Consider the following 72,089-nt stretch of genomic DNA (forward strand, 5'->3'; position numbering starts at 1 on the left):
TTTTATTTTGGCCAATTAGTTATTGTGAATCGGTTCACAATTTAAAGATACCGAGTTATTTTAAAGCAGTTTAAAATTTTGACGGATAGAATTCATATTACAAGTTTAATATGGATTAAGAATGAAATTAATGTGATTAAATTGCGGAATTGTCACTTGATTTAATTTAATAGGTGGTTTGGATAAATTAATCAACATAATTAAGGAATTGTGTAATGTATGTTTAATTTATTTTAGTTGATGCTTTTAATTTTGTTGAATGAATCGAATGAATGAATTTTATTTACGTATTTAATTTTGCAATCGGTTGTAATTTGTAATACTTAGTGTGGCCTTAGTCAAATTATGTTTTCGTAATGAAGGAAACATGATTTTTATGTAATTATGAGATCTCGAATCTCCTTTATTTTAGTTTTGGGTATTTGAAATTAGAATGTAATTAATAGGTCAATTATGTAATTTTATTTATTGTAATTTCAAAGAAGACTAAAGATGGAGATTGAAGCTCACTCCCGCTACATGGATCAAGATAGAACATCAAGACAAGCTTCTCGGGTCTAAGGATGGATTCCAAACTTGTATTTATTGTTCATTTTGATAGGATAGGCCACACTAGGACTTTTACTGTTTTTACGTTTTTTTGCATTCTTATTGCTTTTCATTCACATGTTAGTTTATGCATCATTTTCCGCCTAAAACCAAACCACCTACTACTAAAATGCATGAAAATTGACTCATATAGGTTGTATGTTAGTTTTCATGGACATGCAGATGTCACAGTCTTTAAGCCATCACTTTAGTTTAATCATTCTCGCATGCTAGATTATAGTTCACTTAAAATGAATTTAAATAAAGTTGATGGGATCTTCCTCTAAAACGGAAATTGAGATTAGTCTTTATAAGGGCAAACATCTATGAATACCTTCTTCGTCGGTAGGCCTAATATGACCTCTTCTACGTTGGGTAAGTAGTTGTGTTGACTTAGTTTACCTCAACATCATAGTCCGAAGAGTTTCTCGTGATTATGATGGACTAAAGATAGTATTTCTGAGAAATTTATCGACCAAGAATTCTAACGGTAGAATTAGCTAAAAGGTTAGCTTATCAATTTACAGAGAATTGAGTCTTGGGGTCATTTATATAATTCTTGAGGGAGGTCAATTGTATAAATGTTTTGAGTCTTCGCGTTATGACATTAGTTCATTAGACTTAAAATAAAAACGATGCACATGCTTATTATTTTATTCTTCTTTCGCAGTGTAGAACACGTTTATTATCAATAATACTGTTACAACAAATGGCTGGAAATAACACAATCCCAATGCCTAGTGCCACACTAGATCGTTCGTCCTGGGTCAAAATGTTCATGGACCAAATGAATCAGTCCACTCGGATCGAAGAATGATGGGTCCAATTTTGGATCGGGAGGCGGCACTACGGAATCTTTGCCCGATCTTGACGGTAAGCTCGGGTATTTAATCGAGCCAATACCGGTCAACCCAGGCCCAAATGCAGGAGTCAACGAGTCACTCGCTTATAGTGATTTCGTTATGGAAGCGGGTGCGATAAAGAACGTACTCATCTTTGCAATGGAAACCAATTTGCAGAGACGCTTCATTGCCCAAGGTGCAAACAAGATTTTCACCACGCTCACTAACGAGTTCTCAAAGGCACCGAGAATCGTTACATATGAGCATACCTGTCGCTTCTTTGATGCGAAACTCCAGAAGGGCCAACCGGTTAGCCCACACATTCTTTACATGATTGAGAATGTCGAGAAGCTGGAGGCACTGAATTGTAAAATCAGTGAGAGCATTGTCATTGACCGAATGCTTCATTCTCTTCACGATGGTTTTGCCCTTTTCAGGGCGAACTACTATATGAATGACTTGAAAAGGAGTACTCATGAGCTACACTCCCTTCTCGTACAGACCGAGAAGGATATGAAATTGAGTGGGAGCGTGAAGCAGGATGTTCTCACGATTTACAAAGATAAAGGTAAGGGCAAGGCTCATGGCGACCTAGCTATAGGTAAGCCAAAGTTTAAGAAGCCAGGAAACGGTAAGAGTGCGCCTGATGAGACTAGTGGCTCACAGGGCAAGACAAAGAGCAAGGGCGGTGACATAGAGTGCCACCATTGTCACAAGACTGGACATTGGAGGAGGAACTGTCCCGTCTACCGTGAGGACATCAAGGCAGGCCGCGTCGTTCCTGTTGGTATGTCATCTTATATTCATATGATTGAGATTAACCATGCAAGTTTCGGAACTTGGGTACTAGATACTGGTTGTGGTTCTCATCTGTGTAATCATTTGCAGGGCCTAAAGAACATCATACCTCTCGAAAAAGGTGATGTGGACCTGCGAGTCGGGAATGGAGCACGAGTTCTTTGCTTTGCCTCGAAGGGAACATATGTAATCCAACTCCCTAGTGGTTTTGAGTTATCTTTAAATAACTGTTACTATGTACCCAGTTTATCTAAGAATATTATTTCTGTTTCCGTACTTGATAAAGACGGTTTTACATTTTCAATAAAGGATAATAGTTGTATTTTCTCTTTTAATGAAATTATTTATGACAAAGCAGTTTCCATGAATGGAATTTATATCTTAGATCAAACCACGGAAGTATTACACATGAATAATAAGAAATTAAAGGTAAGTGACAAAGATCAAACCTATCTATGGCATTGTCGAATGGGACACATAAATGAGAAACGCGTGAAGAAACTCGTCGATAATGGGACTATTCCCGCATTCGGATTTTCTACATATGGCACGTGTGAATCATGTCTCATTGGCAAGATGACTCGAATTTCCTTCAAAGGTGTTGGAATGCGCGCTAGTGACCTATTAGGACTCATACATACGGACGTATGTGGACCTATGTCAATTACCGCTAGAGATGGCTATAGATATTTTATCACTTTCACGGACGATTTGAGTAGATACGGATATGTCTACTTAATGAAGCATAAAAGTGAGTCCTATGAGAAATTCAAGGAATACCAGAATAGGGTACAGAACCAACTGGGTAGAAAGATTAAAGCACTCTGTTCAGATCGGGGTGGCGAATATCTTTCAAATGAGTTTGATCAACACCTGAAAGACTGTGGAATCGTTTTGCAGTTAACTCCACCTGGAATACCTCAATTGAATGGTGTATCCGAACGGAGAAATCGAACCTTACTTGATATGGTTCGATCCATGATGAGTCACACAAAGAGTGCCGATTCATTATGGGGTTATGCTCTTTTTGTGTGCTCTTATACTTAACCGAAGTCCGTTTAAAGTTGTCGACAAGACTCCATATGAAATGTGGAAGGGAACGGTCCCTAACTTGTCCTTTATTCGGGTTTGGGGCTGCGAGGCTTATGTCAAGTGGAGACACGAGGATAAGCTCGGCCCGCGATCGGTCAAGACATACTTTATAGGTTATCCAAAAGGAACATTTGGTCATTACTTCTATTCGCCTACCGAACATCGAGTTTTTGTTGCGGCTAGTGCGACGTTCTTAGAGAAAGAATTTCTCGAGAACAAGTCAAGTAATAGAACCTTCGAGCTGTCGGAGGTTCATGAACCAACAACCGAGGAACAGATGGAGGAAGCTGTACCTCCAACTGATGATACGGTTAATATTCCTGAGGAACCTAGGAGGTCGGGTAGAGACTCTCATCCTCCGGACAGATACATTGGTATGGTCGAGGAGAATGACGTTTTACTTCTAGAAAGTAATGAACCCGCAACCTATAAAGGTGCTATGGCCTGTTCCGACTCAAAGCTATGGCTCGAAGCCATGCAATCCGAGATGGACTCCATGTATGAGAATAACGTATGGGATCTAGTTGATTTACCTAATAAGGTAAAACCTCTACAGTGCAAATGGCTTTACAAAATAAAGCGTTCTGTAGACGCGCAACCAGATATCTATAAGGCACGACTAGTGGTAAAAGGTTTCACTCAAGTGCAAGGATTGCATTATGATGAGATTTTTGCACCTGTAGTCATGCTACGTTCCATTCGGATAATCTTAGCGATTGCCGCATTTCATGATTATGAGATTTGGCAAATGGATGTGAAATCCGCCTTCTTAAACGGTTATTTGGAGGAAGAGTTGTACATGGTGCAACCCGAAGGTTTCATAGATCCTAAACATCCTAAGAAAGTATGCAAGCTTAAGCGTTCCATTTATGGACTTAAGCAAGCTTCTCGGAGTTGGAATCATCGTTTCGACCAAGTGGTAAAAGAGTATGGTTTCACTCGATCGGTCGAGGAACCATGCTTATATATCAAGTCGAGTGGGAGCAAGATTGTATTCTTGATATTGTATGTCGATGACATACTCTTGGTTGGGAATGACATTCCTCTCCTATCTTCGGTTAAAGAATGGTTGAAGAACCATTTCTAGATGAAAGATCTAGGTGAGGCACGGCGTATTTTGGGAATCCGTATCTACCGAGATAGATCACGACGGACATTATCACTTAGTCAGGAGTCTTATTTGGATAAGGTTCTTGAGAGGTTCAGCATGACCAACTCCAAGAAGGGGAACCTTCCTATGACGACTGGCATGCAGTTGAGCAAGTCTCAGTCACCCACGACGCCTGAAGGGATAGAGCGCATGAGTCGTGTTCCTTATGCATCTGCAATAGGATCGATCATGTATGCCATGATATGCACACGTCCAGACGTGTCATATGCACTGAGTATGACGAGTCGGTACCAAAATACTCCAGGTGAAACACACTGGATAGCAGTCAAAAATATCCTCAAGTACCTACAGAGGACTAAGGCTTGGGTATTGACTTATGGAGGCGATACTAAGCTATGCGCAACCGGTTACGCAGATGCTAGCTTCCAAACGGATCGAGATGATTCAAAATCTCAGTCCGGGTTCGTCTTCACTCTTAATGGTGCTGCGGTCAGCTGGAAGAGTTCCAAACAGAGTGTTGTAGCAGATTCTACTACTGAATCCGAGTACTATGCCGCTTCGGAGGCAACAAAGGAAGCGATATGGATGCGTCAATTCTTACAAGGGTTTTCGGTAGTTCCTAGTTCGAATGACCCGATCACCATCTATTGTGACAATAGAAGTGCCATCTTCCAGGCTAAGGAGCCAAAGTCTAGCAACAAATCTAGACATGTACTTCGGAAGGCTCACCTGATCCGTGATTACGTGGAGCAAGAAGAGATAATGATTGACAAGATTGCGACGGATGATAACATCGCGGATCCTCTCACCAAATCGTTGAATTATGATAAGCATGTAGGGCATGTGTTGGGAAATGTGTCCTCAACAATAGTGCGATCACATGATTTAAATATCATTATTAAATCTCATTTCAAGAATACGGAAGGGATGATACATTACATATATAGTCAACTGGTCCACACATATCGGTAATGATTGGCTGGCTAGAGTTTGACATTCGTCGTCGACGGTGGTGATCGAGTTGATCCCTTGAGGTCACACCTAAAGGACGATTCCCTTAATTGAAAAGGTTAATTAGTTGTATACCGATACAGATTAATTAATTCCTTAAAATTGAACAATTTGATTTGTGAGAGAGAATATTGATATCTTATTATAATGGGATTAAATAAGATTTATTTTAGTAATAAAATGCCTTGTTGCTAAAATTATTTATTGTTTGAGAAACAATAAAGATAAGAATGAATGGTTAATTATAATTACAAGAAGTTGTGAATTATAACTATATGACCCATTTTATATATGTGATCAAGTATCACTAGTCAATTTGTTGTATGAAATTTAATTAATTCATGAAATGATATTTATGTGATAAATATGCATTAAATTAATTAATAACATGTATCATACTACATGTGACATATTGTGTGACAAATGACAAATTGACAAAATAAAATGGTAGTCCATTTTAAGTACATGGACCGAAAAATGGAGGGTGTGTTAGTGGGTTTTGGTTGTTTTATTTTATTTGATAAAATAAACATAATGATGCCTACCTACTACTAGTCTTACACATCTTACACACCTACTATTTTTGAAAAGAGTAAAAGAAAATGAAATGATGCCATTTAGGCTCCCCAAAACCGTGAGACTCCATCAAAATTGATGAGAGTTGGTTCTTTTCTTTTTCTTACACACTACCATTCAATACACATGCAAAATGTTCATGTATCCTCTCTTCTCTCTCTTTTATCTTCATCAAAAAGATGAGATTTAATCTAAATTGTTCATATAAGATTACTAAAATTATCAAAGTAATATATGAGTATTAGTAATCAAATTTAAGGTAAACCACAATATAAACATCTAGTGCATGTTAGTTTGTGGGATTAAGGGATTGTCTTGGGTGCTACTAATTGGAGAATCTCTACTTTGGGATTTTTGTATGTTCATCCATTGGAATAGCTCAAGAACAAGAAGAGAAAGGTGATCTCTCTTGTGCCCAATATAGCCGAAATATTGAATGTAAGGACATTATTTCTCTTCTTTTATATTATTGTTTGCATGCATAAAATCCGTTTTAATTTTATGACAAATTATTTTAGACATATATGAGTATGTTAAAGTGTATATGAATCTACATTTCCTTCAATCGGTATCAAGAGCCACGGTTGTTTGCATGCAAATTGGTTAAAAGTTTTTCCGAGTTATATGAATAACAAAATAAAACTTGTAAAATTTGTGTTATTATGATATATCACGAAATTATTACATGCATGTCAATATTTCTGGTCCTAAAATGTTTTAGGATATTTTGGTTAATTTTTCGGATTTTTATTGTTCATATTTTACAATAATGGCATTTAAATGTGATTTTATGAGTAAAAATGTCATTTTTGGTCGAAAAATAGCTATACTTCGAATTTTAAGTTGATCTTTGGATATGTTGTCACATATATTATTTTGAGATAACCTGCAAATTTTCATAATTTTTGGACTTGTTATGCTCGAAAAATGAATTTTTCATTATTAAATTCGGATTTAAGAGAAAAATAGGTTAATATGAGTTAAATTTCGAATCTGGTCATAGAAAATTAATATGTTGTCACATGCAATTTTACAAGATGTGTGTAAAATAATTGGCTATAAAGAAGTCTTTTAGCATGATTTATGGATTTTTGAAGAAAAATAGCATAAATAGTGACATTATTAGTGAAAAATTAATAAAACATAATCTATGACTTTGGAAAAACGTCTAATGTTGCATCTTATCATATTTTTCAGATCTAAAATTGAAAAGTTAATGAAAATAATTTTTCCATGTTTTTTATGATTATTTTATTAAAATCGATAAACCGCAACATTGTTTTTCCCGGAAAATTTTCGAAATTTTTAACCTAAGATTTTGAACATTATGAGTGTCATGGAATTTTTCCAGAATGTTCATGAATTTAAATTTCAAATTTTGAATTTATTTGAAATTTTGTGATTTATTTGAAGTCTAATAGCTTAATTTTTGTAATTTTGGTCCTTTATGAACAATTTTGTAAATAAAAGTTAATTATGGTCAAATTATTAGTGAAGACTATATTTTGAGTCCTAAGAGGTTATGGTAATTAACTTATGCATAAATATGAGTTTATGTATTTTTGTGATTGTAAAATGTTGAAATCACGCAAATCCGTAAAAACCGAGTAATATACGATATTGGCTAATTAAAAGGCGATTTAGCATAAAAAAATTGAGCATGTCCATACATATTATAATGCTGCATTTTTCTTTATGATTGTCATAATTTTAATTTATGTAATTTTGAATTATGTAATTTTACTTAGTATGGCCTTAGATTTAATTGGTATTTCCCGAAATGTATGGGAATATCGATTCGGTTGTAATTTTTATTGTGATCTCGTATCACCGTTTTGTAATTTAATAGATTTATTTTATTTTAGTTACAAATGTATAATAGGAAATTATGTAATTTATTATGTAATTTTATTCATTCCGGAGTTCCAAAAGACGGATTTCTTCAAGAATGGCGATACATAAAGACGGTGTTACCTCGAGATGCGTGCCACAACCGAAGTTCAAGGGACCAATGGAGTTGGTTTCCGAATATGTAATAGTTAAAGAGTTTTTCTATTTTAGGAAAGGCCATACTAGGATTTATTTATCTTTATGCTTGCATTTTATTTTATGTCACATGCATCGCTAAATCGCCATAACTAAACATGCATTGTCTTCTTTTATCGAGTTTATCGACCGTGTCAATTAAAATTATCGTAGTTCACCGCTTTAGTTCACTTAAAACGTGATAGATAATAAATTGACATGACCTCTCGCTAAAACTATCAATTGAGACATAGCCTTACCAAATAGTAGAAACCATGAAAACCTATTTCGTGAGGGAGTGCACTCGGCCACACCGGGGTACAAACCTTGTTACGTAGGGGAAGTGGGTGATAAATGTTAATCCACCGAATTCATGTTGATGAGGGATGTATCGGCCCCACCGTGCCCAAGTTAATGTGGGTTTGGATCATGGACACATTTATTCGAAATTTGGATTGAACTCAACAAAAGTATTTGATAAGGGATGTATCGGCCCCACCGTGCCCTTGTCGATGTGTTTTGGGCTAAAGATAAATGTTAATGTAATTTTATCGACCAAGAGTTCTAAAAGTAGAATCGATTAAACGTTAATCCACCGAGTTATATTGATGAAGGATGTATCGGCCCCACCGTGCCTAAATCGATATGAATTTGGGTCTTGGAATCATTTATCATAGTTGGGTAGAGGTCACTATGTAAATGCTATACTTGTTTACAAGTATTAATATAACGATAAATGTTTTGTTTTCCACTATTCCGTTATCATATTGTTCTATTTCTTTACTACAATTCATATACGATATCATTTCGATTTTGATTCAAATCTCCATTAAAACATCGTAACCAAAGACAAAATTTGATTTTTCTTCTTAAGACCTCAAATTAACCATTGCTAAGGATCTCTTGTAAAGAGTATAGATTAAAGTTATTCATTATCAAACAGGTTTTTGATACTTGACTAACACATCTACTTACAATGGATTATTATTCATATACTTAATTGAATTAAGTACCTTGAAGCGATTTGGTAATTAGTTTTGTCAAGAATTCATAATTGACCAAAATAACGCAACCACCTCAATGAAAGTTTTATGTCTAAAACGAACAAATGAAGAGTGATCTTCTTGAATTCATTTTTGCTTCTCAAAGCAAAGACTCATTGAATTAAGTGGGAGCGTTCTCTTAAACTGTTAAGATGAGGAAGAGGTTCAAGAAGTAAATGGAATTGATACAAGGTAATGTTAAAAGTAAAGTCATTGAGGAATGACGATACTAAACCTATCAATCCCGACCGATAAAGTTTCCATTGTCTTAAATGTTAGACACGAGAATGGAAACTACCCCAAATGATTGAAGAATCAACAAGTTAGTTGTGGGACATCTAATGGGACCTTCTTCTTTAAAGATGTTTATTTGATTAAACATAAATTTTGCTAATACTACTTCGTCAATATTAGAAACCAGTGGAGGTTTTCATCATTGTGTTGGATACATAGGATGAATAGAATATGACGACTAGCAACAATGAAGTCGAGAGATAGAGTAATTGTGTACTCAATCTAGTTTTTGGATTTAAAGTTGTACTTAATTATGACTATTAAGTGCATAAACTCTAAATAAGAATATAAACTTGTTAAGATACAAAAGAGGTTTTCACCTTTGTGACCCTTTACACCATGATTTGATGTATGGCTAGCCCATCATCAAGGTGATTATATTCTAAACCAAACTAGAATGATATATCATGAAGATGATGTAAGACTCAAATTGGTAACCCAAGATTAAACCTTAAATTTTGGAATGATGAACGCAAAGAGTTATCGAGTACTCTTGAAACCATTAGATTGTTAATGGTATATGCGTATCTTGTATTCAAAGCAAGATGTCTCGTGCCTTTTGGTTGAAAAGGAGATCGAGGTTGTAAATCATCGATCCAAAATAGGTTGATCATTTTCTTTTACCAACGATTTAAGTTGACGCTAATATGTTCACTTAATAAGGTAAAAGGAGAAATCTTTGAAGAATTTCAAAGAGTTCAAGGAATCACGATTTAGTCGTGATGGGATTATCAAAGTGAAGACTTTGATATAAGCCAAAGGAAATGTGATATAGTATCACAAGTTAATCTCTCTTAGCACGCATTATGGAATAATGTGTGATTAGATAAGAAATCAAACGCTATTCGATATGGTTTGGATTTCAATCAAGTTACTTTGAGTTACTTGATCCTTTTGGGGATTTTATCATTTTTGTCTAAATTATTTTTCCACTAAATCGAATCATATGAGATATGAAATGGTAAGGGTACCATGGTTGTAAGTTTTCACAAAGAAACAAATGCTCATTTTTCCCTTTTTAATTAACACGAGTACGACGGGTTTGCGGCTCGTGAAGCTGTCTTACTAAAATACAAGTTTATTTCTAGAAGACAGAGTGGGAGAAAATTATTCAAGAGCCACAAAGAATGTTATGTCGCAAGAAACTGGTCTTTCTTGGCTACATGAGACGTTTTGTGTAAGATGTTGTTCCTTTAAAACCTAGGAGGTTAAATTCGTCACTTGTTAAAAATGATGAATTCATGCTACTTTTAAGAAAGTAAAGAGCTTATAACTTACAAAAGAAATTGTTTGATTCAAGTTGATTACTTCTAGAAAGTAATGAACATATGACTTACATGAGAGTGTTTAAGTCACAACTCAATACAAGGCTTAGAGCCATAAAAATCCGAAACAAAAGGGCTTGATTAGTGACAAAGGGTTTTGCACTAATAAAGAGATATTTCAAAGCAAGATTGGTTGCAAAGGGTTTTGCACCAATTGAAATGCTTAAGTCTATTTGGATCTTCTTAAGGATTGTGTTTCATTATGAGGTTATGAAATACGTAGCAAGTGAATCTAAAACCCGCTTCTTCAAAAGAAGGAATGTATTCAATACATGTCATGAGTTTTGTAGATTCTTGCAATCCTAAGATAATGTGAAACTTAAGAGAGAATCTTAAGTAGGACATCAATGAGTTGGAATCAATGATTTAATCATGTTATAAAACGTTTCTCGATAAGTCGAGAAGTTGTGTTTATACATGGATTTTAGTGGGAGTTACGGAAGTTTTAATTAGTCCGATATGTGGATGACATATTGATCATTGAGAATGATTTAAGACTTTTGGAGTATTATAATACATCTTGAATATCCGGATTTATGAAGATAAATCCATATGATATTAGCGTCAGTAAGAAGTCTTATGTTGATAAGATTCATGACTAGTTCAATTAATTGAACATATTTGATTGATTCCATTTGCTTCCGCTGCCGGATCAATTAAATGAGTAATGATGTATAACACTTCATGTGCTTTGAGTATGATGAATTGTTTTCAAAATCGAATTTAAGTAATCCTTGCCAAGTAAGCCATAAAGATTACCCTTAAGTGCATGCAGAAGCATTAAGGAAGTAAAGCAAAGTGTTTATGATGCAATATTGTGTAAGGGTGTTACACAAGTGACAGTTGACAATTGAGATTGCGCATGGTTCCCGACAAAACCATAATCAAAACACATTAGGATGGTTAAGATACCATTGTGGCAATGTTAATTAAGAAGTAGATTTTCTAGAATCGTTCTAGGCAATAAAGAACAATGAGAGATATTTATAACGGACATTGAGTACACTTGCAATCATGGGATGTGCAAGAAGGAAGAGTCTCGCACACTGCGAAAACAGTGGGAGCTGTTCTAAGGCATATGTCTTGATTGGATCTCGACACGTACTCAGAAAGTTTTGTGATGCAAATGTATACATTACAAAGGAAAACGAATATGTAGTAAGGTTGAGTAAGGTACAAGAAGTTGATAAAACCTACTAACCAAAGCCTTCTCAAAGGCTAAACATGATGAGTCATGTCATTTCAATTGAATTGAAATGAACAACTACGTACAAGATCAAATTAGATTATAGAACATGAAATAGTAATCAGGCATTGACTATTCACATGTGATAATCGCATTTGTCGTTCGAGTTTTACTTTAAAACTCTTTTATTATACTTTGTTACATCCAAACGGGTTGTAGAGACAATTGAACCCCGTTAAAGTGAACACGGATTAGCATTGTATTTGCCCATAGTCACTTGTATGAGGTGACGTCTCGAAGTGACTAGAGTGTGAGGCGATTGATGGCAAGTTCAAGTGCCATACAGTCATGTGAGATGACTAGTCGATCACATAGGCAGACTGTTAGAAACACTTTGTCGGGCAAAGGACCGCTTATAGAGTTCGGCAAATTTATAAAACCTGGTCGTGGCGAGAGCTACTATAGTATTCTAATGAGTCGATTCTTTTGACTAAAGACTATTCACCTAAGATGGCACAGTTTCAGATTAACTTTGATTTGTGTTACTACGACCTTCGTAAATGGGGTCAAATGGGCATATTTTGGGTTATGATGGTTGTGGCTAGTCGAAGGGAATGAGTGCGATAGAAATTGTCCACCCCCTTGTCAGGGTTAAAACAATATCTCAGGGCCACTCGAGGAGAGATGAACTGGAAATGCGTGGCCACGCTCGGAAGGTATCCATGGTGGATAAATTCCGGTCAATCAGTTATTCTCCAGATCGAGGAAACCACTCTCGATATGATCACTTGCAAGTACGACCCGAAAGACACCTTGCATTGAGTGGGAGATAGTAATAGGACAAGAGAATTGGTGACGCACACTTGTCGAGGACAAGTGGGAGATTGTTGGGAAATGTGTCCTCAACAATAGTGCGATCACATGATTTAAATATCATTATTAAATCTCATTTCAAGAATACGGAAGGGATGATACATTACATATATAGTCAACTGGTCCACACATATCGGTAATGATTGGTTGACTAGAGTTTGACATTATTGTCGTGCGACGGTGGTGATCGATTGATCCTTGAGGTCACACCTAAAGGACGATTCCCTTAATTGAAAAGGTTAATTAGTTGTATACCGTCTGATTAATTAATTCCTTAAAATTGAACAATTTGATTTGTGAGAGAGAATATTGATATCTTATTATAATGGGATTAAATAAGATTTATTTTAGTAATAAAATGCCTTGTTGCTAAAATTATTTATTGTTTGAGAAACAATAAAGATAAGAATGAATGGTTAATTATAATTACAAGAAGTTGTGAATTATAACTATATGACCCATTTTATATATGTGATCAAGTATCACTAGTCAATTTGTTGTATGAAATTTAATTAATTCATGAAATGATATTTATGTGATAAATATGCATTAAATTAATTAATAACATGTATCATACTACATGTGACATATTGTGTGACAAATGACAAATTGACAAAATAAAATGGTAGTCCATTTTAAGTACATGGACCGAAAAATGGAGGGTGTGTTAGTGGGTTTTGGTTGTTTTATTTTATTTGATAAAATAAACATAATGATGCCTACCTACTACTAGTCTTACACATCTTACACACCTACTATTTTTGAAAAGAGTAAAAGAAAATGAAATGATGCCATTTAGGCTCCCCAAAACCGTGAGACTCCATCAAAATTGATGAGAGTTGGTTCTTTTCTTTTTCTTACACACTACCATTCAATACACATGCAAAATGTTCATGTATCCTCTCTTCTCTCTCTTTTATCTTCATCAAAAAGATGAGATTTAATCTAAATTGTTCATATAAGATTACTAAAATTATCAAAGTAATATATGAGTATTAGTAATCAAATTTAAGGTAAACCACAATATAAACATCTAGTGCATGTTAGTTTGTGGGATTAAGGGATTGTCTTGGGTGCTACTAATTGGAGAATCTCTACTTTGGGATTTTTGTATGTTCATCCATTGGAATGGCTCAAGAACAAGAAGAGAAAGGTGATCTCTCTTGTGCCCAATATAGCCGAAATATTGAATGTAAGGACATTATTTCTCTTCTTTTATATTATTGTTTGCATGCATAAAATCCGTTTTAATTTTATGACAAATTATTTTAGACATATATGAGTATGTTAAAGTGTATATGAATCTACATTTCCTTCAGCATGTTAATTCCATGGGAATTAAACATGTTCCTGAGTTGTAATACTTGATTATGGATTTGATACATTATCTTTTTCATATACTATTTATAACTTCATCGTTTTATATATAATATTTTGTTCTTCATGTGGATTGTACTGACAACATTGAACGCCACAAAGTGAACTGAATTACATTATATTTGTTTTGGTCCGTAATCGCCAATGTGAGCTGATAACTCCGGCTATTATATTGTGCAGTCGCTTGATGGTGGGTTCAACGAGCCATAAGTCAAACGGTTGAGTGATCGATCACAGATGCGAGATTATGACGATACCTCGTAGGACAACTTTTTGTGACAACGTAATGGAGTCCTAAATGTTTAATAACATTCGGTGCCAGGTCGTGGATAGGACATCCATTGTGTTCCTAGAGTCGATTCTTTTGACTATCGACTGTCTCTTGAGATTAAGGCAGTTTTTGGGTGACTTTGGTTTCTTTCTCACGGTCTGCCTGCGCCGTAATGGAGGCTAAGTAGATTTTTTCCGGGTCATTTCATACTGTGCTTACATCTGCAGGATTCGAGTTGAGGAAAATATCCAACCCTTATCGGTATAGTTATTTCTCATGGCCACTCGAGGAGTTATAATGAAATGCATGGCCATGCTCGAATGTTGATTCGTTTATCGGTTAAGTTACTCTCAGCCGGGAAACCACTCTTGATATTGATCGCTTGTAAAATACGACCTTTGTGAATTCAGATTTGCAAATTGTTTTACATTGAGTGGGAGAAATTTTATAGGATATGAGAATCGGTTATCGCACATACACTTGTGAGGACAAGTGGGAGTTTGTTGGAGCTTGTGTCCTCCACAAATTAGTGTGATAACATTTGTAAATCTCTTACAGGTTCACAAGGGTATACTTTGTATATTTAATCAGTTGATTAACGTTTACCTAATAACGGTTGGCTTGCTAGAAAGTTTGACGTTATTATCATACAGATGGCGGTGATCAACTGGTCCCTAAAGGTCACACCTATAGGATGTTTTTGAGAAATGTGGTTATAGAAATATAATTACATTGATGCCCAAAATGACTAAAAAGTTAGTCGATGTGTTGATGAGATAACTGTTTAATGAAAATTAAATAATATTAGTTGAGACGAATTAACTGTCAATTCGTAAATTAAATATAATAAGTTATATTTAATTAAATATATATAATGTTAGCTTGGACGAATTAATCTGTTAATTCGTAATTAAATATAATCAGTTATATTTAATATTAATAAGTTGAATGTGTCATAGTGGTAATAGTGAGGGTACACAAGCCAAGAGGTCATGGGTTCGATCCTCACTAGATGACAATTTAACACACTTTATATATTTTTGGAAAGACCAAAAATAAGGAGCATATAGTCCTTATTTCGGTCTGATGGCCGAAAATTAGGAAGTAATTTTTTTTCCTAATTAACTCGATAATTCGGTCAGTATAAAAAGAAAGGGAGAGATTTATTTCTACCCTAATTCTTTTCTTTGACCTTGCCTCCTCTCTCATCAGAAAAACACAAAAATAACTAAATTTTACAGAAAATTTTAGATCGATTTCTAGCATAATCAAAGGGCATATCTCATATCGTCTTGGGTGCAACTAATAGGCGAATATCAATTTTGATATTGTTCTTAGGCCAATTTTGCTAGGACCGAAGGTTAATTCTAAATCCTTTATACTTTGTTTATGTATTTTGTTTATGACCTTTAATCATCATTGTTAAATCGTTATAATCCTTCTAAATTAAGGGAAGTATACAGATAATTTCCCACAGTCACATCCCGATCCTAACAACATTATGTACCATCTTGTGAACTTATATTCTATTAAGTTTTTCAAGGTTTGTGCTTTAAGGTTCTCTACTTAAGTTATCAATTAACGAAGTTAAGAACAAATTTTAAAAAGGTGCACCTAATTTACCCCCTCCCCCTCTTAGGTGTTTATCGTTTCTAACTCTTCAATTGGTATCAGAGCCTCGTGCTCTTGATATTGGTTAAATCCAAAGAGTTGATCCTATAATTATGGACGATTCAAAACACAGTAAGTATCCCATTTTCAAGGGAGAAAATTGTACTTGGTGGAAACACCGCATGGAGCACTATGTTAAAAGTGCGGACTATGAATGTTGGTTGATCATTCAAAAGGGTCCCCTCAAAATCGAGGTGACTAATGCCGATGGTACTAGTACCCTAAAAAGTGAGGATAAATATGTTGAGGCTGATTATAGGAAAGTCGAGAAAAACTAAGCCATGTCCATCCTTCAATAAGGCATTGGTGAACAAGAGATTAATCGGATATTCGGATGTAACTCGGCTAATGAAATTTGGGACACCCTAAGCTTTGCTTATGAGGGAACGTCACAAGTTAAAAAGTATCGCATTGATCTTCTCATGCAATAATATGAGATGTTCAACATGGGAAGAGATGAGTCAGTTAATAGTCTGTCCTCACGTTTCTCTAGTATTGTCAATGACCTCAAGAGTTTAGGCAGAAGTTTTGAATCCAAGGATTTAGTCCGTAAAATTCTTCGTAGCCTAACTGAAAAGTGGCAACCTAAGGTTACGGCTATTGAGGAAGCTAAAGACCTTTCATTGCTCACCCTTAATGAACTTATGGGCTCACTCATGGCTCATGAGTTAACGCGTATCAAGCGCTCTAGTGAAAACTCTAAAGGGAAAGGACTCGCTCTTAATGCTCTCTAAAGTGATGAGGAGAATGAAGACGATGAGTTCGCAATGTTCACTAAAAACATTTTTGGCATGATAAATGGTCGAAACTCACAATGCTATAGCAATAATGCTAACAAACGTTGCTTTCCTAAGAGAAGATCGAGTTCTACTGTTAGTTGCTTTAAATGTGGTGACAAAGGTCATCAAATCAAAGAATGCCCAAAGTGGAACGACATCAAATCCTAGGAAAAACGTGACTTTGCTAAACGTGATTACAAAAACAAGGTAATGAATGCCATTTGGGGTATGTCTGATTCTGAAAAGGACGATGTCCTTGAGGAGGAATTAGACGCCAAATTGTGCATCTCGTCTGGTTCCTCTAAGGATGATTCCAAACCACCAAAGAAAGAAAACATCAAGTGTCTTATGGCCCACTCAGTTGACTCAGATTCAGACAATGATGTAAAATAAGCTCAAGAAAAAGGTTCGATGTTTCTCTAAAGACAAAGTTTGTCTCCTCCTAGACCAACTCATTGATAAGTGTCGTGCCCAAACCAATAAATTAGAAGCTATGCAAACTGAAATTGAGGACATAGACGAAGAAAATGTTAACTTCAAAGAATGTCTAAATGAGGTTGATCAACCTAGTTCATCGTTGAGTCTTGAAAAGGAAATTAGAAAGCTTCGAAGACAAAATATGTTTCTAGCTAAGAAGGTTGATGAAACTCATGTAACAGAGCACTGCACTGTTGCATCCGTTTCTAACAAAGAAAATGAGTCCTCACTAACTCAAGAGCGTGACCAACTTTTGATTGACATAGCAACCCGTGAAAGTGAAAAAGATGATCTTGTCAAATTGCTGAAATGTTTAACGACGAGTTAAGACATATCAAAAGTGCTTTAGATCGAGTACAAAAATCAAACAATGACCTTCTTGCTCAAATTGAAACCTTGAAAAAGGCTGAGCAGACCCATGCAACAGATGTTTCTACTGTGGCATCTGAGTCTAGAAAAGAAATTGAGACTCTCACAAAAATTGTGTCTTAATTAACTAAAGAAAGTGACTCTCTTTTAGCTGGTCTCACCTTATGTAAAAGAGATAACAAGCAACTTGAACAAATTGGGTTGTTACTTAGTGATGAAGTAAGACATGCAAAACAAGCTTTCGACAATGTTGGTCAACTAAATATTAACCATCTTGCTAAAATTGAAACATTGACCAAAGAGCTAGATGAGGCTAAGATGTTCTACTTAAAATGGGAAGGAAGTCAGAATGTTTTGGAGTTTCTTTTAAAACAATCACAAGAATACGAAAAATCTGCAAAGAATGCTGGACTTGGTTTCAAATGCAACAGTAACACACACTGTTGCACTCGAAACCATGATCCAAGCAAAAATGACTCTCGAAGAAGAAAATACGCTGGTCTTCCTGAATATATATGATTTTCAGTTACTGTGGTAAAAGAGGTCATGAGTTTAATGGTTGCGAAAATAGAGTCCATGATTTAAAAAGAAATACTAAAATGGCTAAACAAGTTTGGATTAAGAAAGAAGGAGTCAAGAAAGTTGTTGTAAAGAAGGAACCCAAACTCGTTTGGGTTCTTAAACAAAATGTTTGATTTCTTATAGGCATTAGTGAGAGGCAGCAGCAATTGGTACTTAGACAGTGGATGCTCTCGTTATACGATGGGAGATGAAAGCCAATTCCTCTCGCTAGAAGCCTACGATGGTGGCATGGTGACTTTTAGCGACAACAAAAGAGGTGAAATCATTGGTATTGGAAAGGTTGGTAAGTCAAAATCACTATGCGTCGACAAAGTGTTGCTTGTCAAAGGTTTGAAGCACAATCTCTTAAGCATCTCACAACTATGTGATCGAGGTAATATTGTTGAATTTCATGCTAGTGAATATAGAATAATCAATGGAAAGACTAGAGAGCTCATACTTGAAGGTAAACGTGTCAAAGATGTCTACATGACTAACCTATACTCATTGTCGGGTCAAACATTATCATGCATAATGAGTGTTCAAAATAATGACCCTTGCCTTTGGCATAAACGACTTGGTCATGTAAATACTAAAACATTTAGCACCCTCACGAGACTTGATCTAGCAGATGGTATTCCTAACATCAAATTTGAGTTTAAATCACTTTGTGATGATTGTGTCAAAGACAAACAAGTCAAATGCTCCTTTAAATCCAAAAAGGTTGTTAGCACATCCTTACCTCTTGAACTCATTCACATTGACTTATGTGGTCCCATACGCGTTGTAAGTAGAGGTGGAAGTCGCTACATTTGTGTCATTGTAAATGACTTTACAAGATTTGTTTGGCTTCTTTTCTTAAGCTCTAAAGATCAAACATTTGATGAATTCCTAAATTGGGTCAAAAAGGTTCAAAACAAATTTGGTTATAAACTTGTCTCATTGAGATCTAACCATGGAACCGAATTTGAGAAATCGTCATTTGAAGCCTATTTTAATGAAAATGGTGTTAGTCACAATTTTTCGGCCGCAAGAACCCCACAATAAAATGAGGTTGTGGAACAAATTAATCGAACTCTTGAAAATATGGCTAGGACCATGCTCATTAGCTCTAAAGTGCCAAGGAATTTTTGGGCCGAAGCCGTTAACACATCTTGTTATATTTACAACCGTGTCATGATTAGAAAAATCATTGAGAAAACTCCCTATGAGTTACTACGAGGAAGAAAGCCTAACATCTCACACTTGAAATGCTTTGGTAGTAAATGTTTTGTGCACAATAATAGAAACGATAACCTAGGCAAATTTGATGCTCGTAGTGATGAAGGAGTTTTTGTTGGTTATTCGGATCATAGTAAATCTTATAAAGTATATAACAAGAAGACTATAAAAATGGAAGAGAGTGTTCATGTAATATTTGACGAATCTAGTCTCTTTGTCTCAAATACACAAGTTGATAATGAAGATGATGATGAGTATGATGATGATTTTGAGATTGGAATGACACGACGTGATATGGATCAAGTGGTGGAAGAGTTTGAGCAACAGTTGGAGCCAATGTTACTCGAGGATGTTGGCCAAAATTCAGGAGGAACTAATAATCCTCCAACACAAGAATATGCTAGCTCATCCAGGGAAAATGTGGATGGTGAAGAACAGCCCAACCAAATAACGAATGAACCACAATCACCCCCACCAAATAATCCCCATGCAACAGTCACACCCACTGTGACATAAGAACAAAACGATCCCTCAAACTCACTTGTTCCCAAAAAATGGAAACACCAAAGCTCACATCCTTTATCAAACCTAACCAGTAACCTAACATCTGGAATAAAAACCAGATCATCGCTTCAAAATTTCTGTGCATACGATGCATTTCTTTCTCAAATTGAACCCGACCATGTCACAGTAGCCTGACTGATGAATACTGGGTGACAGCCATGCAAGAGGAATTAGAGCAATTCGAAAGAAATAAGGTATGGCATCTTGTCCCTAGGCCCTCCCAACGTACTGTAATTGGTACGCGGTGGGTCTTTCGCAACAAGTTAGATGATGTTGGAGAAATTGTAAGGAACAAAGCTAGACTAGTGGTGCAATGTTTTAACCAACAAGAGGGAATCGATTATGACGAAACCTTTGCACCGATAGCTAGGCTGGAAGCCATACGAATGATTGTAGCTTTTGCATCTTATCAACGCATAAAACTTTTTCAAATGGATGTCAAAACCGCATTTCTAAATGGTTATCTTGAAAAGGAAGTTTTTGTCGAACAACCTTCGGGCTTTGTAAACAACGAACTTCCTAACCACGTTTTTAAACTTGACAAAGCGCTCTATGGCTTAAAACAGGCTCTTAGGGCATGGTATGATAGGCTTTCAAAATTTCTATTGGAAAACGGTTTCTTGCGTGGTTCTGTTGACAAAAACGTTGTTTATCAAGTCACGAGGTGATGAACTGTTGCTTGTGCAAGTATATGTTGATGACATTATTTTTGGAGCAACTAACAATACCTTTTATAAGTACTTTTCTGATTTAATGACTTCCCAATTTGAAAGGAGTATGATGAGATAACTTGGATTCTTCCTTAGTCTTCAAATTAAACAAAGTGAAAAAGGAACAATGATTCATCAACAAAAGTACTTAAAGGAACTGTTAAATAATTTCGGGTTGACTAATTCTAATCCTATGCCTACACCAATGGTGTCAAAAATCAAGCTTGATAGGGATGAAAATGGTAAGAGCATTAGTGAGAAGGTATATCGAGGTATGATTGGTTCATTACTCTACTTGACTGCTAGTCGACCCGACATACAATTTAGTGTGTGTGTTTATGCCCGTTTCAAATCAAATCCTAAGGAATCACATTTCAAAGCCGTCAAACGGATTTTTAGGTATTTTATTGGAACACAAGGCTTATATCTTTGGTACCCAACTCACTATGAACTTGATCTTGTAGGATTTTCAGATGTGGATTATGCCGGTAGCTCATTGGATAGAAAGAGTACTTCGGGTATTGCTACATTTCTAGGACCATGTCTCATCTCATGGGCATCCAAGAAGCAAAATACCGTTGCCTTATCCACGGCCGAAAGTGAGTATGTAAGTGCCGCTCTTTGTTGTGCACAAATTCCTTGGGTACGTCAACAATTGCATGAGTACGGTATTACGTTCGAAACTACTCCGATATTGTGTGATAATACTAGTGCAATTAACATATCAAAGAATCCAATACAACATTCACGCACTAAACACATCGACATATGACATCATTTCTTACGTGATCAAGTTGAAAAAGGTAATATATGTCTAAGCTTTTGTAGAACGGGAAATCAAATTGCGGACATTTTTACAAAACCGTTAGAAAGAGAACAATTTGTAAAACTTCGGTTGGAAATTGGTTTATTAGGTGACATGTGACACAATTGGATTATTTGCCTTAATGAATGATTAGAGGATTGATTAACATGTTAATTAAATTAGCAAAGTGCATTATTTGTTGCATGCAAATGGACCGAGCAAAAGAAATTAAACAACTTATTTTGCATTGAGTTTATTATATTGAGCCACTCAACTTCTTTATGTCACATCACCTAACTCCATTCAAAATATTACTCACCTTTACTTCTCTACAGTCAACCGTCCACCTTGGCTATCTCCCCCTTAGTTAACCACACCAACCAAGCCATTACTTCCCATATAAATATCCAAACCCTCTATTATCCACTAAACAAAACCATCCACCAACTCCCTTTGCATCTCAAACCGTCAAAAATAACTTTATCCTTTTAAATACTTAAAATGTCCCCCAAACCAAAATATTCCCAAGAACTTCTTAATCTCAGAAATGCCTTCAACCCAAAATACATTGCAAAAAGAAAAATGCCTCCAAAATCCGATGCAAACACTAATGTGACCGTCCTTGCCACTTCTAACCCCACCGTTGCACGAAAGAAGACCGCAGTTAAGAAAGGTGGTGGTCGTGACAGAGGTGGTCGTGGTAGAAGGCCACCAATCTCTCTTAGATTGGACCCGAAAATTGATGTTGATACGGATGAAGAATAAACCACTAACATGCAAACTACTCAAGTGGGTGAGATTGAGAAGGAGATTGAAAAATCACATGAGAAAAAAGAAAAAATAGGTGACGTCGGTGAGAAAGAAAAAAGAAAAGAGGGGGGACTTGATGAAAAGTAAGAAGAAAATCAGAGAAAATCTGGTGAGAAAGAGAAAGAAAAGGAAGTTGAAGAGAAATCGGTTGACCAAGTGATTGAAGAAAAATCAATTGAAAAAGAATGTGGTGATGGTAATGATGAATTGGTAAATGAAAAGGAAACTGAAAAAGAAGTGAATGTCAATCAAGGAAATGGTGTTGGATTGGAGGAAGATGGTGATGACCCAAATGATGCCGACAAGGTGTTTGATGATGTGCTTGACCCATTATTCTCTCAAAAGCCGTCAAGGACCAGATCTAAAAGGAAAATGGTTGAAATATTTGGCTATGATGAAACTTCGGATGCATCTCCTCCTAAGCCCAAATCCGCCACAAAAAGGAGAAAGGGAACGGGTTCAACCACCTCTCAAAAACCGAGGTATCCCAAGAAATCAACCACCTTGGTAGAGGAAATGATCGATGGGGATGAAATAATTGAGGAGAAGGTCCCTCTCAACACTTACATGGACCTGATTGTGACACCATATGGAGAATCATTCAAGAATGATGTTCTTAATCACCTCAATTCACTCGATCTTCCGGAGGATATTCTCAAGCTATGTCACGGTATGCTCATTTTTTGCTTTCACAGTGGAAGGAGGTTCAAGAAATCATGGTATGATACTTCTCCTGCTTTCAAATATTTCAAAGAAGTCATGTATGCTCAGGGTTGAGTGAATCTCTTGGATAAATACAGTCCTATGTACTTATCTAAGATCATTCAATTCTATGCCACATTCAGAGTCGATGTTGCATTTGGAACCCTTTCAGCTTATATTAACCAAAAGCCTTTTGTCTTAACCATTGAAAAACGTTCTGCCCACCTTTAAGTATGTGATGTCGGGCTTACCACTTACCCAAAACGTGATTGGGGTGAGATTGATGAAGTTACCTCCACCCAAGTCATGAAAATTCTTCGACCTGACGACGATAATGGCCCAACCAACATTTATGCCCTTGAATTAACTGCCCCAATTAGGTTCATCTTTAACCTAATCTTTCGAAACCTTGTTCCAAGCAATAACAGTCGAGGGAGATGCTCTCTCCTTGACATGCTCCTTATTCACCACATTGCCAAACACAAAGCAATTAACCTTCCCCGTCTTATGTTCCACCGAATTCAAGAGATGTCCACCGAATTCCAAAATGGCAACTTTGACAAAAATGTCGTGGTACCATATGGCATGTGGCTCTCCATTGTTTTTGTAAATGAAGGATTGGTAATGAAAGGAAGCCCCGCAATTGAAAATTTGAGTAATGAGATGACTCCAGGCCTACTTTCTCGGATGAACATGGAGATTTGCAATGGAAAATTGGTAAGGAAAAATCAAGGTGTAGGTGATTCTACGGTTGGCTCAACTGTTGATCAGGGAGTGGTTGTTGCCAAGTTGGATCAACTTGTTGGGCTTGTGAATCATTTAATCAAGGAAAATGCAAAGCTTAGGGATGAAGTGACTGACCTCCGGACCATGAATGAGGACATCTTTGAACGTCTTGATGACAAGAAGCTAAAAGCTAAGGCATCAACATTGCCTCCCTAAACCTTTCTTCTCTTAACCCGTAATATTATATTGTGGCTTGTGTTCCAAGACTCTTTTGCAAACTCTGAATGTTTTTTATTTTGCTCGAACAATATTTGCATTTGGTTTGAATCGTATAGCTAGTTCGAACATGTTTTATCCCTCCTTGATGATTGATGAGTCATAATTATATACATATTTATGCCTCCCCTTAATTGTTTTTTATACGGTTTTCGTGCTAAATTATATTAATTACATGCCTTTTATGTTAGAATGTCGATACTTCCGCTTTTTTATGTTTAATGCAGGAATGATGCATTTGAGGAGCAAAGAAATGAAATGGGCATCGCAGAGTAGCCATGAAGGAATACACGAAGCATGGCATGGGAATCCATAAGAATGAAGGAAGAGAAGATAAGAAGACAACACAAAGAAAGGAGCTGAAGATGGGTAGTTCCTTGATCAACTGAGCATAGGCTCGATCGAGGAAGTTGTTTACTCGATCGAGTAGCCCTAGGCTTGATCGAGGAACCTCTTATTTCCATAGTTTCCGCAATTTTCCTTAAGTCGGTTATGTTTTATTATAAATACCTAAACTCGTACCCTTGTTTATTTACACTTTATATTCCGTAGGTTTAGTAGAATTCCTCTAAAAACTCTCTTAGAATACTTAGTTTAGTTTAATGATTGTTCTTACTTCCGGATCTAAGCTATTTTACGGTATTGTTCTAATCTTTCTTCAATAGTTATTATTCAATCTTTATTCATCTTTTATCATTGTTAATCATGTTTTCTTATATTGTTATTGTTGTTATTGTTATTAGTATGAGTAGTTAAATCTTCTATCTAGAGTGAAAGGGGATCTAGGTTGTTAGAAAAGGGATTACTTATGAATTGATTGTTAAATTGCCTTTTGATTGTTGTTTAATCATCGTCTTAAATCTAGTTGATTAATTACTAGTCAGAATTGATTGATTAGTCTTGCATAAACTAGGATTATCACCGACAGGGTTAAGACTAGTATAGGCCACGATAATTGAATTAGACTGACTTAATAATAGCGATTGCATGTTAAGTTAGATCTAAAAGACATATTAGAATCGACCGATCATATGACTCTCAAAAATATATATTGCTCAATCAATGAATTAAACCTTACCCTTTGATGACTATCTAGTGAACCCGATCCCTAGACTCTTTAATATTATTGTTATTCATCTTTATTTCACTTGCTATTAGTTGTTAGAAATCAAACATTCAAAACCCCCAAAAATTGGTTACTTTAAGACAGACTTAAATATTAACAAACTAGAATAATTACCTCGCCTCTTTGTGGATTCGACCCTTCTTACCGCTAGCTATTAGTTAGTAGTAATTTAGGTTTACTTTGATTAAGGTGATACGACTTTAGCCTTATCAATGATGTCAAGAGGGGGAAGTAGTTCTAATGTGCTTATGTGTGATCTCGTAAGTCTTAGGCTAACGTTCACCGTGCTTATGTCTTAGCTTCCATGGTTAGATGTTTTACTTAGCCAAGCATGTTAAACTTTCCACATACCTTGATCATGTTTTTAAATTATGAATTATGTTGAAATGACCAAAAACCGACTAACCAAGGGCTAAGGGGGAATATCACACATGTTTGAACTTGTCATCATCAAAGAGGGAATTTGTTAGAACACACTTAGTTGATGATGTCAAGTTCCTTTGTTATTTGATTGTTTGTTCTTAGTTACAAATGCTTAGTGATTGAAGCAATCAAATGGACTTTCAAGAAGGCCTAACAAGATCAAAATGAAGTCAACAAGAAGTCAAGACAATGATATGATCCTAGCCTTAGTCGAAAATTGTAAGAGTAAGTGTAACATTCTCAAACGTCAAGTGGCTGCAAAACCATGCAACAGTGTACTGCACTGTGGTTTCTGATACTACCGTATGGAGGAATGTTTATACAAAAAGTTTAAGTGTTAAAATCTTTACAAATTTCATATTCTCAAAGCTTTAACATTTGAATCATCAAAGTTTGAAAACAAATCTGAAATTTTAACTCATTAATCTCCATTGTTAAATCCTCTAGATGTGTGCATTTGCTTTTTACCAAAATGGTAAGTTGAACTTGTCAAAGTTTTAAAGCTAGAAAAGTTTTTTGCCAATTTGGTAAAATGTCACATGTTGAGTGTTTTGGGAAGAGTTTTCTGATTTTGATTAAAGTCTTGTGCCTCAAGCCTAAAACTTAACACTTACCATCACTCAAAGGCTACCTATTTTATATTGGATTTAATTAACCTAAGTTGTACTTCTTCGTGATCAAATCCATTATAAATAGTGTGCCTTAGCTTCATTTATTTCCCAATACTTTCCGAAGCATTTATTGTAAAACCTTGCAAATCATTTGTGCATTTAAAGCCTTAGTTCTTCAAGCATTTGCAAAACGTTTTTCAGATTTTAAAAGTCTTCGTTTGTTTTCAAAAAACGGTAAACCTCCAAGTATCAGTTCGATGCACTGTGACATAATGAGTTTGTTCCATGATTCTCGTGTTTAAGTCTTAATCGTGATCTACAAGTTCATTAAATGAACCCTTGAGATTCAAAGACTCTGTAAACCTGTGAGATAGAACATATAAACTCTTGAAGCGGAGTAGCTTTAAGTTTGAGTGCAATCGGGGTAGATTGGCGAGTTATTTTCATTGTAAGGGTTTAATTGTTTGAGTAAATTTCTAAACAAGCAATAAAATAATGGTTGGACGTAGGCCTCAGAGTAGAGGCTGAACCAATTTTTAAAAATGTCGTTTGTCTGTTCATTTACTATTATGTTCTTTCACTTTGCTATTTCTCGTTCATACCTATTTAAGTTCTGTGTCACAGTCAGCTATACTGTGACATAAAACTGATGTACAATCTTGTGAACTTACATTCTATTAAGTTTTTCAAGGTTTGTGCTTTAAGGTTCTCTACTTAAGTTATCAATTAACTAAGTTAAGAACAAATTTTAAAAAGGTACACTTAATTCACCCCCTCCCCCTCTTAGGTGTTTATCGTTCCTAACTCTTCAACCTTTTTTCTTTATTAGTATTGTTACCATTATTCCATCTCACAGCTATATAACTGAATAGTATCCTATTATTATTTAACCCGCTACGATTCCGAGTAATAATTTCTTACTAAACATAATTATCCATTTCCAAAAGTATGGAGTAATACATTATGTTATGAAACGGAATATATAATAATAATAATAAATAATATAAGATGGGAAGACATTACTTGTGACGATATTGTTATAATAATATTTATAGCAAGTAACAATAAATATAGTAATAATAATAATATGACATAATAAAAGGGATTTTCCTAGAGACTTCCTAGTATCATCCTAACTTCTATAAAAACAAAACTAGACCTATTAATAAATTACTTTTGCACAACAACTCACATAAGAGAGAGAGAGAGAGAGAGAGAGAGAGAGAGAGAGAGAGAGAGAGAGAGAGAGAGAGAGAGAGAGAGAGAGAGAATTTGAAGGGAGAATTAAAGGGGGCCTTATCATCCTTTCGCCTCAAGATCTATAGGTAAGACCGTCTTATAACTAATCCGTCTTTCAATTAATTATGTCGTTGACCCACCATGACCTTGACCCACCTTGGACCATCGTTGACGACCCCTTGACCGCCATTGACCGAGTATTTAGGGGTTTGACCATGTAATTATTATTGCTATTATTGTTGTTGAATGGACCGACTTTGCGCTGGTTTTAACCCTTGTGCATGGCTGACCTAAGGCAGGCTAAGGACTGGGTGTTGTCTTGGGTGGAGTGGAGATCATGTTGGTGGTCGTGGGTGGTGGTTAGCGGTAGTAAACCGGTTGTTTATATAGGGTGGTCGAGTTGTTGTTATTACTGTTGGGGTTGAGCTGATGTTTGGCTCGTGTTTTGGAGGGATTAAAGGTGGGGTTTTGGGACGTGGTTCACCATGGTTGGGAATAGTGTGGTGGTGTTCCACGGTGGTGTGGTTGGTGGTGGTTTGGGTTGTGTTTGGTGGCTAAAAACTGTGTGTGTAGGGTGGTGTTGTGTTGTTTGTTGTTGAGTGTCGTGTGTCGTGTGTAGGGCTGCCTTTAGGGTCGTGCTTAGGGTAACTGTGGTGGCTGGTCAGGGTCGTGTTGCACCGTGGACATGGGTGGCGTGGTGGTGGATATGGTTGGTTAGGGTGTATAAATCGTGGGTGTATGATGAGTCACGGGTTGTTGTTGTTTGTTGTTGATGCTGCTGGTGTGGGGCTGTTTTTGGCAGCCGTGTGTGGTGTTGTTGTTGATTGTTGGTGTGTGGTTAGGTGGTTGTTGGTGGTGGCTCACGGTGGAACTTTGGGTAGATGGTTGTCGTGCTAATGGTGGTATTTCTAACATGCATGCCTGCAATGTGATGAAAATATAGTTAAGTTTAATCATTTCTAATTCATTAAATGCTTTTGTGGTATTTTATACAAGTTCTTTCAAACCTTTGGACTTTTTCTTTTGTTGAAGTGACTTAATGGCTCTTAAAAAACCCAAGTCCAGTACATTTAAATCTGGAGAATTAGGTTGTTGATGAGCAAATTCAATACTCCACCCATCTGAACTTCCTGCACTTCTGAATTCAACATCTTTATTGTTAATATGGGGTCTTGCATTGTCCTGTTGTATGAGGATGTGTTTACTTTGAATTTTGATTCAAGGACGGCCAACTTGGCTGATTAAGACATGAAGTATCCAGCCACAAATCTGAAGTTCTCTAATCCCCATTCTAAATTGTATAATTAAGACTAAGTATTGTGTAATTTTATTTTACTGTTGTAACTAAGACTAAGTACTATAATTTAGGTGGTTAAATCGTGTAATTTAATGAAATGGAGGCATGTCTCCATAAGTACCCTCAATGTTGTAATTTTAATCATAGACTAAATTATGTACTTTGTTTAATTATGGAACTATTTGGAACAGTCTTAATTATAGACTAAGGCCCTGTTCTTTCTGACTTTTTAGAGTTGATCAATCGAATCTGAATGGAGCTGAATGAATCGAATCGAATCGAATGGAGTCAATCGAATCGAATGGAGTGAGCTGATGAATCGAATCGAATAGAGTGAGTTGAATGAATCGAATCGAATAAAGTGAATTGATTTGAATCGAATCGAAATAATCATATTAATATTAATAATATTAGTAATAATAATATTTAATATTATTGTTATTATCAGCTATAATAATACTAATATTCATAGCATAATACTATTTATACTAATACTAAAAATTTTAAGAAAAAAATTATAATATTATATATGAATAATCATAAATTATAATAATGAAAAAATAGTAATTTTTTACTAATAATATTCTTAATAACAATAATAAATAATAATGTCAATATTAATAATGATATTAGTAAAAATAGTTGTTTCGAATAAAAACACTCATGTAAGAGTTGCTCGAATCCGGGTCGGGTCAACGCGCTCCTCTCAAACGATGGCACCTCGAACCTATGCTTGCTCTCTCCGGATGGATCTTTTACGCGTAACAAATAGGGCCTCGAAGGGTTCGCAATAGGTCCTTCTCTGATGCCTTAAGGTACTGGTGGATAGTTGAGACCTTGCTTGAAGCTAAGGTTTCGTGCCCTCTCATAGTAGCTCGAGTAGTCTTACTTCTAGAGAGAGGAAGTTGTTGGTGAGAAGTATTTTACCATTGATTGGTCAATAATGAGGTATTTATAGGTTTCTATGTATACCTCAAATGATCGCTTGGAAAGCATGGTTACCATATTCGCTATGAATACGCCTTACCGATTCGCGATTCGCTTATAGAAAATGTGTTATATGTATTTTCAGTAATCAATTTGATAGAATTCGGTTTTAACGATTCGTGATTCGTAGGGTATCAAGCGAATCCTAAACCATGTTTTCAAGCGTGTTGACTTGTATGACTCCATATTGGCTAGTGGGTCAAGTCGGTTGAGTGTGCCCCATCAATAATATTAATAATAAATGTTATTAATTTTAATAATAATACCAATAATAATTATAACAACAACAACAATAATAATAATAATAATAATAATAATAATAATAATAATAATAATAATAATAATAATAATATTAACATTAATAACATTATTATTCACAACAACAACAACAATAACATTATTATTCATTTTAATAATAATAATATTCATAATAATAATACTAATAGTAATTATAATAAATAAATTATTATTAACATTATTATTAACAATATTTTAAATATAATAATAATAATAAAGAATAATAATATTAAAAAATAGTATTATTGATAACAAAATTAATAATAACTATTAAATTTAAGATGAGTAAAGCTGAAATGAGTTGAACTTAATGGAGAATGAATCGAATCAATCAATCAATCGAATGGAGTGGTGAAATGAAATGAAATGAATCGAATCGAATCGAATGAATCGAATCAATCGAATCGAATGAATGGAGTGAATCGAATCGAACTAAATCGAATAGAGCTAAGTCGAATCGAAATGGTGAAAAATAAAGGAAAAACAGCCTAAATTATGGAACTCAAATTTGAAGGGAACAATTAAGCATAAGTCACCTTTATTCACTTTTGTTTAACTCTCCTAATTATTCTACTCTCTCTCCACTCAACAAGACCCACGATAATGTTTTATTCATATTTTAACTCCCTCCTTAATCATTGTGCCCAAAAACAAAGGTAAGAAAATAGAGGATTAGGTAGTATTATTTGTTTTTTGTTGTGAAATCATTTTTATTGCGTCTATATGTCAGTGTCTTATCACCTACTCCCTCATTCACTATAATGTTCCCTCTTTCTCAAAAAGGATTATTTAAGTAATGTTCCCCTTTCTTTTTTTGGTAATTGTTACTCTTATTTTATTCATCTCTCTCTCTCCTATCACCAAACCCCACACAACTCTTTTACTCTTATTTTATTGTTTTCCTTAATGTTTTGGCCGCACAATTCTTTATTTAACTCTTAATTATTCATCCATCTCCCCTATCACGAAACCCCACCCAACCATTTCCTCATTTTTTTATAGTTTTCCTAAAGTATTGTGCTCCTATGATATGAGAACATTATAATGAATGAGAAGAAATATTATTTTATTTCCTAACAAAATGGGTCACCTTTAACTATATTAACATAATTTGGTATACAATCCGACCCGTCTCTCACTTATAATGAATACTCTATATCATAAGAGAGACTAATTATTCCACTTTTCACTTTACTCCAACAGAAAACATGGCATAAATAGCATTGAACTCTTCCAATTTTTTTCCCTTCTAACACACCACCTTTAAAATAGAGCACACCTGAAGTAACGCTACCTCACTCGTTTATTTTCACTTCCCCCATAAAAAAAACCTTAATTTAAGGAAACGCAAAGAGCAAAATCACGTGCCGAACACGCCGTTCACGCACGTGCTACCACGTACTTCACATTTTCTCCTATAAAATGCTCACTATATATGACACTCTCTTCTACTTACGAAATAAATCAACCGTTTTTCCATAACTAACTCTTCATATGCTCTGTTTTTTTCCTGGTTTGATCAAAAATGTCGACACCATTGCTGAAAGACGAGCTTGACATCGTGATTCCGACAATCAGGAATCTCGATTTCCTCGAAATGTGGAGACCGTTCTTTGAAAAATACCATTTGATCATTGTACAAGATGGTGATCCTACAAAAACGATCAACGTTCCGGTAGGGTTCGATTATGAACTTTACAATAGAAATGACATTAACAAAATGTTGGGTCCTAAGGCTAGTTGCATTTCCTTCAAGGATTCGGCTTGTCGTTGTTTCGGGTACATGGTTTCTAAGAAGAAATACATCTACACCATTGATGATGATTGCTTTGTATGTCTCCCTTTCTCTTTCTTTTGTTTTTCGTTTTTATTGACGTAAATTCTTTGTTGATTTTGGTATATGAATTTAGTTGTGTTGCAGTTGGAATTTTGTGGGTTGAAATTTGAATTTATATCCGGATTTTGCCCGTTTCTCGATAAAAATCATATTTTTCTTATATCTTGATGATATTTTGTTGCATGTTTATATGGGGGCTTGGATGATAATAAGATCGGTTTGTTTCTTGTAAGACCGTTGTAGGACATACAATGATTTTTTAATACTTTCTTCGTCACAAGTATTTGTTTATCTTTTATTTTATATAACAAGTTTTTAAAACATGTGTACATAGATAGTTCCTTCTCAAATTTGAAGCTTTTTGGATGCTCTTCCATTACAAATGGATGATGCATCATTGAATTCAATAATTACTCCCTCTATCTCAGTGAATAGTTTACGTTTATTCTAAGGGAGTTGGGGATTTCACTTTCGATCTTTAATTTGATGCAATAGCCCTTCCGACAGGAATCATATGCTCTTCCATCTCAAATTTGTCCTCTTAATTCTGTCAAACAATACCAGTTTCACAAATTTATCCTGGGAATTAAGGCTTTTATTTTAATTTGTTTTCTTGGATTTATGCATAGGTTGCGAAAGACCCATCTGGAAAAGACATAAATGCACTGGAGCAACACATAAAGAACCTTTTGTGCCCATCAACCCCTTTCTTCTTCAACACTTTGTATGATCCTTTCCGTGATGGTGCCGACTTTGTGCGTGGATACCCCTTCAGCCTACGCGAGGGTGTTCCAACGGCCGTTTCCCATGGTCTATGGCTCAACATCCCTGATTACGATGCACCAACACAGCTTGTCAAGCCTCTTGAAAGGAACACTAGGCGAGTCTACCAGCACACTTAACTATCAAATCTTCAGTCAATATTCTAGTCCGGATTATTATTCTAAATGCCGACATATTTGAACCCGGATCACGAGTCCATCCATGATTATTTGATTAATGTATTCAATAAAATTTGTGTGATTTTAGGTATGTGGATGCTGTATTGACTATCCCAAAGACAACATTGTTCCCCATGTGTGGTATGAACCTGGCCTTTGACCGAGATCTCATCGGCCCTGCCATGTACTTTGGCCTTATGGGTGATGGTCAGCCAATCGGACGTTACGACGATATGTGGGCTGGATGGTGCATTAAGGTGCCTTGATTCACTCCCTACTATCTAATTAGCTGATAAATGCTCATCTAACACGGAAATTCAAATAAATATGGATGGATTTGGTTTCAGGTGATATGCGACCATTTGGGACTAGGAGTGAAGACGGGTCTACCATACATCTACCACAGCAAAGCCAGCAACCCATTCACAAACTTAAGGAAAGAGTACAAGGGCATATTCTGGCAAGAAGAGATAATCCCCTTCTTCCAATCTGCAGTCATTCCAAAAGAATGCACCACTGTCCAGCAGTGCTACCGTGAACTTGCTAAGCAAGTCAAGGACAAACTCACCAAGCTCGATCCCTACTTCGACAAGCTCGCTGATGCTATGGTCACTTGGATCGAGGCCTGGGATGAGCTTAACCCACCTAAGCAGGCCAATGCCTCCAAGTAGATCAACCCGGCTAAGAAGCCAAATTCATCATTGCCAAGATGACGCTGGTTACCCGCTTTTGTACCAGTCCTGTTATATTTTTCAGTATTTACTTCTGTACTTTTGCTTTTCTTTCGGGCTTCTTTGGTCACAACATTAGCTTTTCTGTGATTGCTGAATTGAAACTCTTATTGTAATCAGCTATATTTTGTCTTATAAGAATAAAGAGACCTGTGCTTGTTTCATTGTTTGGCTTTTATACGGTCCGACAGAGCAATTTTTCAAAAACTTGTCCAAAACCCTTTTAAAAGGATCGCCGACAGATTGTCTTCTCAATCGCAGGATATCATATGGACTAAAACACTATAATATGAATTTGTTTGAAGTTGCCACTTCGACACTTTCAAGGCAAAATCAACCAACCACGTATGTATTTAACATTTGGGATTAAGCCATGTCGACTTTTTCAGATTCATGAATAGAATCGATATTTGATACCATGGTCGATAGAACAATAGTTAAGCTGCAAAAAGGCAAGCATCTTCACTAGTTCACTTACTATCAATATATAGAGGAATCTAATCACTAAGAGTTCAATCAAAAAATCGTGTAAACTTTAAAACATCATGTCATCAAAACATGAAAACATAATTTTGAAGAAAACGTTAAAAAGAAGGAATATTACGGTTCTGGCTCGGAGGCCGTATCGTCAGTCTTCAGACGCTTACCGTTGGGCTGTTCACTTTCTTCATGGCTAGAAGAACCATTAATGGCATCAGGGCCAAGAAGAGAGACATGTTTGTTGGTAACTTGACGGCCTGCCCTAAGCTTCGGACCCCAATGCTTTTCTGGGTTTGGAAGAAATCGAGCTACTTTCTTTGCTTGAGCATTGCTTAAAGAGGCGACCGCTCGAGTGAAGTTTGCCTGCAAAAATAAGATTTGGTAACACAAATTCTCACATATGTAAGGTGGTTTTACACTAGTATTATCGTAAATTAACCCTCAAAGAACAACTTCTAGTAATTACGTAATTTATGGTATGTGTGTCTTTAATGAATGATTTTACAATATTTAATTATAAATCAATTTAAACAGAGAAATTGGAAGGCCATGAGAAGGGAAGATATAGGTCGGGGAAAACTGAAAAATTATATGTACCTGAAGTTCTGGTTCCTTGGAAAGTATAACACTTCCTGATTGATCAGGAGCCTGAGGTTTTACTGGGTGGTTTTTCACCTACATATACCATGCAGATTCCTCGTGAGTTCATGAATTACACAGACAGTATATGCCCTCAAATTGCCGAATTGTGTATATTAGGGTTTCCGAGTATCATGGTAAAGTGCCAAAAAAAAGTGAGAACCCCTCCAACTAAAATCTTCTCATGATTTGGAGATGAAGAATAAAAATGCTAAATTCTACTCCCTCTGTCATGGTCATTTGTTGTCCTTTTCTATATTTGAGTATCTCAGTGAGTTGTCCTTTCTATTTTAAGAATGAACTTAATGAACAATTTGATCATTCACACTCAATTTGTTACACTTGTCATTTAGTAATTGGTCTATTTCTCTTTTCTTGGTCTTTGTGCCAAAACCAAATGACAACAATTGATCGGGACGGAGGGAGTATTTAATTTAGAGTAGACTGAAAGAACTCTTGTCTTTGAGAATGAACGGCTTCATGTTACTTACCCAACAACGCATAATGTCCCAAATGACGTTCATGGGAGCATCCGTTTTTAGACCCAGTGGACTGGCATGTGTTCCTGATATACGATATCCAGCATTAAGCAAGGCAGAACGGAAAATTACAGCTGCAGGAGCTGTGCACTTCACAGTTGCACACAGATTGTGCAGGCACAAAAACAATGGTACATCAGGTAGCTCCTGTGTATGACAGTTAGAATATAAGAATCCATATGAGAGTTAAAAACTTAAAAATTATTTATTCTACAAAAATCAATTAATCTCTTCACAAGTGATCTCATACGATTTTAGTGTGAGGCTAAACCATTTAACAAACCCGCTGCCCTAATCTACCCATCAACCAATTAAAATATCGAAATAAAGTAACGTCTCATTATAAGGGTCGGTCTCACGATAATGTTATCAAGAGAGTGGGACTGTCTCATATGAGAGTTTGTGAAAAATAATATTGTTATACGGAGTATAACATACCTCTGAAATTGTTGTTAGGATAGCAACAATACGTTCATAAGCAGGATAGCGATCCTTCATAGCTTTCACATCAGTCAAAATGGAGGTCACCCATTCTTGATCATGTATAGGAGCAGACCATATAGGCCCGCCCATGTTGAATCTCTTACCACAATCAGTACAATCTTGGGGGATGACAGGACCATAGCCCGGGCAGTATTTCACACTCTTGTTCTGGACAAACAAGAATAACGAACCAATTTATTCATTTAAAAAAAAAAAAAAAAAAAAAAAAACAAGGCCGTCTCACTCTAATATAATGTGAGACCAACCACTTTATTACTAATTAAAAAAATTAGTCTCTTGTATGACCATTTTGCAATAATATAATGTAAGACCAACCCCTTCAGTTATATCCAAAAACTTGTATGGGACGGCTTTACAACTGTCTCAAACAAGACTCATTGTTAGCTATAGCCACCCATATACATATTAACCCACTATCTCAAAGAGTAACTACCTCATTTTAAAAATGGTATGGGTCAGTCCCACGATAACATTATCATGAGACCGTCTCATACGAGAATTTGGGAAGCTGAAACGCTTGCTACAAAGGTGCACAAAATGAAGAGCCTATCTGAATTCCAAGAATACCTTTGTGACCGTTCTTCCTAGAGGTTGGAGATGGAAGGAATCACATCCAACACACTGGTATACATACGATAGTTTGAGTGGGGTCTCCTTCATAGCGCTTGCAGAACTGAAACAAACACATAATGACCAAAAGCCATTACTCACTGTTTAATCAAAGAAAGTTCACTGGTAGATTACTTTGAAACAACAGCCTCATATGATTAGATTAAGAACAATATGTCACTTACCTGTATATGCGAACAAAAACTCGAATATAGAAGTCGATGCTGACCGAGAGTACTGGAATAATATAGCGTTTATAGCGATTGGCATGACTCTACACAGGACAGTCAAAAGATTAGCTCCATGCATTCAATGGCAAACATCAGAGCCTTAATCCCAAAATGATTTGGGGTCGGCTAACATGAATCATCCTTTAGAACCATACATAGGTTCGCACACCTCAAAATGCAAAAACATAGAAAAAGAAAAGTGAAAAGTAAATGGAGAGTGAAACATCATACAAAAGTCAAGTTAAACCTAAGGTTTGAAAATCAAAGCTCAAATTTCTTTTATAAAAACTTGGAATTTAAATCGAAAATACAAATTAAAACGATGTTTTGAAAATTGAAGGAAAAATTAATTCTACGAAATAGCTTAAAATTACACCAAGTATTATTTTATAATTTTTTTGGTAAAACGTGTAATCAATCCGAAAAGAACAAATGATTTTGTTAAAAATAATTATAAAATAAAAACACTAAATATTTCAAACAAGAGCAGATACTAAAAATCCACATGTATAATTTCCCTCCGTTGTGCCCTCTCCATCACCATTCTCTCTTCAAGCCCGAGAAATCTCATATCATGTTCTATCACTCTCAATGGCAAATTAAAAAAAAATGCTTTGGTGACAATCTATTATAACTTTCAATTCGTTGACATAGATAAGTTGAAAATCGTTTTCAGCAAATGAACAAAGTATATGCGGTCAAAAGACATGTAGTCCTTCATGTCTCGATCTCTCGTTCATGTATAAGTGTACAACTACTCGAACAAGAGCTAAAACTGAGAAAATCATAGGTCTCAGCCTACTAACAAACAAATCTCAGAGTTACAGTTTTTTCCATTTATTTGGAGTTTGGATATTTCACTCTTGATGTCATATTTATCAAGCCCATTCAGCATTCAAATCACCTAAATGTAAACAATGATAAAAGCTCAAACATTTAACCAGGATTGTATAACTAGTATACATTTTTCGAAAACTGCCTACAAGTCTAGAACAGACAATAAAAACACAATGTATAATTACGCAAATGATGGATTATAATTTCTAATGTAAAAAGTTTGCCAATGAATAAACTTCCTCGTTCCCATTTTATGATAACGAATAAACTCGTCACTTGGGAATCACTCTTTTTGTATGTTATTTATGGTCAATATGGTTCATAACCCACACATCTACCATCAACTTGCATTTCAATCCACATCTTAGTATGTTCTTTAACTTGTTCACGGACGGAAAAGAGGAAAGAGGAAAGAGAAAACAGATCTCAAAAGAACAGAGGGAAACAATGTTTATAACCCACCTCAATAGAGGCAAGCAAAATCCTCAAAGCCATTTCATGACAATACTTTGATCTCAATGGAATTGAACCATACCTGTTTGAAAAATCAAGTTTCAGTACTACATCATAAAACAAATTCCACTACGAAAATTCAACAACCAGCCATGAAGATTAGGAAATTACATACTTTGAATAGCAAACCTCAGCATTACCCCCACAAAGCACAGCCATATCTGTCGCTGTGCACATTATCATGCCCCCATCAACAACAGACTGAACAGCAGAGTCCAAAAACACAGATGGTGAACCATATGGATCAAGATCAACCTGAATTGAATACATACAGCCGTAACTACGTGTTAGTAAGCTATGAAGGAGATAAAACAAAGCACCACTGACAGCGAGGAAGAAGTCACAAGAAGATAATACAAATTGTTGCACATCAGTATAATTTACTCCCTGTGTTTCATATATAGCCAGTCTCGCATTTTAAGACACACAGTTCAATCTCCTGTATCTCTCAAAATATGAGGAAATATTCTGAAATGTATACCCTTATGAATTCATTTTCGCTACAAATATGAAGGTACAAGTTCCAAAATTTCCCTCGTAACAAATTTTCTAAAATTTGAAGTCAAATCAACCTCTCAAAACACAAAAATATCATACATAAAAAGCTGGAGGGATTCTTTAAGGGTGTGTTTGGATAGCAAAAGTGGAGAGAAAGGGGGGGGGGGGATTTTAAATCCCCTACTCTCCCTCCCTCTCTTTTCCCTCCAAATTCCTCAATCCAAACATACCCTAAGTTTCAGGTGTCCACAAAATTTAAATTCAATGATAGAAAAATTAATAAAAGAGCATAATCTTCTTTCAAACCAAATGTGACCATTCAGTTTTAAGAGTTTAAAGTATCAAATATAAGATGACATCCAAATACAAGTCATTTAGGGTCATGGAAAGATTTACAAGTAAGAGTATATACCACATCAAACTCATTGGGATGAGTGAGCATATAGACCCGTGCATCAGCGAAGTTTGATTCAACTTTTGCAGATGCCACAGAACCATTAAATTTTATATTCCGTTGACATGCTTCAACAGAAGCTGCAAAAGAAAGAAAAAATTATCTCTGATAAAATTCCTAAACTTTTATTGAGAGTTCAAATGCAAAATCAGAACAGGAGGAACTGTCCAGAGACTCCAGTAAACAATCTACTAAGGGAAACATGCAGACCAGCTAAGCTCCCCAACATCGGCAATGCAGAAGCTAAGGCTGCCTTAGCCCTTAGCTATAAATGGCAAATTGGGGAGACAAGGCGCAAGGCCTGACGTGAAGGCGGACCCCAATGCACAGGAGGCAAATTATTATGCAAACAAATTACGAGTAGTCTTTTCAAAATCATTTGTTACGCAAAATATTGTCTTTGGAGTAAAAAGAGTTGACGCGTACAGAATTTTTTTTTTTTTAAAAAAAAAGGGCTACCTTTATCATTGTCCAGCGCAACAACCTTGTCGACACCTTCCACTTCACGTGCATATCTCAGAGCTCTTAAGCCAGATGCAGACAATGCCTATAGATTTGGACATAGACAATCATCATACAAAAATAGTGCCTTCAATGGAGGGGATAAAAGTTCAGCATCCAACAAAAATTATGTACACTAAAAGCGGAGATTATCCCGAAAAACTTATATTAGACGGTCTTATATGTGACAGCAACTATTAACCCGGCAACTAAATGAGGAATATGAAAGGATTTGTCACAGATGAGACCGTCACAGTACAAGACTTGATAATAAGAGATAATGACCTCAAGAACTTTTGTAGGCTTGGGTTGTCGCTGAGCCTTTACTTCCGTGGCTTTCTTTGGCTCATCAGCAGTGATACCACAAACATCCTCAGCCATGGGTTCGGCAGAATTACCGTCACAGGCCCCATTAATGTTGTTCACCTCCAATTCTACTGGTTTCTCACCGTTAACAGGGGCATCGGACTTTTCTTCAGAAGCTTTAAGCGCCCCTTTAGCTTTTCTTGATACAAATGCTTCATGCTCTTCTTTACGTTTATTTATAAAAGTCCTCAGGACAGCGATGGATATGTCCCGATTATTAACCTGGTTAACACAGAAGGATATACCACATGTTAGAATCATGCAACTGACATTTAACAAACGGCAAATGATGATAAACTTCAACTATTGCAAAGCCTTTTAGATTGCGTTCAATCATTGAATAATTTTTATGAATAGAACAGCACAAATCAGAATTCAACAACAAAGACATTAATCAAAGGTGGGGTGACAAAGACCAGTCAATCAAATTCAGAAAAGATTTGAGATTCAGAAATCAGGTGAAGGACAGACATCTATCTCTTGGAACATCACTCAGCAACTGCACAACTTGTCCACTCAATAAAACTTGGGCACATCAAAACATCAGGGAACACAATAACTAAGATCATGGTCGGTCGACCAACTTTCCTGCGCATGAGCCACTCCTGCCCATCAGATACTTATCCATAAACAAGAACCCTAACGATAGCAAAGAACTTTTTAATTCTCTCCAATAAAATTATAACTTGTCCAAGTACAGAAATCTTCGAGTTTTCACTCCTCGGTCCTCTATAGAAAGAAAATACACCCTTTCATAGTATCATACACACACATTCATTATCAGCGTGCCAATATAAGACATGTGATAAATCTCATACTGTTCGTGAGAGAACATATACTAAAACTATTACTTGGCAGCCAAATCTGATGAGTAACAGACTTTCAGGAAGTGAAAAACTTTATTAACCTGTCACACTTTCACAAACAAACTTCCCTGAAGCACAATGGAAACATGGGTGATTTTATTTGACTCAGATACAAAATCATTCAACCCAATCATCTAACTCTTAAGTTCTAAATTTTTAACTATATTGCTAAAAACTTCGCAAAAGGATAAAACAAACATATTCAATCAAAAAGAAACGAAAAGTATGAATCCTTATGCAAAATAACTGAACAAGCAATCTACTCCAAAACCCTATACAAAGATCACATTTTTATCCAACCAAAATCAATTCCAATCCTAAAAGTACAAACCCAATCAAGCAAACAAGTAACTCCTTTCTCTTTGAATAGGCTGAATCCGATAACAATAAACTACTGATTTAAGTACATAAATATCCATGTTTTCACACTTCAATCCACACAAAAAAGTGGAAACACCCCTTTCATCACTACTCGAACAATGATCACCCGGGTACCACTCTAAAGTTCGAACTTTGTCTATTTAGGCACGGTTCTTTTGGACTTAATTTCTGTTCGCTTCAGTTCAATTTAAATTAAGTTTGTTCTTCAGTTCAGTTCAGTTCAGTTCGAATAGTTTCAGTCCGAAAGAAGAAGGCCGTATACTTCCCAACAGCAACTAATACAACAAATACGAGTTAGTCTTGGCGGTTTTACACTAATATAATTGCAAAAGGGATTCAAACACAACCTTATTATTAGTGGGTAAAAGTGGTTACTAAAAGATCCTGTTTCGCAATAAATTTGTGTAAAGCCGCCTTACAAAGTAATTGTGCTATATGAAATCATTAAACAACAAGCAAATGAAGCAATCAACTCAAATCCCAATACAAAGATCACAATTTTTACCCAATAAACTTCAACTCCAATCAAAAAACAACAAACCCAATTAAAATCAAACAAAATTAGAGTAATTACAAGACAAAAAAGAAGAATAAAACCTGAGTCTTATTGAAAAAAACTTGGTTTTTTTTATGCATAAGAATTTCAGCTTCTCCTTCCTTGATAATGGTATAATCATTGATATCAAATGTCCCATTTTTGGCATCACCCATCTTCTCTACTGCTGCTTAACTTTGATTGAGAAGAATATAGAGCAGTTTGAGGTTAATATACGAGAAGTTATTTGTTAACTGCACGATTAAGAGAGGGTTTATGGGTTTCAAGATTGGAAGAGCAAATATAGGAGAGTACAATTAAATTAAATTAAAAATTACCAAATTTTAATGTTAAGAGAGGCGCCTATGTTAATTTGAGAGACTCTATCTTCATGTTTGCTTGTTTTAGGAGACTATAACTAAACCCTTGTCTTGCCCTCAAATCTCAATAACAACACAACTAAACCCTTGACTTGCTTGACTCCAAAAATTCATACAAAAAATCATGTTTTCTTTAAGAAAATGTTAACCCTTCGAATTTTATTTTGTTTCTGATTATCATATTTTGTTTTTATTATTTCATTCGTTTTAAAATAAAGTTTCATAGTGTCCGTATGACATGATCGATACTGAGTTATATTCACAGAGATCTGTCTTGTCTTATAACTTACGAGACGTGACAAACAAGTTTTTTTTTTGAGGAAAACCCGGAGGTTTACTGCATTAACGATAAATCAAAAGAGACAGCATTGTTTACGATCGGAGGTAAATCATCCGACCATACAACTCGACCAACGACCCTAGGAAATAAATGAGCAAGTGCATGAGCTACACTATTGTTAACACGACAAGTATAAGACCATAAAATAGAATTAAAAGAACTACTAGCAGCTAAAATATCGTCTACGACTAACGCCAAAACACTTCTTCCTTTAGCCTTCCTTTTGAGAGCATCAATAACTTGTAGACAATCACTCTCGATCATGACCATAGGATGTCCTCTCCGGCGCGCTTCCTTAACTCTTTCGAGAATAGCCACCGCCTCAGCTACTTGCGGCTCCCAGACCTGCTCCTGCACACATGACATACCCCACAGAACCCGACCCTCCTATCACGGCAAACCACCCCCAAACTCACCCCGGTATCCTCCTTAACACATGCATCAACATTAACTTTTACAAAACCTTTCTGTGGCTTCTGCCATCCCTTCCTCCGCACCTTCACTTGGCGTCGTCTCCCACCGTCCCCATTCCCCTCATTCCCCTATCCTCCTCCATCGATCTCCTCTACAACGTCCCAAGCCCTCTTGACCACTGCCCCCGGATCAACCTCTCGTTGGTAAAAAATGACCTTATTTCGATGCTCCCATAATGCCCAACACCCCACCATAAACCTCGCTTGTTCCCGCACCCCCGTCTCCCTCCACCTTGTCTCAACCCAATCACCCACTCCCACGCCCTCCTCCTCTACTCGGTCAATCTTTAACCCCTCCCAAACCCGTTTAGCAACTACACAATCTTTAAATAAATGAATGCTAGTTTCGAAAGAAGAGTTACATAAAGAGCAAAAAGAAATATCACCTCGAACTCGAGTAGCTATATTCGCTCTTGTTGCCAACGCTTCATTGCACAGCTGCCAAAAGAAAAGTTTCACTCGGGGCCATACCGGGACATTCAAGAGCCTAGTCCACAACCACTTTTCGCGTTCCCAATTCGACGCACCACTCCAATCGATCGCTTCCCTCTCCCCTGCTAGAAACCTATAGGCCGATTTCACGGAGTACAAGCCATCCTTCTCCCTGCTCCAATACCACTCATCCTGCGGTCTGTTCGTGCTAAGCCGTATATTTCGAATCCTATTCTGCTCAAAGGGTAAGAATAAAGTCGAAACCATATCCTCCCGCCATCCATGCTCATCTAGCAAATCAGCCACTAGAAGAAACTCACGCCCAGGACCACACGGAGATAGAACCCTCCCAGAGTGAGAGCTCGATATCCACGCGTCCGACCATATGCGAGTAGAGCGCCCGTCCCCAATCCTCCTCCTCAACCCGCTTTCCAACGCCCTCCTAGCTTCGAGAATACCCCGCCATGTGTAGTTGGGATTGTGCCCCAATTCAGCCATCATAATGTTCCTATTGGGGTAATATCGCGCTCTCATCATCCTAGCCCAAAGACCTTGATGAAGTACAGACAGAGTTATATATCAAGTATGTTTGGATTTTGATAGGATCTTGTCGAGCATAGACAAAGTCATATCAAGTATGTTTGGATTCTGATCGGATGTTATCGTTTTAGATTCAAACACGAGTCATTTGAGGTAAGGATCTATAACTAATTTTGGGGGTTATTAAATTTACCATCCAATCGGGTTTTTACTAGGTGAACTCCTCATCAATTAATCAATTATAGGTACAAGTGGTCACGGGTCGAAGTCGATGCCAGCCGGATCAGGCCACCACCTAAGCGGGCTCTTGACTTGGGGCCTAGGCACGACACTACTCAAGTGTAATGCACTAATGTCATGTTGTGCCCTGTTGGGCTTCAAAGTCATTAGCTCTAGCATGAGTTTATGACTGGCAGGTGAGTAGAATTGTTTTTTCCCCCAAAATGACCAAGTTAGATCGGGTTAAAGAAGGTTTGGCACTGGTTCAACCCGATATAAACCCGAGAATCCGAGATGTACAGAACCATAGGAGGCGGCCCAATAGGGCATGTCGGGTCGATTTGACTCGCCTTGTAAGCCACCCCTAATCTTGTATATATAAAAGCTAAGTTATTTAGAGGATTGTGATTGGCTGGCAGAAATTAAGGAAAAAATTAGGTAGACCCTATTCCACTAAAATTTTTTCCCTCAAAAAAAAAATTTGTTTCAATTTTATGAGGTTGTTGTGATATAAGCCATTAATGGTTTTTAACACTAATTTTTACAAATACATTGATTAAACTTTAATTTCTAGTTTTCTACAAATCAAATTCATGCTTATTTCATGATTAATCACCAATTGTACATTTCTCTCAATATCTTTGTATTTTCGTTTCCGTTTATAAAAGTTTTAACAACTTAATATATCTCAAATTTTATAATTATGTGCAATTTTAGTTCGCGAGCAACTCAAGAACGGCTCGGTCAAAATTTAACTCGGGCTCGACTCGAGAGCTTAACGAGTAAAGCTGAGCTAATGTAGACTCGTCTCGAAAAGATCATGTGCGGCTCGAGCTTATGTGATTAGATAAGATATTGTTCACATTTTATAAAAATATTTTATCATAATTATATCTTTGTATCACATATATCAAATGCCTCATTGATTTACCAAATTCATAATTATATATAGGCTCGATTTGAGCTCGAGTTTGGCTCTTACTCGCGTTAAAGCTCGCAAGCTTGATAGCGAGCACTGTAATACCTCAGATTAGTGAGCTGTTGGGTACTCTATCGAGTAGGGCTTACTCTGTCGAGTATGTAATACTACGGTTTTATGAGTCTCTGGGTACTCTATCAAGTGGCCCTTACCCTGTCGAGTAAGGGTGAGTTATTGCGTTTTAAAACAGTTTCTGACCTGTTGGGTACTCGATCGAGTAACCGTGATACTCGATCGAGTAGCCGGTTTACGGGGGGATGATTTGTCGGGTTTTGTTAATAATGCGATTTAGTATATAGTTACTTCCGTCACTTTCTTAAGACACTTTTACAAACCTAATTGCTTTCAAAAGAGAAAATAATCTACGTTCTTCGCATCAATCGCATTATTGGCAAATCCCGGAGCTTGGAAGGTCGGATTTCACCTTTCTTTATACCGTTGTGATCCTTGCGTCGAGGGTAAGATCTACGTACTGTTTTTATGGTATTTCGTTAAAGTTAGTTAAACCCTAATTTGGGGATTTGAGGGTTTTGTTGTATTTCTTGATTGGTAGTAATTGCATGATTGTATGTTAGGAGGAGGATTCGTAGAAGAAGCCTTTTGATAACAGTTGTTGAGACCGTCTGACTGTGTTGCTTTCCAGGTAGGGTTTCCCTACTCAGTATTAGTCCCATAATGCATTGTTGATGTTTTGTGATTGTTGAATATTATCATACTCGTATTGTGACGGTTGTTGGATTTGGTTGTTGATAGTAGTTGTGATTGATTGTAGCTGTCTGTGTTCTTCGGGGCGCGTCCCTGGCTGAGTGGAGTCACTTGCGGGAGTGGCTTCACGCCCATTATTTGCCTTCTGTGGAACCCGCCACATAAGGGATGTGCACATTAAGGAATTTGGGTTTATCGCTCAACGGAGATGAGCGGGGATTAGGTGGGAACGACTGCGGTCCCCCACTGGCGGCGTGGAGTGACCTGTTGCGATGGGCACTCTGGCAGGGCTACACACGTTAGTGTGTAGTCAGTATTGTGGAGTTGGGTATGGAGTTCGGAGTATATCTGTGATGATTGAGCTGTGTTGCTTGTTGTGTTGTTGGATTTTATAAATTGTGTGATTAGTACTGACCCCGTTTATTATTTTAAAAACTGTGGTGATCCATTCGGGGATGGTGAGTAGTTGTTGAGCAGGTATGAGTCGAGTTACATGGGATAGCTGGGATGTGCCACCTTCAGATGATAGAGTCTTCCGCTGTAGCATGATTAGTTTATTAAACATTTCATTTAGTTGAGTAGACAGTTGGTTTTGAGAACATGTAACCGTATTTGGTATTTGGTTTTGGATTGTATCTTATTCACTAAAGTTATACTATTTAAATGTTGTTTCGTTATTGTCTTATGATTATTATTGCCTCAAGTAACCGAGATGGTAACATCTTTATACCTGGGTGGTCCTGGTAAGGCACTTGGAGTATGGGGGTGTTACAGAGTAAGTCAGTTTTGCGTTCTGGAGTGAGTATTGCCTGTAGGGTACTCGATCGAGTAGAGGCAACTTGATCGTGTAAGGGCTACTCGATCGAGTAAGTCGGGTTTTATACGGGTTTTGATAGCAATGCGTGAAATTATATATGAACTACCTTACGTGAGTTTTTTTATCTTTTACCTAATTCTAAGCTTTTTACAAAGAAAACAAAGCAACGTCGATTCTTTTTCTCTCATTGCTATCAAATCCAAAGGCTAGAGTCATCGGATTTCAGAGTTTTTTATACCGTTGAGACCGTCGTATTGTGGGTAAGATCCTAGTACAGTTTTTATGTTAATTCGTTTGTTTTGGTTTAACCCTAATTGGGTAATTTGGGGGTGTTTGGGAGTATTGTTGATGATGGTTTTTGATTGTATGATTATATGTTGATAGGAGGTGATTTCGTAGAGGAACGCTTTTGATCCGCTGCTTGTGTTGATTTTGGTGATTGCATTCCAGGTAGGGTTTCTGTAATACTCCGTATTTTAGTTGGAGTACTCGGTCGAGTACTTGGTTGGTACTCGGTCGAGTGTGTGTTACTCGGCCGAGTGCACTTGACCGAGTAAACCGGTTCAGCAAGTTTGACGGTTTCTTTTATGTTTTGACCAAGGGTTTTGTTTATAAGGCTTAAGTCATTTCTAGTTCATTTTAACATATCTAAAAACCATTTCTAAACCTTGAGAGAGGATGAGGAAGAGGAATTGTCGAGCCTTTCATTTGATTGAAGATTTCTCACCGATTTCAACCTAATTCGATTTCCCTGTTTGTAAGTCGATTTCATCCAATTGTTTATACTGTTTTAAATTCTTCATCTTTAAAAAGTTTGAAAAGAGAGTCCTATTTATTTGAAGTCTAGTTTATGCATATCAAATTTCGTAGTCAGATTCTATATGGTTTGTCCTAGGTGATTTATTTATGAACATGTCGCTGAAAAGTCCGCGAATCTGATTTGGTTGTGGAAAATGATTTGAAACCCTAATTTATATATCGATTCAGTTTTGCGTATTTTTCATACATTATTTTTGTAGAGTCTAGATGACAATAGGATTTGGAATTACTAAAAAAATGATGCTTTAAACTCGTTTTATGAATCAATACTTTTTATGCGACGGATTCTGTCAGCTTTTGAAAATCAGTCTGAAAACCCTTGATAAGTTTGGAATTTGAGAAAAATACGTTAGATAAGATTTATAGCTAAGACTCTTGGGGTTCTAATCCAATTAGCCTTGAATCGATTCGATATTTCTGGAATTAGTTATGTATTTTATACCGAGTCTGTCATGTGCTGGAAAATCAGGAAAAGTCGTGTTTGTTCTTTAGGTTGATATTCTATTAAAGTTATAATGAGTCTAAGTTATGTGCATGATTAATTGATTGATTAGGTGATAATTATACATAATTATGTTATGTAGATGATGCATATGTGAAGGATCATAATTGATTGCTTGTATGTGCTTGGATTGCGAGAAGGTAGGGTTTCCCTACTCGGTTTACTGTTTAATTGATATAAGGTTTTTAGGGTGCAAACCCATGTCCCACATCGGTAGAATAAAGATGGAAACTCATCTTTATAAGTGTCTATAAAATATAATAGTACGAGGCCTTTTGGGAAGGAGCCCAAGAATAAATCCGTGAGGGCTTGGCCCAAAGCAGACAATATCGTACTATTATGAACAGTGGACACCGATGCAGCAGAGTCCCAACACGGGATATTCACGCTTCCGCACAACAAGTGGTATCTGAGTCCAAGGTTCGACTTGGGCTAGACACGAGGATTCATCAGCAGGCCCAAGACTTGAAGTTGTACACTGTAAGGCATGGAACTCCTAGCTCGGGATGAGTCCTTGAGCAAGCCCGATCAAGGTTTAAATGGATGAAAGGCGTCATAGGTCTTGTGGGACAGAGACCATTTGTGTACTAGAACTGTTGATTCGGTGGACCCTTATCAGGTTGGGTGCCACAGGTCTGGTGGGCCCTTTCCGGGTTGGATGCCAGAGACTGTTTGTGTTCTAGGACTTCTGAAGTGACGGACCCAGTCCAGGGTATATTGGATGCAGAGGATGTTCGATATGCATGTATAGCAAATTCCCAAGAAGGGCACAAGGACATGTAGTTCAGGAGCATGTGGGGGCACTCACTTGACCAGGCGGTGACATGTGGTGCAAGACATGGCTTGTGGTAGCATGGTGTGTCGGCTAAGGGGAGGTTATCAAGACTTGTGATGTTTCGGGTGTCTAGAGTTGGGGTTGTAGAGTGGGGGAGTCCTTCATGGAGGTCAAGGTCCGAGTCAAGATGATGGTCTTTGGTTTGAGGGGAGGATTGTTAGGGTGCAAACCCATGTCCCACATCGGTAGAATAAAGATGGAAGCTCATCTTTATAAGTGTCTATAAAATATAATAGTACGAGGCCTTTTGGGAAGGAGCCCAAGAGTAAATCCGTGAGGGCTTGGCCCAAAGCGGACAGTATCGTACTATTATGGACAGTGGACACCGGTGCAGCAGAGGCCCAACACGGGATATTCACGCTTTCGCACAACAAAGGTTATGTTTGTATTGTTGTACGATTGATTATCTGCTGATCGTTGTTGGTGTGTTGGAGTTGGTGCGGTTGTTGTGATGGTTGTTGATGATGTTCGCGAGATGCGTCCTCGGTTGAGTGGAGTCACTTGCGGGAGTGGCTTCACGCCCTAGTTTTGCCCTCTGTGGAACCCGCCACAGAAGGGGATGTGCACATTAATGAACAGGGTTATCTCTCGTTGATGAGCGGGGCTTAGGTGGGGATTGGTTGCGGTCTCCCACTGGCGGTGAGGATTATCTGTTACGATGGGTAATCTGGCAGGGCTACACACGTTAGTGTGTAGTCAGTTACTATGTGAGATCGGGAGTTGGAGGTGGATGATGATCAGCAGTTTGTTTTTTGTACTCGTCTTATTTTGATTATACAGTAACTGACCCCGTTGTTGTTTTATAAAATCTGTGGTGATCCATTCGGGGATGGTGAGCAAATTGTGACAGGTGATGATGTTTACTAGCTATGAGGACATCATGGGGAGTCATCACTCGAGTCTAGCTTCTACTGTTAAGAGATTTATCATTCAGTTTTAGTTGTTGAACATTAGTAACATTTACTTTGGTTTTTGGATTTTAGAACATGTAACCATTAATCATTTATACTTTAATAATTGTGTTTTGGATTGGTAACTTTGATATACTAACCTCGGGCAACCGAGATGGGGACGGTCTCTCATGCTAGGGTGGTCCTGGTATGGCACCTTGGTATGTGGGGCTGTCACAGTTTCCCTACTTAGTTATTGTATACATGATGTTAAGATGGTTGTTGGCATATGATTATATCGTAATTGATCTTGGTATTGTTGATATTGTAATTGGTTGTTGTTGGTTATTTGTGGTTCGCGAGGTGCGCCCTCGGCTGAGTGGAGTCACTTTCAGGAGTGGCTTCACGCCCTTGATTCGCACTCTTGTGGTTCCCGTCACAAGGGGGATGTGCACATTAAGAAACATGGGCTATTCGCTCGAATGAAATGAGCGGGGCTTAGTGGGAAAGGCTGCGGTCCCCCACTGGCGGTGTGGATTACCGATTGCGATTGGTAATCTGGTAGGATTAGACCTTCAGGCTAGTCAGATGATTGGTGATGTGACGGTGTTGGAGGATTGTGACTGTGTACTTCTTGTTGTATTGTCTTATATCGTTGTACAGTAACTGACCCCGTTTAATTGTTTTGAAAACTGTGGTGATCCATTCGGGGATGGTGAGCAGTGTTTAGCAGGTATGGCTTGGATGTGCAGGGGTTAGTAGGGGATGAGTCAGCACACGTCAGCTAGTAGTCTTCCGTTGTTGTGTCATGACATTTTTATTTACTTTTTTAGTCTGGAACACTTGTACCGTATTTTCTCAGTTTGGTTTTAATGTAATCACTTAAAACTATTTACTTAAAGTATGTTCTTTGATGGTCTATTTAATATGTTTTACCTCGGGCGACTGAGATGGTAGAATTCTGATGCATTAGGTGGTTTTGGTAAGGCACCTTGGTGTATGAGAGTGTTACAAAGTGGTATCAGAGCGACGATTTTGAAACCTGTAACTAATGAGCCCAATGAATATAGAGAGTCAAACTAAAATGAACCCGGGTAGGAGTTGTTAAGAGCTAATGCAAAGACTTGGGAGACGTCCTAAAGTCGCGAATTCGACCTACAACTTTGAATCGGTCACTATGGGGTGTCATGGGGATCTCTATGTGTTTGCTATTGTTCATATGAATATGTTAGATGAATATGTGGTTGAATGGAGGATGTGGAGGAAAGGATGAGACGTAATTGTTGCATGATAATGTGATTGGTGTTTTAAGCATGATTATTTGATTAAAGTGGATAATAATGTTGTTTGTGATATTAGTAACATGTGAATAGGAATTGTTGTGTACGTATATTTTATTGTTCCGAAAAGTTATAAAGTTAAAGGCATGCGGGTAGTTAAAATCGCTAGCATGGCTCGATCGAGTGGGAGAAACTCGATCAGGTAGGGTGGACTCGATCGAGTGAGCTAAGCTCAATCGAGTGGGTATATGTATACGTTGGACAATGGCTACTATTTTGTGCAACTCGATCGAGTGTCGGATACTCGATCGAGTACATGTGTGACTCGATCGAGTGCGTTATATGTCAGATCTGGTCAGGTTCTGGAGTTGGGTTACTTGATTGAGTAGGTGGGAAACTCGATCGAGTGACCTCTACTCGATCGAGTATGTGTGCTTACTCGATCGAGTGGGTTCTATGCGGGTTATATTTGCTTTGAGTCGTAAGCTATGTGCTTATGTTTATCTCACCTCTTATAGCTCAAAGATATGCCGCCAAAGAGGTCAGATATGTATGCTAGGGCTAAGGAGATGAGTGTTGACGAAATTGCCAAGATGCTTGAGAATCGGGATGCACTTACCGAAACCCTCAAGAGGTTTGGGAAAGATAAGGATGTCGGGGTAGACTTTGTCAAGATGAGCACTACGATATCCCGCTTCAACCCAACGAATTATATGGGTACAGGTGCCTCGATTTTGCTCGACAACTGGCACTGTGAGATGGAGAATATCCTTGGGGTGGTTCATTGTCCCGAAGAGTTTAAGGTAGAACAAGCTGCGTTCTACTTGAGAGATGCAGCGGGTGAGTGGTGAGACAAAATAAGGGAGAGTGTCCTAGACCTTTATCTGAAACAGGGTAAGCCTGCTATTTCATGGGTTGATTTCAAAAGAGCGATGAAAAAGGAGTTTGTTCCGGAGCATGTTCGCAGTAAGATGCGGGAGGAGTTCGATTCTTTCAAGATGACCCCAGATATGACAGTGGCGGAGTATTATCACAAGTTCAACAAGAAATCGAGATATGCTGAGGATATGGGGTTGAGTCAGGAGAACTTAGCACTTCGGTTTGAGAAGGGTTTGACTTATCAAATCATGGAGAAGTTACCGGTTGGGGTCGTCCTTACCGATGTTAAGGAAGTTTACGAGAGAGTCGGACGAGCTGAGAGGTTGGTCGAAATGGCCAAGTAAAACAAAGAGAGGGGTCCGGAAAAGAGAAAGGCTGAGAGTGAGGGTGGTGGTCAGTCTAGTTACAAGAGGGTAAATCACAACCAGACAAGGGCTTATTCATCGGGATCGGGTTTCAGTGGTGGAGCTTCTTATGGGCGTGGTCGAGGTAGAAGCAACAGTTGGGGTATCTCGTGTTTCAACTGTGGCGGTATAGGCCACAAGAGGCATGAGTGTACTAGTGCTGGGGGGAGAGGTTCTCAGAGGCCATCACAGGGGAGCTTTTTGCAGGGTCCGACACAGAGCTATGCTAGCAATCGACCAGTTGGGTCATGGAATCATCAAGGAGGGCAGAGTAACAACAACGGTGGGTTCAACCGCAATGGCGGTAACTCTTATCAAAACCGGCAGCTAACAACAATCAGGGGTCAGCTGCCAAGCCTTCTACATCTGCCAGCATAGTGCAAGAGGATGGACAAAAGACCAGCGGCAAACTGTTTATGATGGACAAGAAAGCTGGGGATGATGCGCACGGGATCACCGTTAGCTTTCTTGTTAACAATGTTTCTACCTTTGTTTTGTTTGATTCGGGGGTGTCTCACTCTTTTAAATCGTCGGGTAATGCTAAGTCTATGGGTTTGAGAGAGTTTGAGTCTGTAAAAGATGAAGTTTTTATACCGTCGGGGGAGTCCGTATCTTGTGGGAGGTTATACAAGGGGGTATCCATGATAGTTGGGCAAGTAGATCTTCCAGGGGATTTGTTAGAATTTCCTATGGATAGTTTTGAGATTATAGTTAGGATGGATTGGTTGGGTAAGTACAAGGCTGTGGATGTGGGAAATCGGTATATCCACGGGGTGCTTTGAAAAAGGAGTCGCAACCAAATTTAAGAAAATTTGGAAACCGTTTTAGAGAAATAGGTCCGTGTGTGGGTACGTGTTAGGAAGTCCGTTAATAAGACACCTAACCTCGCCCGTCGCAATGGCCTCTACTTAGAAAAATGATGGCTAGTCGAATGAATTGTATTTGTTGAAGTGCAAACAACGTTTTAATCTTAACATGTGAATCCCGTTCTATGTCAGTTTAATGCAATTAAATTGTCAAGTGGTTTAGCATGCGAATTCATTTTAAATAAAAACGCAAACAAAGAGAGGGATAAAAAGACTTACGCTTCTCATAAGATAGATTAACACACGGTTAAGGTTGGTATACAAGTGACGTGCTAAATTGATACAAATAACATGTTAAGCATTTTCGAGAAAACAGTAGCAACCTGGCAATTTTAAGACAAGTTTTGAAGGGGCAAACAAAGTCGAATATAGGTGTTCTTGGACTCGTTGGAATTATGAAAGTACAAAGTTAGCAAATATGGTCATAGGGGTGGTCAATGGTTGCTCTAAGTGTGGTCGAATGGGTACTAAACAAGGTCTGGTCGCGGACTGGCTACAGGAATTCTGGGTTCATGGTTTTGGTCAGGGGGTCTTCTAATGATCTTTTAACAGGGTTAAATAAGTGCTATTGATCTGAAAGTTGGTACAATGCTATTTTGGAGTGTAAGGACGAGTGTGGTTATGTTAGACATGGTTGTAAGTTGTGCTAAGTGACGGTTTTGAGGGCAGGAACAAGGGCTGGTCATGAGTTCATTCAATTAGATTATAGAATTGTTAAACGATTTTATATGCTAGTCGAAGCACCCTAACATGTCTAATTAGGTTATTAAATCAATCTAAAGTCATCAAATCGAATTATAAGTCAAAAATTAGAGGTCGAGTTAATATGAAAACGGTCATATGGTTGGTCGAATTGAGCAAAACGAAAGAGAGGCCAAAACGCGTGAAACAACGTCATTGTTTGCTTTAGTAATGCCCTCCCTTGAACACGAGGATATGTAAACGAGCGAGGACAATCGCCACTGGCGAGTAAGTCCTTTTAAACTCGAGTCCATGCGGGTGTTCATGGTGGTACTTTAACTCATACTCGGACTAAACTAGTTTCAATGTTAATATGTTAGACGATAAACAATAATAAATAATATACAAATCAAACTAAATAAACAACATATAAAACACGAAATAAGAAGGGAAAGAAGGAGTATTTGATGCACTCTCAACCTACATGTATCGTTGACACCGTTTTGGGTCGTAATTGATCGTAGATTTTGTCTCGAGGGGCCGTCGTCGATGAAAGTTGAATCAAATACGTGTTTTTGAAGGATTTGCGCAGCGTTTTTCAAACTTGAATATCTCACTCGTTTCTTGATGAAAATTAGATTGGAAAGTTATTTTATAAGCTTGGAAGAACTTAGATTTTGAAAGTGCAAACAAACAGGGGTCGTTTTGGGATTATGGGCATGAAAATCGAGCCAAAAGGGGACTGGTCTGCGCAAGAAAGAACGCGAAAACAGAGTGTTTGCACACTCTCAACACTCTATTTTTCGAGCAGTTTCGTGCGTGTTTAAAGCTTGGTTTCTGGATATTTATGCTTGTATATGAATTATGGGTGTGTGTAGATGATATAGGAGCAAAGTAGCGGACAGGGCCGTCTCCGAGATTTCGAGGCCCTGTGCAAAATTTTAATTTGGGCCCTAAATAGTACTCCCTCCCATCCAAACCAAAGATAATGGCTGCTTTATTACACTTGTCGAGCCACATTTTGCAACGTAAATATATTTAGTTATACATTATTAAAAATTATAAAAATTTGATATTCTTACTGCATTCATGATAATAAATAAAACAAGATCTCACATTACTGTATTTTGTCTTATAAATTAAGAGTAATATAAAAGATTATTTACGACCATGAATAGTGCCAAAAAGCAAGTGTTACCTTTGGTTTGGATGGGAGGGAGTACTATTTTGTTAAAAATTTACCGATATCTTGAGTAATTTTATATTTTAAAAGTCGGAAAAGGCAAAATAACTTCAAAATTTGATTGGGTATACAATAAACTTGAACCCCCCAAAAAATATATTTAACATAAAAAGGAGGTGGTGTCGGGGAGTTTTATAGATATAAAAAATAATAGATAATTCCAAAAATTGCCAACAGCAGCAGTCGAACTCGAGATGTCATACCTCTTAAATCAAAACTTAATGAAAGATTGTAACCATTACACCATTTTGAACAACTTGACATTATAAAGATCAACAAATATTTCATGTATCAGACCTTTTTTACCAGAAGCCCAAAGTCAGTTTTGGGCCAATTTTTGGGGGGCCCTGTGCGACCGCACGGGCCGCACACCCTCAAAGACGGGACTGGTTGCGGAATTGGTGACTCTCTTTCGAAGGGTTTTGAAAGGGTTATTTATATGGTGACGGGAATGGTTAGAATAGGTTATTTGAGTTGAGATTCTCTATCTTTTTCCATGGCAAGGCTATGGAAGGATATTATATGGTGTAAGAGTCTATGGAAGGTAGTTTTCTTGAGGTTTAAGGTAATGGGTAGGAATGGAATAGGAATAAGAAATATCGAAAGATATTTGCGGGTTTTTGGAAAGTGAATATGTTTCGGTTATGGGAAGGTGGCATGGTTTTTGAAAGGATTATGGAGATGATATGAATCTTAGGGATCAAGGAAGGTCGTGGCTAGGTGGTGGCTTGAAGGGTGGCTCAAGTGGTGCGAACTTGGGTGCGAAACAGACCACAAAAATAGAGCATAGCTGCGTGTGTGTGCTGCTGTTTCGAGGGCCTGTTTGTGCTTGGTTGGGTGTGGGTTAGGACCTAGGTTATTGCTTGATTCATGGGTTAGCATGTAGGCTAAGTGAGGCGAGATTTTGGGCTTGGTTTGAATCGAATTGGTACAGGTTTGGAGGGTCTATTGTTGGTTGAGCTGAACACGCGTTACGAGTGTTGACAAGCTGTTTTGAGGCTTCGAATAAGAGGGATTTCGTGAGCTTTAGGTGGGTTAATGAAGGTTCGAAAGCTGGGCTATGAAAGGAGAAAATTAGGTTGAAAATTGCATCGAAATTCGTGCCCAAATCGCATAGAAAACGAGCTTGAAATCGTGTATAAAACCGTCATAAAATCGAGTTTTCCAAATACGATTAATAAAACAATTTAAACTTTCAAAACGAATTTCAAATAAAAAACTATTTATTTTGAATAAAATAAATTAGAAAATAAATTCAAATTAAAATAAATAAAATGAATTTAAAATCTTTATTAATTTGAAAATCACTTTAAATTAAAAAACGTTTCATGGACAACGCCCGTTCTACGTCGTAAAACGAATCCAAATAAATGACAAATGCCAACTAAGAGTACATGTCGTCCTATCATCATCGGGTGTTTGATGAGAGTCTATAAATTCCAATATCGACAGAAACGGGTATCAACAGAGCCCCCACTTTGACTGAGACTTGGACAAGGCGAAAGTCAAAGTATACCCCAAGTCCAATGACCTGAGGATTCCGCGGGTCGTTTATAGTCTATTAGACTTGCATACATAAGCTCACCAGCCATAAGAAGAGATCATACCTGAAACACGATTATGGACGCCCCAAACTTGCGAATGTGCTACTAGCTAGTCAATATCAAACTGATTGCTTTATGCGTGCTTTGGTGGCTGAGCCTTCTATTTGAAAACAAAGCCTGGTGTTGTTGCTGTTGTTGGTGAACGAAAATATCCCAAAAGGTACATATCGTTTGAAGGTCTTGTCGACCTGTTGGTGCTTATTGCTGGAAGGTTCGCGGACCTGCTGGTGCTTATTGTTGAAAGGTTCCCTGACCTGCTGGTGCTTAGAGAATGTGATCCATAGCTCAGCATGTCGAGCTGCTCATGGAACCCATTTGCTTCAATGGACGTAACCCATAGCTCAGGATGTCGAGCTGCTTACGGGCGACGGCTAGCTTTGATAAACTTGTGGGTTGAATTTGCTTAATAGGGCTCACAGAGCCCCCAGTTGAAAATGGGTTCTAAAACGGAATGTTTTAAAGCCCCCGGTTGATTGTTGATATCCTTGTGATGCTATAGGTTGTACAAACCTGTTAGCAAAGGGGCTTTGATTCTGCAAATGTACCTATAACAAACTAGTACAATACTATACAAAGTAAAAATGCTTCACATAGTTAAATCACATAGCAAATTTGAAGATTGAGTTTGATTTTTCGAAAGTCAGGATTATCGAAAACAAAGTTGATTGTTTTGAACTCATCGAAATTCAAAAGACTTGGATTTGAATTTTGAAAAGGCTTGAAATTTGAATTTGAAAATTAAAAGATTTGAATTTGATTTGAAATGAGGCTTGAATTTTGATTTTGAAAGATTTGAATTTGATTTAAAGCGAGGTTTGAATTTGATTTAAATTTGATTTGAAGTGAGGTTTGAATTTTGAATTTGAAAGATTTGAATTTGATTTGAAATGAGGTTTGAATTTTGAATTTGAATTTGATTTGAAATGAGGTTTGAATTTTGAATTTGAATTTGATTTGAAATGAGGTTTTAATTTTGAATTTGAAAGTTGAAAGATTTGAAATGAGACTTGAATTTTGAATTTTCGAACGTTGACTTTGACTTGGATTATTTGAAATTCGAGAGATTGGATGACTCTTGATGACTTGGGTACTTGACATATGAAGTTGACCGGGGTTGACTCGAATTAGGACAGGAACCTAAGTGTGCAGGAATTTTAGGTGAGACGACTGGCACAAAAGTGAATCGAAGTCGAAAGGTATTATAACTCCCCAACCAAGTCTTTCTAGGAGTGCAGACCATATCAAGTTGAACTTGTTTGCCAACACCATTAGATAAAGCTCAATTTAAAACTTGACAATTACTCGTTTGAATTTTGATCCTCATCCTAGCCTAAGACGAATACTAAGACTGACTCGATTGAAGGTGGCTTGATTTGGACTTAGTTAGGATCCGTAAGAAATCAACATAAATGATGGATGGGTGGATTGAATCCCTTATTTTGAAGGATTGCCTACGTATTTGCGTGGAGCGAAATCAAATCCGATGTAGTTCGAAGAGATGCATAAAATTGGTGTTCTTGTTGTTTGTGTGTACACACCCAAAGGTTTCACCTAAGGTACCATGTTGTATCCCGTTATAGCCTGCAAGGTACCGTTAAATCCCGTGTTTGGGGTTGGTGTAAAAGGCTTGAATGCTTTGGGATATGGAGCTTGGTAATAAGGGGTTTGAATGGTGAACCATCACTCTGGAGGTTTGTTTTGTGGTGCTTAGGTCAATGGGTTATGGCTGCTGATGTGGTTGGAAATGGGGTCTCGGGCTTGATGGAACCCAAGTGCAAATGGGTTGTGTAGATACCCAGTATCTGCACCTTCCAAAAACCACCCGATGATGATCGGACTATAACGTGTTTTTGATATGCGTGCGTGGATTGGCTATACATGAGACGGTTTAATGCACTACTCGAATATGAAAAATGATTTCAAAAGTTTTCTAACTTCATTTGTATTAAAATAACACTATTTAGAGTTAAAATCGTCTTCGGACCCAAAACGGACTCAGAAACCCGCAACCTGAGTCAACCCGAGTCAAACCAAATCCCGAATGTCAAAAATAATGCCATGAATGTCTTTATCATGTCATTTTCATTAAAATGACCCTAACTAGAGTTAAAACCGTCTTCAGACCCAAAACCGACTCAGAAACCCGCAACTCGAGTCAACTTGAGTCAATCCGAGTCAACCCAAATCTCGAATGTCGAAAATAATACCATTAATGTTTTTATCATGTCATTTCCATTAAAATGACCCTAATTAGAGTCAAAACCGACACCGGGCCAAAAACTGACTCCAAATTCAAATCCCGACTCACACGGGTCAAACCCGAGTCAAGCACACAAAACACCTACCTTAAGTAACACCAAAATCATCTTATTAGATGCCCATATTGTTACACGACATCTTATATGAATGCCACATATCAACAATGGATGGAGAATTGGCCACGTCCAAATTGAAAGGGACAATACACCCACTTGTATCTCAAGGTGGCTCGCGCCTAAAGCAGGTGTCTGCTTAGCCTCTAAGCAAACTTAACCGACCTACCACCCCACATTTCTCTATAAATACCCACCATCACACACTACAATATTCACGCGAGAGTCCCCCCCTTCCTTCTCCCTTAAACTTCTAGACCCGACTTCCTAAGTCACAAAATCGACATGTGTTTACGACCTACCGATCGTAAACACAAGCCTTACACATTTTGTTTGGTACCGTCGCCGTGCATTCGACCGACCCATTCGACCAACTCAACATTAATCAACATGTTTTTCAACAACACATTTTCAACTCATTTTCAAAACTAAATCCTTTTTTAAGGCACCTTTTTAAACTTCTTTGATCGCGATTAGTCACAACGAGAAAACCGTCTCTAAAGTCGTCTACTTCGCAAACATCAATACACGTAAGTTTGAGGGTGTAAATTAACAACTCATTTATTTCATGTCTTTACTGTTTTCATAACTTTATAAGCATTAATGATGCATAACACGATTCAAATATAGGTTAGACGAAGCAAAACCGAGTTTTGGCCCGAGACAGAAGCCCTTTGCTATGCAAAGAGGCTCGCGCCTCTTGTGGGTTCTCGGGTCAGACTCAACCGTGTTTGTTCTCGTCTTTCCTCTTTATTTCATTTCTTATTTGCAATCGGTTTTTACCATTTCAAATATTTCAAATCATTTTTATGACAAACTTTTTAGCCATTAATTATAATCACCCTTGGTTCCATATACCATGACGGTTTAATCCGTGACTCGGTGATATTAATTGGTTAATTACATTTTAAAAGAAATTCTTTTCTTTTATTTACCATTTTAATTCATTTTTATGATAAACATATTTTGACCATTACAAAAATCATCCTTGGTTCTTTATACCATGACGGTTTATTCCGCGACTCGATGATATAATGGTTAATTACATTTTAATGGGTATTTTAACAACCTTTTCTTTTATTTACCATTTTTCTCATTTATTTACATTTGCAAATATATTAGTCATAATCCATAATTATCCTTGGTTCTTTATACCATGTCGGTTTAATCCGAGTACGATGATTAACTTGACTAATTCCAAAGACATGAACTTGACATATTTAGTTCAAATCAAACATTTTACATTTTTATTTGTAAACTATACTTTTCAAACTTGCAAATCCGACAACGAATATTACTAACATAATAGTAATTATCCCGAGTCATGCAAACAATACTTGCAAATCATTAATCACAAAAAACGATTTTAAACAACCTTTTCAACAACCAGGAGACGCCCCTTGGGTCGGCTCATGGCTCGCACCCCAAGTAGAGGTGATCATGGGCCGGGCCAATGCGGACTTGGGCCGGGCCTTTCTAACAAAAGCGGCCCATTTGTGTGGGCTCGGCGGGGTCGAGCCAGATGCATGGGCTTATTTAACAAGCCCAAATCCGGCCCTTATGGGATAATGCGGGCTTTTGGGCCTAAATGGGCTTTTTCAGGCCCTAAAATTTACGACTTACCCTAGGAAATAATTAGCGTACTTCAGTTACAACTTTTAAAACATACATAGTGTATAAAATTGCACAAAATATGATGAAATGCATATGAATTGCTCTCTAAAATAAAATAATGACAAAAATCGCCACTTTAGAATGCTTAACCATGCATTCTTAGATATGATTTATGTTATGTATACTTGGTTTTATAAATCTAAAAAAATATACTTGAGTTTGTAAAGAGTTGGGTATAACTTTAACGCTACTTTAATAGGTTTTATTAGAAAAAATATTCATTATTAATAAATATGGGCAGGTAGGCCAAAATTTGGGCCAAACGCAGCCCAACAAACTCCAAAATATTTTGGGCCTTTTTAGGCCGGCCCATGGGCTTTTTTGGGCCAAAACTAAAGGCCCAAGCCCTTCAAAAAACCTGGGCTGGGCCGGGTAGGGCCAATGGGCTTGGGCCACTTAATCAGCTCCAGCCCCAAGGCAGCTCATGTTTTCTACATTTCAAAACCTGGGCAGACCCTTTACCCTCGGCAATAGGCTCGCGCCCCAACGGGGCTGCCTGGCACTTTTCTGTCTCATTTTGATACTTGTCTAGGATGATCCCGATCACGGTTAATCCGAATACATGACGGATCAGATTGACAAGCTTACGTTTTTACACTTTGTCATTTGACACCCTTTTTCAAATAATGGATCGTGTTAAGCATCATAACCCGAACTTGGTAAATGGATGTTTAATTTCCGTTTTCACACGTAAATCAATATAAATCCAACTTGACATCTTATACTTGATACTTGGATTAAAGAAACCGACTTAGAAAGCTCACATGTTAGGTTAAACTTTTGGATGCGCATTCATGCATTTTAACCGTTTTATCAACTTTTGCACTTAAACAACCACGATCGATCAGTAGAGGCCGCTAACGCGGGCGGGATTGGGTGTCTGATTAAAGGACTTCCCAATACGTACCCTCACCCCTTACTCAGAATCTTTGGATAGTGGATGGCCTTATCCAGGGCGTACGAGAGTCATTTTAGGCATAGAATGCTAAAAGGGGGACGAGTCCTTATCTTTAGTACTATGTCAAACACCGCTTTTTGCCTTGATTGAACTAGGTATAAAGTGGATTTTGAACGGGTTCCAAGCATCACATAATTGCTTGGTGGCGACTCCGAACATCTCTAATCGTTTTGAGACCTTTACCGAGATGAAACCGACCGATCTAAAACGATCCGGTCGAAAGCATTTTACGCCGCCGAGCGTGGCTTTCAAAAGGCCGCTGCATGTCCATAGTTTGGCTTGGCGTGCAGGTGGCCCGTGACCGCAGATCGGTAGGTTTCCCCCAAATCCACAGACCGGCCTGTGGCCCATGTCTACAGATTGGCGACTCCGTTGGGGAAAACTAGGACACTTGTGTCTTTGTGATCCTTAGAGGTGAAACTCGAACGAGGTCGTGGTTAAAGTGCATTAATTGATATTACGGTCATAAGTCAGGTTCCTTGTCCGGGCTCACAATCTAACCCTTTTCGACCAATTGGCTCGTCCCGTCGGTGTGATTTTTCTCATCCCCGTGTTTCTCATCCCGATTGCGTCAAGCATACCGTTGACGTTACACATTCCTGTTTCGTCAAAGAGCTTTCATCACCTTCGAGCACGAGGCTAGGGCACCCTCCTTACACATTTTTGTTTGGATTGGTATCCCTCTCGCAAATCAGGGTTTGATTGCTTGGTGTGTAACCCACCTTTTTAAGCCAAAACCCGTGTCAGCATTATGCATAATAAAATGAAATGTGAGTGCTTATGTGCTATGTGATCATAGTCCTTTCGTGTCATTTTCAAACTTTCAAAACACCTTTTTGCGCCGTTATAATGGCCATTTCAAACCTCGGTCTTTCGCCGACCGTTGCACACCTTTTTAGGCCGTCTTAATGACGATTTTCAAACCCGGTTTTCTACAACCATTTCAAAAAGCACGCCTTCTTAGGCCGTCATAATAACGATTTTCAAACCTGGTTTTTACAACCGTTTCAAAGCACCTTTTTATGCCGTCATAATGGCCATGTCAAAACCCGGTTTTTTTACAACCGTTTCAAAAAAAAAAAACCTTTTTAGGTCGTCGTAATGACGATCAAACCCGATTTTTTACAACCGTTTCAAAACACCTTTTTATGCCATTATAATTGCCATTTAAAAACCTGGTTTTTTATAACCATTTCAAATACACCTTTTTATGCCGTTATAATGGCCATTTCAAAACCCGGTTTTTATAACCATTTCAAATGCACCTTTTCCTACCCTCGTAATGACGATTTCAAAACTCAGTTTTCACAAACCATTTCAAAAATACTCTTTTACGTCGTCATAATGGCCGTTTCAAATCTCGGTCCCTCGCCGACCGTTGCATTCTCAAAGCGCCTTTTTACGCCATTGTAATGACGAATCCTACCCTCGAATTTTCAAAATTCGAAATCAAGTTTCAAACAAAAACGTTTTTCAAACCGTCGTAATGATTCAACCCGTGCAACTTTCCAAATTTCAAATCTCGTTTTCTAAATCAAATTTGGCTTTTCTAAGCCGTCGTAATGACGATTTCAATTCTCACAATTTTCGATTTGCATACCGTCTTTTAAAGGTTAAAACGGTTTTCTAACCCGTCGTAATGACGAATTCAATCCTCATGATTTCCAGTCTTTGAAAACAAATTTAACCGTTTTCAAATTTCAATTCAAAATCAAATCTTTGAAAACAAATTTAAACCGTTTTCAAATTTCAATTCAAAATCAAATCTTTGAAAACAAATTAAACCGTTTTCAAATGTCAATTAAAAATCAAATCCTTTGAAAACTAATTTAACCGTTTTTAAATTTCAATTCAATTCCAAATCTTTGAAAACAAATTTAACCGTTTTCCGATTTTAAATTCAAAACCCAATCTTTGAAAACAAATTTAACCGTTTTCAAATTTCAATTCAATTTCAAAATCTTTGAAAAAAAATTTAACCGTTTTCAAATTTCAATTCAATTTCAAAATCTTTGAAAATAAATTTAACCGTTTTCATGGCCATTGTGATGACGATTCCAAATACAATTTTCAAATCCGTGATACGGAATTTCAAAAACCGGCTTCAGAAACAACATATTGTTTTCATAGCCGCCGCAATCTTAACTTAAACCGTCTTTTGAAAACAAACCTAAGACAACCCTTTCGACTGGCCGACCTTTTGAAGATCCCTACTCTTTGGAAGCCGTACATAAAACGACAAATGAACCTTTTTGAAAATTTCTATTTTCGAAAATTTCAGTCCACCTTTCCGATTCAGCCACTACTACAAATCCAGGCAACTACAACGCCCCTTTAACAACGATTATTCACGAAAATCACAGTAGACGTTGTAGAATGTATGGCACGAATTTTACTAAAATTAATTACAACGGGTATGGTTATAACAACCGTTGTTATAAGTTTTAACAACGGGTAACACATGCACAACCGTTGTTAATAATTTGGCGCAAAATTGACGCAAAGTTAGTGAAAAGTAATCACAACGGTTACTTTTGAAACCCGTTGTTAAAACTTATTTGACAACTGTTATTGTTTTGCAACCGTTGTTAAAACTTATTTGACAACGGTTGTTGTTTAATAACCGTTGTCAATACCTTCCATACTATATACACACAAACATAAATCATCTACAGCCACAAAACACAAACCTTAATACACAAACACAAACACAGCAGACAAACACAAACACAAACACAAACACAAAACACACACTTTCTCATCGTCTCTTTCTCTCTTTCTCATCGTCGCTTTATCTTCTCTCGTCACACGTTGATTTCATCGTCTCTTACTTTCTCTAATTATCAGGTAAATCTCGCCGTCACTGTTGGTTTCATCGTCTTTCATCGTCATTATTTTCTTTTTCTAATTATTTCATTTGCATGTATGTGTTTTTATCGACCATTATGTTATTTCTTTAAGTATTATTCGCTTAATTAGCTAGTAAAACAAATTAAATAAACTAAAACAAAGAAGAAGCAAGATGATAGAGAGGAATGCATGATAAACATAATATATATATATATATATATATATATATATAGAGTCGGGATCCGGTGAGAACTCCTAAATATTTGAGGATTGAAGATTAGTGAATACAATATCACGGGTTCTTCAATACAATATCACGAATTTTTTTTTTTCTTTTTTTTTTTTGCTCAGCTGTTTTTTTCGTGTGATATTGTTTCGAATAACCTGTGATATTGTATTGAACAGCCTATGATATTGTAATGAAATCCTCAATCCTCAAAAAGATAGTGTATACTCACATGATCCCATTCCTATATATATGTATATATATGTATGTATATATATATATATATGTATGTATATATATATATATATATATGTATGTATATATATATATATATATATATATATATATATATATACATAAATTAAAAAAAAATTACATTAATAAAAATGCAATTCTTATATTTTCATAGAGAGTCTTATTCTCTTCTATGATATCCGTCCTCTCCTCCTTGGCTATTTGGAGGTTCCGTTCAGCAGTTGCTATATCGTCATATAGCTGCAACTGCTGCTGCTCTGTCAAGCCATCTTTTTTTGGCGTCCTTCAGTATGGATCGAGCATCCACAAGGTAGCTCCTGAAACTTTCCTCAATGTGGAGCAACCGGCGGATGAAACTGTTGTTGTTCTCGATCATAGTAAGAGTCTTAAGGATGATATCATTCATTTTGTTGATGGAGTTTGGAGTTTGTTTGAAAGATTAAGTAGGGTTTATTTGGAGTTTGTTTTAGCAGTTAGGGTTTGGAGATGTATAGTGAGATAATGGAATGTTAGTTGAGATAATGCATGTATTTATACTAAGCAATGTGTATGGATTGAGTTGTTTTTTAATTAATATATATGTTAGGAAGTTGTGCCATAATCATCATCATATCTCTCTCTGCTTCTTCAAATCTTATTACTAACCCTTGTCATTCCATATTGTCCATTCATATGCACAGGGATGGCAGTAATAATGCATGCATCGGAATTATGACGGGCCGTAATTATGCATGCATCTAGTAATATTTAATTTTTTTTTTATTTTTTAAAAACAAACAACAACGGTTATTTATAAAGAACCCATTGTCTTTAGTTATAACAACGGTTTTGTATATTACAACCCGTGTTATAACTTTCCCCCCAAAATTGAGTCACACTTTCCACAACGGGTTTTTATACTTAAAACCGTTGTTAATAGTTTTAACAACGGGTTCCTTAAGAAAACCAACCGTTGTTAAAACCTTTTACAACGGACGCATTAACAACGTCCGCTTTTTTATATAACAACGGTTTTTAACCGTTGTTATAGCCTGTATCTGTAGTAGTGAGCCTCGAGTCGATTAGAGTCCAGTCGATTTCAAGTCAAGTCGTCTAGATAACGTCGAGTCTCTACCGAAGTCAGTACCTACCTTCTGGTCTAGGTCGTGTTGCCTAATTGTCGAGACATCTCCAATGGCGTTAGCAGAGTCAAAACATGTCGGGTATTAAACCCGTCTTTCCCCTACATTACGGGTCAAAGGTCAAGTTTGCGTACATGTCTTGTCCAACGGCGTTACGCCAGCAACAAACCTCCAAATCTCGTCAGAAGTCTTCTGTCTAGGCATCACTATGCCAAAGTCGACACTCGATTCTAAATTCAAAGTCATGCACCAAGAGTTCAAACACAAGAGGTCATTCACGATCTTTAATGAACTCATAACCTAGTCACACCGTCGCGTCTTCACAACAAAATTGTCTTTTGTACATGTGTGTCGTACTTGCCTTTGCTTGTGCAATACCTTGCCAAGAAAAGTTATAACGCCTATCGTTATGTCAATACGAATCCCTTGGGTGCCATCGATCGCCAACCGGAAACTCAAGAAGCTGATCAACCTTCATCCGCCATGACTTCTGCCGAAACCAGCAACATGGTCCTTCGACTCCTAGCTACCGTGGAAAACTTGAGCACTCGTCTCTCCCAAGTTGAGGACAAAATGATAACCGGGAATTTTCCCTCTTCTGATATTGAGCAAAGGGTTAAGCTCCTTGAAAGCCGACTACTTGCCAACGACAAAACCAACCCTAGTTGGAGGGCTACCAAAACCACTGAAGTCAATTCCTTAGGTGCTCCACCGAACAAAACCAGACGACCTCATGGGTCCTTCCTTAACTTGGGTATGCCTTATCCCAAAGCCTTGGAAAGGCTAATCTCCCAAGGAAAGCTCAAACCGAATGGTCCAACTCCGAACCCTCTACCAAACAAGCGAGGTCGAAGATGGGATGGAAAACTGTTTTGTCAATATCACCAAGGTCGCGGACATGACACTGAAATGTGTCTCCCCTTAAAAGGCGCCATCCTTGATATGATTGAAAAGGGTGAATTACCATTACCTCCCTCAGCAAACAATAAAAACAACCCTCCAGAAAACCCTATTGGACACAGCCAAGAATCTTCCCTAGGCTGCTCTCACCTCATCTCTCCTGATGATGAGAAAATTCATGCAATTGACGAAGGTGGCATACAAAGCACTATAATGATGCTCTCCATCTCCATCAACAACATATTCTCAAAGCTGTAAGTGGCTATCTATGATTTGAACACCAGGGTAGCTAATTTGGAGGAGAGGTTTGGTAATACCAAAAATGAACCTGACCACCAAGGAGAAAACCAACCCTCCGTTCACCAACCAGCAACTGTTGAAAATGAGGAGTCATCCGTGTTGGAATATGTGTCCTCCGACAATAATGCGATCACAATTGTCGATCATATTGATCACATGTTTAAATCTCATTTTAAGAATACGTAAGAGATGATTCATTTTATAGTCAACTGATCAACATTAATCGGTAACGATTGGCTTGCTAGAGTTTGACGTTCATCGTCGTGGGGACGGTGGTGGTCAGTTGATCTCTTAAGGTCACACCTAAAGGATGATGCCCTTATCTGTAAAGTTGATTAATTGTATGACGATACAAGTTGATCAATTCCTTAAAATTGAACAATTCAATTTGAGAGAGAGAATATTGATATCTTATTATAATGGGATTAAATAAGATTTATTTTAGTAATTGAAATATTTTAATTACTGAAATTGTTTATTGTTTGTGAAACAATAGAGATAATAATGAATGGTTAATTATAATTACAAGATGTTGTGAATTATAATTAAAAATGACCCATTTTATTTATGTGATCAAGTATCACTAGTCAATTTGTTGTATGTAATTTAATTAATTTATAAAATGATATTTATGTGATAAATATGCATTAAATTAATTAATAACATGTATCATGTTACATGTGACATATTGTGTGACAAATGACAAATTGACAAAATAAAATGGTAGTCCATTTTATGGTACATTGACCGAAATAATGAGAGTGATGGGTGTTAGTGGGTGAATTATTTTATGAGATAAAATAAGCTAATGATGCCTAGTCTATACCTAGCCTTACATGCCTAAGGTTTTGAAAAGAACAAAAGGAAACGTGAAGGACAATATATTGGTGCTCATCCCTCCTCCAACCGTGTGACACTCTCTTTTTGGAGGCCTTTTGTTCTTTAATTATTTCTCTTACATACTCATTCATTTACTACATGCAAATGTGATGCATTATTCTCTCTACTCTTTAATCTTCATCTAAAATATGAGAAGATTCAATCAAAAATTGTTCAATCAAATTACTAATATTATTAATGTAATATATGAGTATTAGTAATCAATTTTAAGGTAAACTACTAAACTAATATCTAGCTAACATTATTTAGTGGAGATAAGGGATAATCTTGGGTGCAATCAAGAGGAGTGGCTTCTACACTTGAAGTCTTTGAAGGATCATCCCATTATTTATTATAGCTCAAGAACTAACAAGTAGGAGATCTTGTTGGTGCCCAAAATGGCCGAAAATATTCATATGGTATGAAACGATTTTTCTTATTCTTTTCTAGTTTTGCATGCATAAGATCTTTAAGTTTTTTATGATTAAAACTTTAAACCAAAATATGTGATATTTAAAATATGATTTCCAACAAGTGGTATCAGAGCATCACGGTTGTTGCATGCAAAATCGGGTTAGTTTTTCCGAGTTAATTTAATTAACATATAAAACTTGTTATTTAGGATTTATGAAGATAAATCATGAAATAATTTTGCATGTTAAAAGTTTCTGGTCCTAAGTGATTTTTAGGACATTTAGGTTTATTTGTGGATTTTTATTGTTCATTTAATATATTATTGGCATTAAAATGTGATTTTTATGATAAAAATGTCATTTTTGGACGAAAATTAGCTAAACTTCGAATTTTTCAGTGGTTTTTGGATATTTGTTTTCACATATATTATTTTTAGATGACCTGTAATTTTTCAGAATTTTTGGAGTTTTTTATGCTCGAAATATGGATTTTTCATGATAAAAATCGAATTTAAATGAAAAATAGGTTAATATGAGATAAATTTCGAATCTGGTCATATAAATTTAGTATGTTGTCACATGCAATTTTACAAGATGTGTGTAAAATAATAGGCTATTATGAAGTCTTTATGCATGATTTAGGAATTTTTGATGAAAAATAGCATAAATAGTGACTTTAATTAGTGAATAATTGCTAAAACATACTTCATGACTAAGGAAAAACATCACATGTTGCATTTTATTACCTTTTTCAGATCTAAAATTGAAAAGTTGATAAACATAATTTTTCTCATGTTTTTATGATTATTTTGATAAATCCAATAAACCGCAACATAGTTTTTTCGATAAATTTTTCGAAATTTTAACCTAAGTTTTTGAACATTATGAGTGTCATGGTATTTTTCCAGAATGTTCATGAGTTTAAATTTCAAATTTTTGAATTTATTTGAAATTTTTGTGATTTATTTGGAGTTTATGGCATTTTATTGTAATTTTGAGTCCATTAATGAACAATTTTAAGAAATATAAGTTAATTATAGTCAAATAGTTAGTGGAGACTAATTTTGAGTCCTAAGTGGGTTAGGGTAATTAACTTGTGCATAAATATGATTTTATGTAATTCATTGTGATTTTAAAAGGTTGAATCACGCAAATCCGTAAAAACCGTTTAATATACGATATTGGCTCCTTAAAGGCGATTTAGCATAAAATTGGGCATGTTCATACGTATTATAATGCTGCATTTTATTTATGATTGTCATAATTTTATTTTATGTAATTTTTTAATTATGTAATTTTTACTTAGTATGGCCTTAGTTTTAATTGGTATTACCCGAAATGTATGGGAATATCGATTTGGTTGTAATTTATTGTGATCTCGTATCACCGTTTTGTAATTTAATAGATTTATTTTATTTTAATTACAAATGTATAATAGGAAATTATGTAATTTGTTATGTAATTTATTTATTTTGGAGTTCCTTGAAGACGGTGTCACTCAAGAAGGCGATACATAAAGACGGTGTTACCTCGAGATGCGTGCCAAAACCGAAGTTCAAGGGACCAATGGAGTTGGTTTCCGAATATGTAATAGTTAATTAGATTTTCTATTTTTAGGAAGGCCATACTAGGATATAATTTATGTTTTGCATTTTATTTATATGTTGCATGCATCGCTAAATCGCCATAACTAAAACATGCATTGTCATTTTAAATCGAGTTTATCGACCGTGTCAGTTACAATTATCGTAGTTCACCGCTTTAGTTCACTTAAAACGTGATAGATAATAAATTGACATGACCTCTCGCTAAAATAAACAATTGAGATATAGCCTTACCAAAAAGTAGAAACCATGAAAACCTATTTCGCGAGGGAGTGCACTCGGCCACCTCGGGGTACAAACCTTGTTACGTAGGGGAAGTGGGTGATAAATGTCTATCCACCGAATTCATGTTGATGAGGGTTTCATCGGCTACCCCGTGCCCAAGTTAATGTGAATTTGGATCATGGACACATTTATTCGAAATTTGGGTTGAACTCAACAAAAGTAATTGATAAGGGTTTCATCGGCTACCCCGTGCCCTTGTCGGATGTGTTTTGGGCTAAAGATAAATGTTAATGTAATTTTATCGACCGAGAATTCTAAAAGTAGAATCGATTAAAGAGTTAATCCACCGAGTTATGTTGATAAGGGTTTCATCGGCTACCCCGTGCCCAAGTTAATATGAATTTGGATCTCGGAATCATTTATCATAGTTGGGTAGAGGTCACTATGTAAATGCTTTACTTGTTATTTACAAGTATTATTAATAAAACGATAAATGTTAAGTTTTCACTATTCCGTTATCATATTGTTCTATTTCTTCACCACAAATTCATATACGATATCATTTCGATTTTTGATTCAAATCTCCATTAAAACATCGTAACTAAAGACAAAATTTGAATGTTCTTCTAAAAACCTCGAATTATCCATTGGAAGGATCTCATGTAAAGAGTATAGATAAAAGTTATTCATTATCAAACAGGTTTTTGATTCTTGACTAACACATCTACTTACAATGGATTATGTTTCATATACTTAATTAAATTAAGTACCTTGAAGCGATAAATTATTTTGGTAACTCGATTTGTTGGAAATCAAAATTGACCAAAATACCGCAACCACTTCAATGAAAGTTTTAAGACTAAACGAATAAATTGAAGAGCAGTCTTCATGAATTTCAATTTTGCTTCTCTTAGCAAAGACTCATTAAAATGAGTGGGAGCATTCTCTTAAACCGTTAAGAAAAGGACGAGGTTCAAAGAAGTATAATTAGAATGGAATTGATACAAGGTTATGATAAAAGTAAAGTTATTGAGAATAACGATACTAAACCTATCAATCCCGACCGATAAAGTTTCCATTGTCTTAAATGTTGGACACTAGAAAGGAAACTACCCCAAATTATTGAAGAATAAACAAGTTAGTTGTGGGACATCTTATGAGATCTTCTTCTTTAAATGTTTATTTAATTAACATAAATTTTGCTAGTACTACTTCGTCAATATTAGAAACCAGTGGAGGTTTTCATCATTGTATTCAATACATAAGATGATTATAATATGACGACTAGCATCAAATAATATCGAGAGATAGAGTCATTGTGTAATCAATCTAGTTTTGGGTTTATAGTTATACTTAATTATGACTATTAAGTGCATAAACTCTAAATAAGAATATAAACTTGTTAAGATACAAAAGAGGTTTCACTTTTGTGACCCTATACACCATGATTTGATGTATGGCTAGCCCATTATCAAGGTGATTATATTCTAAACCAAACTAGAATGATATATCATGAATATGATGCAAGACTCAAATTGGTAACCCAAGATTAAACCTTAGATTCTGGAATGATGAACGCAAAGAGTTATCGAGTACTCTTGAAACCATTAGATCTTATGGTATATGCGTATCTTGTATTCAAAGCAAGATGTCTCGTGCCTTTTTGGTTGAAAAGGAAATCGAGGTTATAAATCATTGATCCAAAATAGGTTGATCATTTTCTTTTACCAACAATTTAAGTTGATACTAATGTGTTTACTTAATAAGGTAAATAGAGAAATCTTTGAAGAAGTTCAAAGAGTTCGAAGAATCACGATTTAGTCGTGATGGGATTATCAAAGTGAAGACTTTGATATAAGCCAAAGGAAATGCGATATAGTGTCACAAATTAATCTCTCTT

General features: G+C 36.8%; 2 protein-coding genes across 3 annotated transcripts; one reads left to right on the forward strand and one right to left on the reverse strand.

Moving 5' to 3' along the window:
• Positions 1–31,429: 31,429 nt before the first annotated feature.
• LOC141643206 (putative UDP-arabinopyranose mutase 2) lies at positions 31,430–33,736 on the forward strand. Its single transcript, XM_074452252.1, has 4 exons — positions 31,430–31,894; positions 32,530–32,780; positions 32,930–33,098; positions 33,189–33,736. Exons 1-4 carry the CDS (start codon positions 31,589–31,591, stop codon positions 33,510–33,512), a joined length of 1,050 nt encoding a protein of 349 aa, XP_074308353.1. The 5' UTR covers positions 31,430–31,588; the 3' UTR covers positions 33,513–33,736.
• Positions 33,737–33,902: 166 nt separating this feature from the next.
• LOC141643204 (tRNA (guanine(26)-N(2))-dimethyltransferase 2-like) lies at positions 33,903–41,993 on the reverse strand. 2 transcript variants are annotated; one of them, XM_074452250.1, is made up of 13 exons: positions 41,863–41,993; positions 41,587–41,778; positions 39,662–39,964; positions 39,335–39,422; positions 38,834–38,955; positions 38,039–38,178; positions 37,873–37,945; positions 36,529–36,617; positions 36,302–36,407; positions 35,669–35,881; positions 35,183–35,377; positions 34,650–34,727; positions 33,903–34,415 (listed from the first exon to the last, which is right to left on the reverse strand). In XM_074452250.1, the coding sequence occupies exons 2-13, from the start codon at positions 41,698–41,700 to the stop codon at positions 34,173–34,175; spliced, it is 1,764 nt and encodes a 587-aa protein (XP_074308351.1). In that variant the 5' UTR covers positions 41,701–41,778; positions 41,863–41,993; the 3' UTR covers positions 33,903–34,172. The 2 variants fall into 2 exon arrangements, with proteins under 2 accessions (XP_074308351.1, XP_074308352.1); XM_074452251.1 differs by having other exon boundaries at positions 41,587–41,719; positions 41,863–41,961.
• Between the last annotated feature and the right edge of the window lie 30,096 nt (positions 41,994–72,089).

The sequence above is a fragment of the Silene latifolia genome, chromosome 2, assembly GCF_048544455.1.
Source record: "Silene latifolia isolate original U9 population chromosome 2, ASM4854445v1, whole genome shotgun sequence".
In the NCBI taxonomy this organism is placed as follows: domain Eukaryota; kingdom Viridiplantae; phylum Streptophyta; class Magnoliopsida; order Caryophyllales; family Caryophyllaceae; genus Silene; species Silene latifolia.

Excerpts from the sequence above, each read along its gene's own strand:
- LOC141643206 (XM_074452252.1), top strand. The coding sequence starts at position 31,589 with ATGTCGACACCATTGCTGAAAGACGAGCTTGACATCGTGATTCCGACA. Across the intron at positions 31,895-32,529 it reads CCATTGATGATGATTGCTTT|GTTGCGAAAGACCCATCTGG; the intron begins GTATGTCTCCCT and ends ATTTATGCATAG. Across the intron at positions 32,781-32,929 it reads CCTCTTGAAAGGAACACTAG|GTATGTGGATGCTGTATTGA; the intron begins GCGAGTCTACCA and ends GTGTGATTTTAG.
- LOC141643204 (XM_074452250.1), bottom strand. The coding sequence starts at position 41,700 with ATGGGTGATGCCAAAAATGGGACATTTGATATCAATGATTATACCATT. Across the intron at positions 39,423-39,661 it reads AGCCTACAAAAGTTCTTGAG|GCATTGTCTGCATCTGGCTT; the intron begins GTCATTATCTCT and ends CCAAATCTATAG. Across the intron at positions 38,179-38,833 it reads ATCCCAATGAGTTTGATGTG|GTTGATCTTGATCCATATGG; the intron begins GTATATACTCTT and ends TATTCAATTCAG.